The sequence below is a fragment of the Pelophylax lessonae genome, assembly GCF_965119305.1.
Source record: "Pelophylax lessonae genome assembly, chromosome: 5".
NCBI lineage: Eukaryota > Metazoa > Chordata > Amphibia > Anura > Ranidae > Pelophylax > Pelophylax lessonae.
In genome coordinates, this window is record NC_138772.1 from 656,496 (window position 1) to 727,914 (window position 71,419).

At 51.5% G+C, this 71,419-nt stretch overlaps 2 protein-coding genes across 2 annotated transcripts in view; one reads left to right on the forward strand and one right to left on the reverse strand.

Annotated features, from left to right (window-relative positions):
* The first annotated feature begins 3,811 nt into the window (after positions 1 to 3,811).
* Positions 3,812 to 39,063, forward strand: ZFTRAF1 (zinc finger TRAF-type containing 1). Its single transcript, XM_082258629.1, has 4 exons — positions 3,812 to 4,123; positions 17,263 to 17,501; positions 34,313 to 34,524; positions 37,358 to 39,063. The coding sequence occupies exons 1-4, from the start codon at positions 3,896 to 3,898 to the stop codon at positions 37,747 to 37,749; spliced, it is 1,071 nt and encodes a 356-aa protein (XP_082114755.1). The 5' UTR covers positions 3,812 to 3,895; the 3' UTR covers positions 37,750 to 39,063.
* Positions 39,064 to 67,295: 28,232 nt separating this feature from the next.
* MFSD3 (major facilitator superfamily domain containing 3) overlaps positions 67,296 to 71,419 on the reverse strand; it is a 19,407-nt gene continuing 15,283 nt past the window's right edge. The window contains exons 4-5 of the mRNA XM_082258799.1: positions 70,860 to 70,969; positions 67,296 to 67,590 (exon numbers count right to left, since the gene is read on the reverse strand). Coding sequence (XP_082114925.1) covers positions 67,417 to 67,590; positions 70,860 to 70,969 — 284 coding nt within the window. The 3' untranslated portion in view covers positions 67,296 to 67,416. The remainder of the gene's footprint in view (positions 67,591 to 70,859; positions 70,970 to 71,419) is intronic.

Below are 71,419 nucleotides of genomic sequence, written 5' to 3' on the forward strand. Positions count from 1 at the left end.
ACACCCCTAGGGGGTACATGGAACAGTCCGGGGGTTTCTATGTGTGGAATGGGGGGGGAGGTGACACCCCTAGGGGGTACATGGAACAGTCCGGGGGTTTCTATGTGTGGAATGGGGGGGGAGGTGACACCCCTAGGGGGTACATGGAACAGTCCGGGGGTTTCTATGTGTGGAATGGGGGGGGTGAGGTGACACCCCTGGGGGTTACATGGAACAGTCCTGGGGTTCCTATGTGTGGAATGGGGTGAGGTGACACCCCTAGGGGGTACATGGAACAGTCCGGGGGTTTCTATGTGTGGAATGGGGGGAGGTGACACCCCTAGGGGGTACATGGAACAGTCCGGGGGTTTCTATGTGTATAATGGGGGGGAGGTGACACCCCTAGGGGGTACATGGAACAGTCCGGGGGTTTCTATGTGTGGAATAGGGGGGAGGTGACACCCCTAGGGGGTACATGGAACAGTCCGGGGGTTTCTATGTGTGGAATGGGGGGAGGTGACACCCCTAGGGGGTACATGGAACAGTCTGGGGGTTCCTATGTGTGGAATGGGGGGGGAGGTGACACCCCTAGGGGGTACATGGAACAGTCCGGGGGTTCCTATGTGTGGAATGGGGGGGGGGGGGTGAGGTGACACCCCTAGGGGGTACATGGAACAGTCCGGGGGTTCCTATGTGTGGAATGGGGTGAGGTGACACCCCTAGGGGGTACATGGAACAGTCCGGGGGTTTCTATGTGTGGAATGGGGGGAGGTGACACCCCTAGGGGGTACATGGAACAGTCCGGGGGTTTCTATGTGTGGAATGGGGGGGGAGGTGACACCCCTAGGGGGTACATGGAACAGTCCGGGGGTTTCTATGTGTGGAATGGGGGGGGAGGTGACACCCCTAGGGGGTACATGGAACAGTCCGGGGGTTTCTATGTGTGGAATGGGGGGGAGGTGACACCCCTAGGGGGTACATGGAATAGTCCGGGGGTTTCTATGTGTGGAATGGGGGGAGGTGACACCCCTAGGGGGTACATGGAACAGTCCGGGGGTTTCTATGTGTATAATGGGGGGGAGGTGACACCCCTAGGGGGTACATGGAACAGTCCGGGGGTTTCTATGTGTGGAATAGGGGGGAGGTGACACCCCTAGGGGGTACATGGAACAGTCCGGGGGTTTCTATGTGTGGAATGGGGGGAGGTGACACCCCTAGGGGGTACATTGAACAGTCTGGGGGTTCCTATGTGTGGAATGGGGGGGGAGGTGACACCCCTAGGGGGTACATGGAACAGTCCGGGGGTTCCTATGTGTGGAATGGGGGGGGGGTGAGGTGACACCCCTAGGGGGTACATGGAACAGTCCGGGGGTTTCTATGTGTGGAATGGGGTGAGGTGACACCCCTAGGGGGTACATGGAACAGTCCGGGGGTTTCTATGTGTGGAATGGGGGGGGAGGTGACACCCCTAGGGGGTACATGGAACAGTCCGGGGGTTCCTATGTGTGGAATGGGGGGGGAGGTGACACCCCTAGGGGGTACATGGAACAGTCCGGGGGTTCCTATGTGTGGAATGGGGGGGGGGTGAGGTGACACCCCTAGGGGGTACATGGAACAGTCCGGGGGTTTCTATGTGTGGAATGGGGTGAGGTGACACCCCTAGGGGGTACATGGAACAGTCCGGGGGTTTCTATGTGTGGAATGGGGGGGGAGGTGACACCCCTAGGGGGTACATGGAACAGTCCGGGGGTTCCTATGTGTAGAATGGGGTGAGGTGACACCCCTAGGGGGTACATGGAACAGTCCGGGGGTTTCTATGTGTGGAATGGGGGGAGGTGACACCCCTAGGGGGTACATGGAACAGTCCGGGGGTTTCTATGTGTGGAATGGGGGGAGGTGACACCCCTAGGGGGTACATGGAACAGTCCGGGGGTTCCTATGTGTGGAATGGGGGGGAGGTGACACCCCTAGGGGGTACATGGAACAGTCCGGGGGTTTCTATGTGTGGAATGGGGGGAGGTGACACCCCTAGGGGGTACATGGAACAGTCCGGGGGTTTCTATGTGTGGAATGGGGGGAGGTGACACCCCTAGGGGGTACATGGAACAGTCCGGGGGTTTCTATGTGTGGAATGGGGGGAGGTGACACCCCTAGGGGGTACATGGAACAGTCCGGGGGTTTCTATGTGTGGAATGGGGGGGAGGTGACACCCCTAGGGGGTACATGGAACAGTCCGGGAGTTTCTATGTGTGGAATGGGGGGAGGTGACACCCCTAGGGGGTACATGGAACAGTCCGGGGGTTTCTATGTGTGGAATGGGGGGAGGTGACACCCCTAGGGGGTACATGGAACAGTCCGGGGGTTTCTATGTGTGGAATGGGGGGAGGTGACACCCCTAGGGGGTACATGGAACAGTCCGGGGGTTTCTATGTGTGGAATGGGGGGGAGGTGACACCCCTAGGGGGTACATGGAACAGTCCGGGAGTTTCTATGTGTGGAATGGGGGGAGGTGACACCCCTAGGGGGTACATGGAACAGTCCGGGGGTTTCTATGTGTGGAATGGGGGGAGGTGACACCCCTAGGGGGTATATGGAACAGTCCGGGGGTTTCTATGTGTGGAATGGGGGGGAGGTGACACCCCTAGGGGGTACATGGAACAGTCCGGGGGTTCCTATGTGTGGAATGGGGTGAGGTGACACCCCTAGGGGGTACATGGAACAGTCCGGGGGTTTCTATGTGTGGAATGGGGGGAGGTGACACCCCTAGGGGGTACATGGAACAGTCCGGGGGTTCCTATGTGTGGAATGGGGGGGGGGGAGGTGACACCCCTAGGGGGTACATGGAACAGTCCGGGGGTTTCTATGTGTGGAATGGGGGGGAGGTGACACCCCTAGGGGGTACATGGAACAGTCCGGGGGTTTCTATGTGTGGAATGGGGGGAGGTGACACCCCTAGGGGGTACATGGAACAGTCCGGGGGTTCCTATGTGTGGAATGGGGGGGAGGTGACACCCCTAGGGGGTACATGGAACAGTCCGGGGGTTTCTATGTGTGGAATGGGGGGAGGTGACACCCCTAGGGGGTACATGGAACAGTCCGGGGGTTCCTATGTGTGGAATGGGGGGGAGGTGACACCCCTAGGGGTTACATGGAACAGTCCGGGGGTTTCTATGTGTGGAATGGGGTGAGGTGACACCCCTAGGGGGTACATGGAACAGTCCGGGGGTTTCTATGTGTGGAATGGGGTGAGGTGACACCCCTAGGGGGTACATGGAACAGTCCGGGGGTTTCTATGTGTGGAATGGGGTGAGGTGACACCCCTAGGGGGTACATGGAACAGTCTGGGGGTTTCTATGTGTGGAATGGGGGGAGGTGACACCCCTAGGGGGTACATGGAACAGTCCGGGGGTTTCTATGTGTGGAATGGGGGGAGGTGACACCCCTAGGGGGTACATGGAACAGTCCGGGGGTTCCTATGTGTGGAATGGGGGGGAGGTGACACCCCTAGGGGGTACATGGAACAGTCTGGGGGTTTCTATGTGTGGAATGGGGGGAGGTGACACCCCTAGGGGGTACATGGAACAGTCCGGGGGTTTCTATGTGTGGAATGGGGGGAGGGGGGATATCTCCTGAGGAAGACGATGGGAAACGCGTAGAGCTCTCATTGGATCTCTCATCACTTTCCTCTGCACCTCCCCCACACACTTCATGGCCACTTACGTGAGGGGGAGGAGCACAGGACACACTGAGCGGACACAGAGACAGCTGAGGATGGAGGGGGCGGGGTTAGGAGAGTGGGCGGGCGGGATAAACAAAGATGGCGGCGGAGCGGTCAGGTGACGCTGCGTCAAGGGCGGGGCGGACTGCGGAGAGAAGCAGGAAAACAAAGATGGCGGAGCGGCGGTGGTGAGCGGAGATGTCGGAGGATCGGGAGGAGCCGGCGGCGGCCACTATGGCCTCATCATCGTCCAATCAGGAGCCGGAGGAGTCCGGGAGAGACACCGAGCATGACTGGCCGCCTAAGAAACGTCTGAGAGCCGATCCTGACCATCCCCCCGGGGGGGCGGTCCGCCTGGAGGAGAGACTCTACTCCGTCCTCTGCTGTACTGTGTGCCTCGACCTACCCAAGGCCTCCGTCTACCAGGTGACCCCGCCCACTACTCCTACCTGACAGCTGACACCTCCCCCTCGTACCTGACTCCTCCTCCCCCTTCTCATACCAGACTCCTCCCCCTCATACCTGACAGCTGACTCCTCCCCCTCATACCTGACAGCTGACTCCTCCCCCTCATACCTGACAGCTGACCCCTCCCCCCTCATACCTGACAGCTGACTCCTCCCCCTCGTACCTGACTCCTCCTCCCCCTTCTCATACCAGACTCCTCCCCCTCATACCTGACAGCTGACCCCTCCCCCCTCATACCTGACAGCTGACTCCTCCCCCTCGTACCTGACTCCTCCTCCCCCTTCTCATACCAGACTCCTCCCCCTCATACCTGACAGCTGACCCCTCCCCCCCTCATACCTGACAGCTGACCCCTCCCCCCTCATACCTGACAGCTGACCCCTCCCCCCTCATACCTGACAGCTGACCCCTCCCCCCCTCATACCTGACTCCTCCCCCTCACACCTGACATCTGACCCCTCCCCCTCCTCTTTCCTGACAGCTGACCCCTCCCCCTCATACCTGACAGCTGACCCCTCCCCCTCTTACCTGACAGCTGACCCCTCCCCCCTCCTCTTATCTGACAGCTGAGCCCTCACCTTCCTCATACCTGACTCCTCCCCCTCTTCATACCTGACCCCTCCCTCTCATACCTGACAACTGACTCCCCCCTCATACCTGAAAGCTGACCCCTCCCTTTTCATTCCGGACTCCTCCCCCTCATACCTGACAGCTGACTCCTCCCCTCATACCTGACAGCTGACTCCTCCCACTCCTCATACCTGACAGCTGACTCCTCCCACTCCTCATACCTGGCAGCTGACTCCTCCCCTCATACCTGACAGCTGACTCCTCCCACTCATACCTGACAGCTGACTCCTCCCACTCATACCTGACAGCTGACTCCTCCCACTCCTCATACCTGACAGCTGACTCCTCCCACTCCTCATACCTGACAGCTGACTCCTCCCACTTCTCATACCTGACAGCTGACTCCTCCCACTCATACCTGACAGCTGACTCCTCCCACTCATACCTGACAGCTGACTCCTCCCACTCCTCTTACCTGACAGCTGACTCCTCCCACTCCTCTTACCTGACAGCTGACTCCTCCCCCTCCTCTTACCTGACAGCTGACTCCTCCCCCTCTTCATACCTGACCCCCTCCTCCTCCACATACCTGGCAGCTGACTCCTCCCCCTCCTCATACCTTAAAGCTGATCCCTTCCCTCCTCATACCTGACCCCTCCCCCTCATACCTGACCCCTCCTCCACATCCCTGACAGCTGACCCCTCCCCCCTCATATCTGACAGCTGACCCCTCCCCCTCCTCATACCTGACAGCTTACCCCTCCCCCCTCATACCTGACCCCTCCCTCTACTCATACCTGACAGCTGTCCCCTCCCTCTCATACCTGACAGCTGACCCTTCCCCCTCATACCTGATGGCTGACCCCTCCCCCCATAATTCCTGACTCCTCCCCCTCATTCCTGACAGCTGACCCCTCCTCCTCATACCTGACTGCTGACCCCTCCTCCTTATACCTGATACCTGACCCCTAACCCTCATACCTGACAGCTGAGCCCTCCCCCTCATACCTGACAGCTGAGCCCTCCCCCTCATACCTGACAGCTGAGCCCTCCCCCCTCATACCTGACCCCTCCCCCTCATACCTGACAGCTGAGCCCTCCCCCTCATACCTGACAGCTGAGCCCTCCCCCCTCATAGCTGACCCCTCCCCCCTCATACCTGACCCCTCCCCCTCATACCTAACAGCAGACCCCTCCCCCTTATACCTAGTCCCTCCCTCTTATACCTGACAGCTGACCCCCCCCCGACAGCTGACCCCTCCTCCTCCACATACCTGACAGCTGACCCTTCCCCTTCATACCTGAAAGCTGACCCCTCCCCTCCTCATACCTGACCCCTCCCCTTCATTACCTGAAAGTTGACCCCTCCTCCTCATACCTGACCCCTCCCCCTCATACCTGACAGCTGAGCCCTCCCCCTCCTCATACCTGACCCCTCCTCCTCCACATACCTGACAGCTGACCCCTCCCCTTCATACCTGAAAGCTGACCCCTCCCCTCCTCATACCTGACCCCTCCCCTTCATTACCTGAAAGTTGACCCCTCCTCCTCATACCTGACCCCTCCCCCTCATACCTGACAGCTGAGCCCTCCCCCTCCTCATACCTGACCCCTCCCCTCCTCATACCTGACCCCTCCCCCTCATTCCTGGCAGCTGACCCCTCCTCCTCCTCATTCCTGACAGCTGAGCCCTCCTCCTCCTCATACCTGACAGCTGCCCCTCCCCCTTACACCCGATCCCTTCCCCTCATAGCTCACAGCTGCCCCTTCCCACCCCCACATACACCTGACTCCTCCCTTCCTCACCCCTATGTACAGCTGACTCCTCCCTTCCTCACCCCTACAGACACCTAACTCCTCCCCTCCTCATCCCTATGTACACCTGACTCCTCCCCTTCTCCCCCCTACAGACACCTGACTCCTCCCCTCCTCACCCCTACAGACACCTGACTCCTCCCCTCCTCACCCCTACAGACACCTGACTCCTCCCCTCCTCACCCCTACAGACACCTGACTCCTCCCCTCCTCACCCCTACAGACACCTGACTCCTCCCCTCCTCATCCCTACAGACACCTTACTCCTCCGTTCCCCACCCCTACGTACACCTGACTCCTCCCCTCCTCATCCCTATGTACACCTGACTCCTCCCCTTCTCCCCCCTACAGACACCTGACTCCTCCCCTCCTCACCCCTACGTACACCTGACTCCTCCCCTCCTCACCCCTACAGACACCTGACTCCTCCGTTCCCCACCCCTACGTACACCTGACTCCTCCCCTCCTCACCCCTACGTACACCTGACTCCTCCGTTCCCCACCCCTACGTACACCTGACTCCTCCCCTTTTCACCCCTAGGTGCTCCAGACCCCTCCTCTACCCACGCCTATGTGCACCTGGCTCCTCCCATCCAACCCCTAACATACACTTTACCCTTCCCCCCCAGATATACACCTGACTCCTCTCCTCCCCAACCCCTACATATACCTTAACCCTCCCCCCTGACCCCTATATACACCTTATCCCTCCGACATCTGACTTCTCCCCTCCATACACATGATCCATCCCCCGACATACAACTGTCACCTTCATACACCTGACACCGCTCTCCCTGATCCCTCCTCTCTGACCCCTACATACACCCCACCCCTCCCCTCTCCTCTTATCACCCCTCCTAACTACTACATACATCTGACCCCTCCCTTGCTCACTTGGTTGGGGTAAGGACCCCCCTGAGGTGTTGAGATTAGAGAGGTGTCGGGGTGTCCGAGGTCCAGGTTGGGGTAAGGACCCCCCTGAGGTGTTGAGATTAGAGAGGTGTCGGGGTGTCCGAGGTCCAGGTTGGGGTAAGGACCCCCCTGAGGTGGTGTGGTGAGAGAGGTGTCGGGGTGTGTGAGGTCCGGGTTGGGGTAATGACCCCCCTGAGGTTGTGGGATCAGAGAGGTGTCGGGGTGTGAGAGGTCCGGGTTGGGGTAATGACCCCCCTGAGGTGGTGAGATCAGAGAGGTGTCGGGGTGTGAGAGGTCCGGGTTGGGGTAATGACCCCCCTGAGGTTGTGGGATCAGAGAGGTGTCGGGGTGTGAGAGGTCCGGGTTGGGGTAATGACCCCCCTGGGGTGGTGTGATCAGAGAGGTGTCGGGGTGTGTGAGGTCCGGGTTGGGGTAATGACCCCCCTGAGGTTGTGGGATCAGAGAGGTGTCGGGGTGTGAGAGGTCCGGGTTGGGGTAATGACCCCCCTGAGGTGGTGAGATCAGAGAGGTGTCGGGGTGTGAGAGGTCCGGGTTGGGGTAATGACCCCCCTGGGGTGGTGTGATCAGAGAGGTGTTGGGGTGTGTGAGGTCCGGGTTGGGGTAATGACCCCCCTGAGGTTGTGGGATCAGAGAGGTGTCGGGGTGTGAGAGGTCCGGGTTGGGGTAATGACCCCCCTGAGGTGGTGAGATCAGAGAGGTGTCGGGGTGTGAGAGGTCCGGGTTGGGGTAATGACCCCCCTGAGGTTGTGGGATCAGAGAGGTGTCGGGGTGTGAGAGGTCCGGGTTGGGGTAATGACCCCCCTGAGGTGGTGAGATCAGAGAGGTGTCGGGGTGTGAGAGGTCCGGGTTGGGGTAATGACCCCCCTGAGGTTGTGGGATCAGAGAGGTGTCGGGGTGTGAGAGGTCCGGGTTGGGGTAATGACCCCCCTGAGGTGGTGAGATCAGAGAGGTGTCGGGGTGTGAGAGGTCCGGGTTGGGGTAATGACCCCCCTGGGGTGGTGTGATCAGAGAGGTGTCGGGGTGTGTGAGGTCCGGGTTGGGGTAATGACCCCCCTGAGGTTGTGGGATCAGAGAGGTGTCGGGGTGTGAGAGGTCCGGGTTGGGGTAATGACCCCCCTGGGGTGGTGTGATCAGAGAGGTGTCGGGGTGTGTGAGGTCCGGGTTGGGGTAATGACCCCCCTGAGGTGGTGAGATCAGAGAGGTGTCGGGGTGTGAGAGGTCCGGGTTGGGGTAATGACCCCCCTGAGGTGGTGAGATCAGAGAGGTGTCGGGGTGTGAGAGGTCCGGGTTGGGGTAATGACCCCCCTGGGGTGGTGTGATCAGAGAGATGTCGGGGTGTGTGAGGTCCGGGTTGGGGTAATGACCGTTAACTGCAGCTAACGGTAAATATAGACCCTCACCAAGCCGGGAGTCAGCTTGCTACCGTTGTGGGAATACAGACCATGATAACAAAGTCTGCCGGTTTAAGGATCAGCTCTGTCATAATTGTGGTAAGGCAGGCCATCTGAAACGAGTCTGCCGTAGTAAGAAGGTGCAAAATAAACAACCTCTGAACCCCAGGACAAAGGCATATATGGTGGGAAGATATACATCGTCATCGGAATCAGAGGATGAGGAAGTGCTCCACAGATTGGACATACATCATATGCATTCAGCACCCTCAGCAATGACTGTAGAGGTAACCGTGGAAGGAAAGAAACTCAAGATGGATGTAGACACAGGAGCAGCAGTTTCAGTTATCACCCAGAAACAATGGAGAAAACTTCTGATCCGAACAACTGTCCGTCCAACACCAATCAAACTGCAGACATACTCAAAGCAGATACTCCACCCACTGGGGTACGTGAAAGTACAGGTATCCTACAAGGGTCAGACAAAGAGAATGCCATTATATATCCTAGAACAGGGGTACTCAAATGTAAACTTGAAAGGTCCACTTACCAATTTTCCATTCAGTCCGAGGTCCGGAAAACTGACCGTCAAATTCCAAATACAGAACGCCAACAACAAAAGGCATTCCCCCAAAACTTTTGAACTATACACAAAAAAATGACCTAACAAATACACAACCAATATGTGAAATATGATGTTTGATCCATAGATAGAGAGAGACTGCAAACAAAATTTTGTGTCTTTTAGCTATTCTTCCCGTCAGCCTGATTTATAATTTCAGCCATTGTGGCGGCAATGATGGAAAACAAATATATATGTGCATGTAAAATAAATCTATAATTTTAACTATACAGAACTACAGAAATGTTTTTGAAAAGATTAATGTATTTCACCTGCATATCCACTGAAAATATACAGCAAAAAATAGTTTGTACTACTGTAAACCATAAAAATGAAGTCTCACTGCATTTTTAAAGAATTATTTTCATTATATTATATGAAAATAATTCTTTAAAAATGCAGTGAGACTTCATTTTTATGGTTTACAGTAGTACAAACTATTTTTTGCTGTATATTTTCAGTGGATATGCAGGTGAAATACATTATTCTTTTTAAAAACATTTCTGTAGTTCTGTATAGATAAAATTATAGATTTATTTTACATTCAAGCATTCCCGCACTTACTTGTCTTCCTAGTTGCTGTAGTGTAGAGAAAAGAAACCCCCTTCCTCTAAGGTGGCATGATCGGTGGTCGGTCGGGGATGCAGGGATGGTCAGGATGTGAGTTTGGAGTGACCCTCTTCGATGTGGTAGGTCCCGGTCTTTCTGCTTGGCAAGGAGATGAGCTCTCAGACGCCCATGCACCTAGCCACCGAGCAGATGTCTCTTCACCACCTGCCGCCGAAGCCCGGCTTCCCTCAGCTCAGTGTCCACAGACTACAACTCCCGGAATGCAGCGCGGCGGGGGTGCTTAGGCGCGAGGAGGAATAAGTTCCTCCTCCGCTGTGAATGCTGGGCGACGGGCAGGGCGGCGGTTGGGTGAAAAGGAATAGGCAGCAGCTTCAGCACAGACAGACCGCCGCGGTCCAGAGCTAAGCGCGCCTGGGTCCGGACGCGGCCCGGAGTCCGCCTATTGAGGACCCGGGTCCTAGAACATGGGGGACCCCCTCTCTTTGGGAGAGACTGGATTGCTCACTTTGGCATGCCAGACATCGCCATAAACCCCTGCAACACCATGACCATCCCATCAGGGGATGAAGAGGGATGGGTGAAGTCCCTGAAACAGCGATTTTCCACAAGTCTTTGATAACCATTTGGGAAAAATAAAGCATGACTGTGTGAGACTCAGGCTGAAACCCAAAGCCCAGCCTAGGTTCTTCAAAGCTCGGACGGTACCTTTCGCACTCCGAGCAGGTGTGGAAGCTGAACTAAGCCGGCTGGAGGAACAAGGTGTCATCTCAAAGGTAGAGCACAGCGAGTGGGCATCACCAGTTGTACCAGTAAAGAAAGCAAATGGGGACTTACGCATTTGTGGCGATTTCCGCAAGGCACTAAATTCTCAACTGGAGATAGACCAGTATCCCCTACCCAGAGTAGATGACATTTTTGCCTCTCTTGCAGGAGGTCAAAAGTTCACCAAGCTTGATCTCAGGCAAGCTTATTTACAGTTTGAGGTCCACCCTTCGTCCCGCAAGTTTCTAACAATCAACACTCACAAGGGACTGTATGAATACAATCGGATGGTGTTTGGGGTAGCCTCCGCGCCGCCATTTGGCAACGCAAAATGGATGAGATTTTGGTGGACATTCCTTTCACACAGTGCCTGTTAGATGACATGCTCATCACGGGCCTGACGGACCAGGAACACAAGCGTAACGTGGAGCTTGTGTTGGTGAGACTCCAAGAGCAGGGTCTAAAAGTGACCTTAGCGAAATGCCAATTCATGGTACCTAAATTGGAGTTTTGTGGCCACCTTGTGGATGCAGAGGGTATACACACCACGGAAGCCAAAGTTGATGCTTTAGTAAAAGCTCCAGCCCCAACCAACGTCCAACACCTGCGATCATACCTGGGCTTGCTGAACTATTACCACAAATTCCTGCCAGATCTAGCACACACTTTGTTTCCATTAAACAAGCATTTGGAGAAACACTCCAGATGGAACTGGTCGGCTGCATGCCAACGTGCTTTTGAAGTTTCTAAGCGAAAGCTTTTGGCGTCACGCATGCTCGTGCACTATGACCTCCAAAGGCCTCTCACCTTGGCTTGTGATGCCTCACCCTATGGTCTAGGGGCTGTACTATCTCATGTTTTACCAGATGGGTCAGAGAAACCTGTGGCATTCGCCTCCAGGTCCATGACAAAAGCAGAAAGCAATTACTCTCACATTGACAAAGAGGCTATAGCGCTCATTTGGGCAATTAAGAAGTTTCATCTTTACCTGTATGGTAGGGAATTCACCATACTGACTGATCATAAACCGCTCCTTCAGATCTTTAGCCCTGACAAAGGCATCTCCCAGACGACTGCAGCCCGTCTTCAACGCTATGCCCTATTCTTGGGAGCATATAGCTACAAAATCCAGTATCGCAGCCATGATGCCAATGCTAATGCAGACGCCATGTCCTGTCTGACAAGGACATTAACAGACTCTTCTCCACAGACAACGGTGCACAATTCACAGGCCAGGAGTTTCAGAGTTTCCTGACTGCCCACAACATCAAACACAAGTTGACCGCACCTTACCACCCGGCTACAAATGGTCAAGCAGAAAGGTTTGTACAGACCTTCAAACGCTATTTCAAAGCTACTGTGACTACAAGTAAACAACAGTCCCTGTCACCCCAGCAGCTGGACTCCTTCCTTTCTGCTTACAGAACCACACCACATGCAACTACTGGGAAAACTCCAGCTGAACTTCTTTTGGGTCGGCAGCCATGGACTGTTTTGGATATGCTCCGCCCTCAAACGGTCCAGGAACATGTACGGCAGTCCCAAGACAAGAGGGTCGAATACGACAAGATTCCCCGGTTTACAGCCCAGCAAAAGGTATGGGCTCGATCTTATGGCGCTTCCAACACTCGTTGGCTTCATGCTATAGTCGCAGAGACTTTGGGACCCAAAATGTATAGGATCTGCCTGGAAGATGGTTCCATTTGCAGACGGCATGCGGACCAATTGTATCCTCGTTCCCAGCTGCCCGAATCCCTGACATCGGCTGCACCTCCATTGTCTCAAGGATCTGCTCCTACCGGATCAGGAGGCATTGAGACTGATGCTTGGGGGGCCTCTGACCTTTTGAACTCAGCCCCAACAGAGCCCCCCAGCCCTGGTCCGGAGGTCTGTTCACCCTCTGAGCTAGGGAATCCCCTCTTGGCCCCACCGGTGTCCATTCCGGCCAGCCCTGAATCGCTGGGTGCCCGTCCTCAACGACGCTGACGCCCTCCTAACCGGTTTCAGCTGCAAGACTGGTTACGAGACTTTCGACGGGCCCACCGAAAGTGATCCGCTGCCATGTTCTCCCCGTAGCGTCCCTGGAAGTTGTTCTCTCATCCGGACGCGGAAGAAGCCATGTAAATCTCCTGAGTTGGAGGACTGCATGGGACAATTATCAGTTCCTGTTTTATGCCTGTTCTCGTTTTGTTGTGTGTTTTTTTTTGTTTTGTTTTGTTTTTTAGGGATGGATGGAAGGTGTTATACCTGAAGGGTTTCAATTGTACTGTCACTTTAAGGCTGGCTCCACCCAGGAGTGATGACAAGGGTCAAGGGGCAGAGTGGCCATCTTAGAGACATGTAAGAGATGTATTGATATGCAGAGCTGTCCTGTAATGCATGTTGGAGTGTATAGAAAGTCCTGAATAAACAACCGTTGTTCCAGATCAGAGTCCTGTGTCTCTCACAACACGGAGAATATAACAAGTGCCACATATTAGTGCTGCCTATCAGTGCCCACAAGCGCAGCTTCAGTGCCACCTATTAGTGCTGCCATTCAGTGCCCACCAGTGCTGCCATTCAGTGCCCACAAGCGCAGCTTCAGTGCCAACTATTAGTGCTGCCTATCAGTGCCCACCAGTACTGCCATTCAGTGCCCACCAGTGCTGCATTCAGTGCCCACCAGTACTGCCATTCAGTGCCCATAAGAGCAGCTTCAGTGCCAATTATTAGTGCTGCCATTCAGTGCCCACCAGTGCTGCCATTCAGTGCCCACAAGCGCAGCTTCAGTGCCACCTATTAGTGCTGCCATTCAGTGCCCACCAGTGCTGCCATTCAGTGCCCACAAGCGCAGCTTCAGTGCCACCTATTAGTGCTGCCTATCAGTGCCCACCAGTGCTGCCATTCAGTGCCCACAAGCGCAGCTTCAATGCCACCTATTAGTGCTGCCATTCAGTTCCTACCAGTGCTGCCATTCAGTGCCCACCAGTGCTGCCATTCAGTGCCCACAAGCGCAGCTTCAGTTCCACTTATTAGTGCTGCCATTCAGTGCCCACAAGCGCAGCTTCAGTTCCACTTAGTGCTGCCAGTCAGTGCCCTCCAGTGCTGCCAGTCAGTGCCCACCAGTGATGCCAGTCATTGCCATCAATGCTGCCAATCAGTGCCCACCAGTGCTGCATATCAGTGCCGCTCCATCAGTGCACATCAGTGAAGGAGAAAAATGAGCGGTTTGCAAATTATTTGAACAAACTATGAAAATTTTTTTCAACATTTTTTTGTTCTTTTCCATAAATTTAATAAAAAAATACCCCTCCCCCTCCAGTGGTGATTAAATGTCACCACAACAAAGCTTTATTTGTGGGAAAAAAATTATATAAATATGGATACAGCGTTTTGCATGACCGTGCAATTGTCAGTCAAAGTATGATGGTGCTGAAATCTGGCCTGAGTGGAGGTCACATGTTTCCTGTGGCGGGCGGAGCTCTCTCCATAATGTGATAAGCTGGAGAGGGAAATGGAATGTTTATACCAGTGACCCCGGGTACAGGCGGGCCGAATGTTGGGAGACAACGGCCGGTCCAAAGAAAGAAATAACAGACATTCGGCCGGTATGTATGACGGCCTGTCCAAGAGAAGCTGTTGGATCGAAGCTGGGCGTTTGGCCGGCATCTGTGGGGCGTGCATGCTGGAAATCCAGAGGCCCACCAGCTCCCGCTCAGCCAATGGCAGAGAGCACTGGTCAGAGTGTTCTGGTGGGGGGTGGGCACCCCCCCTATCAGAACACAAGAGCTCTGCGGGGGAGATCACTGCACTAACCTCACATGCTGGGCCTCACATTGGGCACCAACAAAAAAAAAAGGCTCAGGTGTTCAGTAGGGTTGAGGTCAGGGCTCTGTGTAGGATATTCGAGTTCCTCCACACCAAACTGGTCACACCATGTCTTTATGGAGCTGACTTTGTTCAAAGGGGACAGTCATAATGGAACAGAAAAGGGTCTTCAGCAAACTGAACTCCATTATTTGGAGGGGTATCTGCATCCTTTGGACCATATAGTGTGTCTGTTAGGAGTGAGATGATCTATTACCATATTTGGTAGGGTTTTTATATCAAGAACCTTCAGGAACAGGACCGATGGGTGTCCCAACTTATCCCAAAGGTGTTCAGTAGGGGTGAGATCAGGGCTCTGTGCAGGACACTCGAGTTCCTCCACACTAAACTGGTCACACCATGTCTTTATGGAGTTGGTTTCTTTGTGCACGGGGGAGGGGGGGGGGATCAGTCATGATGGAACAGAAAAGGGTCTTCACCAAACCGAACTTCCATCATTCGAAAAGGGTTTGTGCATTCTTTGGGCCATATAGTGTACCTGTTAGGAGTGAGATGACCCTATTACCATTATTGGTAAGGTTTTTAATCAAGAACCTCCAAGGACAGGACCCATTGGTGTTCCAACTCATTCCAAAGGTGTTCAGTAGGGTTGAGGTCAGGGCTCTGTGTAGGACATTCGAGTTCCTCCACACCAAACTGGTCACACCATGTCTATATGGAGCTGACTTTGTTCAAAGGGGACAGTCATAATGGAACAGAAAATGGTCTTCAGCAAACTGAACTCCATCATTCGGAGGGGTGTCTGCATCCTTTGGACCATATAGTGTGTCTGTTAGGAGTGAGATGACACCATTACCATTTTTGGTAGGGTTTTTAAGTCAAGAACCTTCAGGAACAGGACTGATGGGTGTTCCAACTCATCCCAAAGGTGTTCAGTAAGGATGAGGTCAGGGCTCTGTGCAGGACACTCAAGTTCCTCCACACCAAACTGGTCACACCATGTCTTTATGGAGTTGGTTTCTTTGTGCCTGGGGTTGGGGGGGCACAGCCATGCTGGAACAGAAAAGGGTCTTCACCAAACCGAACTTCCATCATTCGCAAAGGGTTTGTGCATTCTTTGGGCCATATAGTGTACCTGTTAGGAGTGAGATGACCCTATTAACCATTATTGGTAAGGTTTTTAATCAAGAACCTCCAAGGACAGGACCCATTGGTGTTCCAACTCATTCCAAAGGTGATCAGTAGGGTTGAGGTCAGGGCTCTGTGCAGGACACTCCAGTTCCTCCACACCAAACTGGTCACACCATGTCTTTATGGATCTGGCCCACACTGGACACACCATGTCTTTATGGATCTGGCCCACACTGGACACACCATGTCTTTATGGATCTGGCCCACACTGGACACACCATGTCTTTATGGATCTGGCCCACACTGGACACACCATGTCTTTATGGATCTGGCCCACACTGGACACGCCATGTCTTTATGGAGCTGGCTCTACTCTTCTGAAAATGCTCACCACAATTTATGCCCTTTAGCAAGGTCATGTATTGATGTTGGAGGAGAATACCTGGTTTGTGTGACACACGTTGGGCACCAAGAGGAAGACCTGGCTTACCATCGATGTTCCAATTTATCCCAAAGGTGCTCAGTAGGGATGAGGTCAGGAGTCTGTACAGGACACTCAAGTTCCTCCCCTCCAAACTGGTCACTCCATGTCTTTTATGGAGCTGGCTTTGTACATGGGGGGGGGGGGGGGCACAGCCATGCTGGAACAGAACCAAACTGCATCATTCAGGAGGGTGTCTGCATCCTTTGGGCTATATAGTGTATCCGTTATTGAGATGACCCTATTGCCATTATTGGTAGTGTTTTTTAATTAAGAACCTCCAAGGGCAGGACTGGTGCTGGATGAGAAGATCTGGCTCAACATTGGTGTTCCAACTCATCCCAAAGGTGTTCAGTAGGGTTGAGGTCAGGGCTCTGTGTAGGACATTCGAGTTCCTCCACACCAAACTGGTCACACCATGTCTTTATGGAGCTGGCTTTGTTCAAAGGGGACAGTCATGATGGAACAGAAAAGGGTTTTCACCAAACTGTTACCCCAAGGTTGGAAGAGCTCAATTGTCTACATTGTCTTTGAATGTTGGAGAATGATTAAGAGTAACCTTTGCCGGGAACACCCAAACTTCATCATTTGGGGGGGGGGGTCACATAGTTTTGGGCATATAGGTTATAAATAGTTATTTGTATTTATAACTGTAAAGGAGTTCGCTAATCCAGGGATTCATTCAGAAGGGAATATTTTATGCCTTTTCCTCTTTTATTCCTCTAGATCCCTCAGAACTTCCAAAGAAATAGATTTCCTTAGGCTGGCCATACACTATACAATTTTCTTGTTCAACTTTCCTTTAGATTTACCAAAACCATGTAATATAAGGTCAAGCCCTAATACTTTCAATTTGTATGCAATCAGGCAGGCCCTTGCACTACATAGTTTAAGGTAAATCTAAAGAAAATTGAATAAGAAAATTGTATAGTGTATGGCCAGCCTTAGTTTTCATCCTCATGTAGACCCCCCTCCCCCGATGTCTGTATATCTAATTCCGCTCTCCCCTCTGCAGTGCACCAATGGACACCTGATGTGTGCCGGCTGTTTCATCCACCTCCTGGCGGACGCCCGGCTGAAGGAGGAGCAGGCCACCTGCCCCAACTGCCGCTGCGAGATCAGCAAGAGCCTGTGCTGCCGGAACCTTGCGGTGGAGAAGGCAGTGAGCGAGCTGCCCTCGGAATGTGGATTCTGTATGAAGGCTTTCCCTCGTTCTCTACTGGAGCGGCACAAGAAGGAGGAGTGCCAAGACAGGTGTGACATTCCTCATGCCAGCCTTATGTGTCATGTATCTTTTCTTCTGGAAATTCCTTCTGAAAACCACTCTAGGCACAGCTGTCCATCCAGTGTTTTAGTTGTAGCCCTTTTCCCATGCCGTGCGCGGGCCTCTCCCAGCAGAATCTTTACATTCACCCTTCGGGGACCAGAGATCAATGATGCCTGGGTGCCCTTTCACTAACTTACACGCCAAACCAATTTATTATTAAAGGCTTTTATTTATCACAACACTTACCCAAACCCGGACCTCGTACACCTCGACACCTCTCTGATCCCACAACCTCAGGGGGGTCCTTACCCCAACCCAGACCTCGTACACCTCGACTCCTCTCTGATCCCACCACCTCGGGGGGTCCTTACCCCAACCCGGACCTCGTACACCTCGACTCCTCTCTGATCACACCACCTCAGGGGGGTCCTTACCCCAACCCGGACCTCGTACACCTCGACTCCTCTCTGATCCCACAACCTCAGGGGGGTCCTTATCCCAACCCGGACCTCGTACACCTCGACTCCTCTCTGATACCACAACCTCAGGGGGTCCTTACCCTAACCCGGTGTAACGTTAAAAAACCATACCCCTTGAAGAAACCATACCCTCGTCATTTCCTGTCTGAAACAGCTGAGCAGCGCAGCAGTGCGCATGCTCAGAGCCCCGGATACGTGATTGAACATGAAAGAATTTGACAAGTGCGTATGCTCGGTGGGCATGAAATTATCACGGCACTGTGTGTAATGTTATACTTGCGGCGGGTACATTAAAACACTTCGGCAGCAACATCAATCATCTCCTCTGCTATCGCTGTAACTTCCCTCATCTCCGGTAATAAATATAACAGCGGCGGCGGGTGTATGAGATGTAAATGTGACGGCGATCGCGGCTCCGTGATCCGCTTTTATATTTATTACCGGAGATGAGGGAAGTGAGAGGGGAAGGAGCGGAGATGATTTATGTTGCAGAGGAGCTGTTTTAATGTAAGCGCCGCAAGTTTAACTACCGTGAGAAATCCATACCCTCCGTAGGTGCACCGGAAGTGACGAGGGTATGGTTTTCTCACGGGTATGATTTTTTCACGGAACACCGGATCTCGTACAACTCGACCCCTCTCTGATCACACCAACGCAGGGGGTCCTTACCCCAACCCGGACCTCGTACACCCCGACTCCTCTCTGATCTCACCACCTCAGGGGGGTCCTTACCCCAACCCGGATCTCGTACAACTCGACCCCTCTCTGATCACACCAACGCAGGGGGTCCTTACCCCAACCCGGACCTCGTACACCCCGACTCCTCTCTGATCTCACCACCTCAGGGGGGTCCTTACCCCCAACCCGGATCTCGTACAACTCGACCCCTCTCTGATCACACCAACGCAGGGGGTCCTTACCCCAACCCGGACCTCGTACACCCCGACAACTCTCTGATCCCACCACATCAGGGGGGTCCTAAACCCAACCCGGATCTCTTACAACTCGACACCTCTCTGATCACACCACCTCAGTGGTGTAATTACCCCAACCCAGACCTCGTACACCCCGACACCTCTCTGATCACACCACCTCAGGGGGGTAATTACCCCAACCCAGACCTCGTACACCCCGACACCTTTCTGATCACACCACCTCAGGGGGGTCCTTACCCCAACCCGGACCTCGTACACCCTGACACCTCTCTGATCACACTACCTCAGGGGGGTCATTACCCCAACCCGGACCTCCTTCCCCCCCTGGCACATCTCTGATCACACCACCTCAGGGGGGTCATTACCCCAACCCGGATCTTGTACAACTAGACACCTCTCTACATACACCACCTCGGAGGTCCTTATCCCAACCCAGACCTCGTACACCCCGATACCTCTCTGATCACACCACCCCATGGGGGTCCTTACCCTGACACCTCTCTGATCATACCACCTCAGGGGGCCATTACCCCAACCTAGACCTGGTACACCCCGACTCCTCTCTGATCTCACCACCTCAGGGCGGTCATTACCCCAACCCGGATCTCGTACACCTCAAATCCTCTCTGATCACACCTCATATTTGGCAAACTGCACCAAAAACGCACTTCCCCATTGAAAACGCATAAAAAATGCACCCGTGTTGCATTTTTGATGCATTATTTTGAGTCATATGACCTATGAAAAACACACCATAAGCAAGGTAAAATCTCTGCAAAATCACAGGCGTTTGTGGTGAAATCTGTTTTTTTTTTTTTCTTTCGTTGCACCACTGAAATCCCTATTTTCGGCAGCCGAAATTTCGGTACATTACTAATTTCTCGTCAATTGAGGGACACAGGAGTTTAGATTTCGTCGGGTTATACTTGAAGGTTGGGACACTGGCAAACAAACAAATATCATCCAGCCCACAGTATGTGGCCACCTTTACCCAGCATGCTCCAGTTTTTTGTTAATGTCCTAGGAGGATGGACCTCTTTTCCTTGGATTTCTCTTCCATCAATTCCAGTCAGGATTCAATTCTATATTGCTGGTCTAGCTTTGGAGTGGCGTACCCAGACCCTGCTGGGGCTAGCCTGTGGTGCGGCCTTCTGGCGGGCGCTAGGCTTTGCATTGTATCACCTTCCAGACCCAAATCTACTGGTTCAAGGAAAAGTACGACCAAAGCTTTTTCTGGCTGTGCTTCTCTGGATCACAGGAGTGAAGTTCATTCTGTACTCCTGTGACCCGTTTTCAGCTGACAGTTGGCTAAAGTCCACTGGCAGTTGACGTCACTCAGCCAGTCTAGGCTCTGGAAGGATCCTGACTTTAACTGCTTTCCGCCCGTCGTATAGTAAAATGAGGGATGGAAAGAAGAACCTTGTTCTGGGAGGATGTCATGATATGGATCAGACAGATCCGTGTCATGTTAGACCAGATCAGTGTCATGTTAGGCCAGATCAGTGTCATGTTAGGCCAGATCAGTGTCATGTTAGACCAGATCAGTGTCATGTTAGGCCAGATCAGTGTCATGTTAGACCAGATCAGTGTCATGTTAGACCAGATCAGTGTCATGTTAGACCAGATCAGTGTCATGTTAGACCAGATCAGTGTCATGTTAGGCCAGATCAGTGTCATGTTAGACCAGATCAGTGTCATGTTAGACCAGATCAGTGTCATGTTAGGCCAGATCAGTGTCATGTTAGACCAGATCAGTGTCATGTTAGGCCAGGTCAGTGTCATGTTAGGCCAGGTCAGTGTCATGTTAGACCAGATCAGTGTCATGCTAGGCCAGATCAGTGTCATGTTAGGCCAGATCAGTGTCATGTCAGACCAGATCAGTGTCAGACCAGATCAGTGTCATGTTAGGCCAGGTCAGTGTCATGTTAGGCCAGATCAGTGTCATGTTAGACCAGATCAGTGTCATGCTAGGCCAGATCAGTGTCATGTTAGGCCAGATCAGTGTCATGTCAGACCAGATCAGTGTCAGACCAGATCAGTGTCATGTTAGGCCAGGTCAGTGTCATGTTAGGCCAGATCAGTGTCATGTTAGACCAGATCAGTGTCATGTTAGGCCAGATCAGTGTCATGTTAGACCAGATCAGTGTCATGCTAGGCCAGATCAGTGTCATGTTAGACCAGATCAGTGTCATGTTAGGCCGGACCCTAACAGTGTCATTATCGGTCTGACCAGATCAGTGTCATGGAAGGGCCAGAATGTGTTCTGGCCAAAATGTAGAAGACCTATAGAGAGGTTGGTTGAATATCGCTCTTCTCCTAAATCCAGTTCTGCAGTAAGTATTCCCAGGCCTCCTGAGCCAGACTGAATTTCAGCCAACAAAGGTTGAAACTCTACTAATCCTTCTCTATGAAGGTGTCCCCCCCCCCCCCCCCCCACATCTTCAAGTTCGGGGCTAATTGTGCATCCTGGGTGGCCTCCTTCTCTGGGATTCCTGGAGCTCCTGTTAGGAATCAGTGAAATTCTATGCTTCTGCTGCCCCCGTCAGTAGCTCCTTCCCCAGGCCCTTATGAAATTTCAGGCTCTGCAGGGATCCTAAATCTGGGCTTTCTCCCCCTTCCTCGGGAAGACCCCATCTGTAAGACATGAACAGCCCCCATGGTACATTGTACCTCTTACGTTCCTCCCTCTTCCAAGGGACTCCCTAGCCTGCAATTGGACCAGAGGGCAGGGTGGTCTAGCTCTAGTCATCCCTGAAAAGGCCTAAATCTGGTGAACCTTTTGCTCTCTTGTTAGACAAGGAGTCCATCCCTTCCTACTCTGCTGAGGGAGTAATGGGGTATTGGGGGAAACAACCCCCCCTTAGTATGACTCCTACCTGGCTGCTTCTCTCTTGGCTTCCTGCAGCCTCCTTCCCTGTGGTTGCAGGTTTGAGCAGGCCTGAGATCTGGTTTCTCTGAATCAGCCCCTTCCTTAATCCTTTATCCTCTTCACATGACTAGGGCGGTCTTTTTCTACCATTTCTGGGGCATTCCATGCGGGAGTTACTCCATTACAGGGACTACCATCCGATCCCTCGAAAATATTTCCCTTCACTTCAGGGGACCCCACCTGGACTTCCTACTAAGGTGCTCCAATGCTGATGGCAGAGTTTGTGCAGATGATTTTTGTGGGACTTGTTTAGGGGGAATCGGTCTTTCCTCCCTGACTGATCAGCATCCTCCAGGGGGAGGTTCACAAGAGGCCTCCCCTTAATTAGACTGATATTCTTAGCACTTCAAGATTCCAGTCCTTCACTCTGAGACTGTTGATGCTTCTTTGGACCTGAGGGATCCGGAGCTTCTGAAAATCATGCCAGTGGTCAGTTGAGTATTTTGGTTTTTTGCTGCCCTAGGCAAGAAAAAATGTGGGCGCCCCTCCTATGTAAATTTGCCCTACTCCTTTTTTAACGGATGTGACTCCCTCCAAAATTGAAGGACTACAAGTCCCAGCATGAACCTCTGAGATCTCATGAGAGGGGGGGGGGAGAGAGGGAGAGAGGGGGTGAGGGAGAGAGAGAGAGAGGGGGTGGGTGAGGGAGAGAGAGAGGGGGGTGAAAGAGAGAGGGGGGTGAGAGAGAGAGGGAGGATGATAGAGAGGATGAGTGAGAGAAAGGGGGGATGAGAGAGAAAGGGGGGTGTGAGAGAGTGAGGAGGGGATGAGAGAGAGGAGGGGTGAGAGGGAGGGAGAGAGAGGAGGGGTGAGAGGGAGGGGGGTGGGTGAGAGGTTGTGAGTGAGAGAGAGAGAGAGGGGGGGGGAGTGAGAGAGGAGGGTGAGAAAGGTGGCTCTAGCAACCAGTGGCCAAAAGAGTCTCAAGTGGAGAGGGGGGGGGGTGGCGTTTTTGCTGCCCCCCTTGCAAAGTGCCACCCTAGGCCTGGGCCTTGTTGGCCTAGGCAAAAATACAGCACTGGCAGTGGTTAAGGGGTAGGCAGGGCCAGCAGAATTTTTTCTGCAGGTTCTAGGGTTTCCTAGGATTATCAAAGGGGGTTTAGCTTTCTTTTCATCCTCTGTGTCCCTTGGCATTCCACATCTCTCCTGTCACTTGTGGTGGTGTCTCCTGGCACCCTCTTTCTTCCATTTTTTGTTGACTTTGTGGAATCAAACCCTTGAGGTTCTCTAGTGAGAAACCCTTGAGGTCCTCACAAACTCATTGGCCTTTGGTTTGTACTATACCGTGCATTCCCTGGTATATACCGTGCATTCCCTGGTATATACCGTGCATTCCCTGGTATATACCGTGCATTCCCTGGTATATACCGTGCATTCCCTGGTATACCTAGCTTAATAGGTTTGGTTACTTGGCTAGGCAACCTACTTTAGTCACTGAGTTTGGTTGCCTTGACACTAAGAGGCAGGATAACGGGCCTGTGGCCTTCCCATGTAGGCTAGCTGGTCTATTACCTAGACCTGTCTTATATTTTTCCTTGGAACCGGTTCTTCCTGGGGATTATCTCCAAAGTTTTGTTCCTTGTGACCATATCAGGTTGTTATTGGTAGGTTAATGGTCTACCTTTTTTTTATGGTGGGTTCTAATAAATCAGTTTGTTACTGGCTTGGGTTCTTCTCTGTAGAGTCATCCCCCTCTGGTAATCACCTTCTCCATTTTGGTCTTGAGCATCAGAAGAATCTTCCATGCTCCCCTCCTAAGTCATGTTGTTGGGTTCTTCTGTCTTGTGGGGGTTTTCACCTCATCCATTCAGGTTTGGGTGTTTGGTCCTGCAGAGAGCTCCTAGGCTGCAGGCAGCCCCCAGTCCTAGTGAGGCCCTGTGGGTTTTTATTTTCCTGTGTTGCTCCTCCCTCAGTTGGATTTGATTTTGGAGGTCCAGACCATCGGAATTCTCGTGTCTCTCAGTGGATGAGAAAGGAAAATTAGATTTTTCGTATTTAGGATAAAATCCTTTTCTTGATGTCGCTTGAGGGACGCAAGTTCCAACCCTTCGTGTTTTCATTCATGCCCTTCGTACTGCTTTACCACAAAATTGAGGCATGCTGGGTAGAGGAGGGGTTTGCTGGCTTACATTTCTTTTTCTGTTTGCCAGGGTGGAATCCTCCTGTAGGCAGCAGTATAACCTGACTGTATCCCTGTGTCCTTCAGCTGACTTCATCTTCCATGTGATCTCTTTATAGAATTTACATAGTGGTCACATGATCAGGAACCGCTGTAATTTGGTTCCTGGTTGTCAGTGGTGAACCATCCGGTGTTCTATCAGAAAACCATACCCCATCAGAATTCCATACCTTCGTCATTTCCGCTGTGGATCAGCTGTGTCTACATCATGCACCAGCTGTAGCCGCGTCACACATCCTAGTGCGCATGCGCGTAATAGGTAGGGAATTTAGATAACATCGTAACGGTTCATGCAAAAGTCCTACTGCGGGTCGGGCCGCAGCATCTCTTATAACAGACATCCATCCGATCTCATGCCCAACACTGCACCGACCCGACAATCCGATCTCAATGCCCCACACTGCACCAACCCGACACTGCACCGACATCAATGCCCCACACTGCACCGACCCGACAATCCGATCTCAATGCCCCACACTGCACCGACCCGACAATCCAATCTCAATGCCCCACACTGCACCGACCCGACACTGCACCGACCCGACACTGCACCGACCCGACAATCCGATCTCAATGCCCCACACTGCACCAACCCGACACTGCACCGACATCAATGCCCCACACTGCACCGACCCGACAATCCGATCTCAATGCCCCACACTGCACCGACCCGACAATCCAATCTCAATGCCCCACACTGCACCGACCCGACACTGCACCGACCCGACACTGCACCGACCCGACAATCCGATCTCAATGCCCCACACTGCGCCGACCCGACACTGCACCGACCCGACACTGCACCGACCTGACAATCCGATCTCAATGCCCCACACTGCACCGACCCGAAACTGCACCGACCCGACAATCCGATCTCAATGCCCCACACTGCACCGACCCGAAACTGCACTGACCCGACAATCTGATCTCAATGCCCCACACGGCACCGACCCGACAATCTGATCTCAATGCCCCACACTGCACCGACCCGACAATGGCACATAGCTATGAAATGGAGAGTGGGCGTGCGCGTGGGGGTAGGGAATAGGATTGTCGGGTCAGTGCAGTGCCGGGCCGGTGCAGTGTGGGGCATGGAGATCATATGCATGTTTTTTATAAGAGATGTCGCGGCCCGACCCGTTGGTGCGCATGCGCACTAGGACTTTTGCTTGACTCGTTGCGATGTTATCAAAATTCCCTACCTAGTCCGCGCATGCGCACTAGGACTTGTGACGCGGCTACAGCTGTTGCATGACGAAGCCACCGCTGATCCGCAACCGGAAATGACGGAGGTATGGTTTTCTGATAGGGTATGGTATTCTGACAGAACACCGGTCCTGGCAGTGTCTCCCCATAGAGATAAGCGATGGCAAGATAGCCACCGCTCATCTCTATACCCTTGGAGGACCAGAGCAACGTCATGACGTCAATTTCAGTTCTCGGGACAAGTAAACATTTTTTTTTCTTGAAGCAAAAAATACATTTTTTTTTTCGATCTTTTTTTGATCTTTTGCTTTTTAAGGGTGGAGGAGAGATTTGGGGTCTTTTAGACCCCAGATCTCTCCATTAAGAGGACCTGTCATGCTGTATTGTTATCGCAAGGGATGTTTACATTCCCTGTCATAGCAATAAAAGTGATCAAAAATATATTTTTTAAAGGGACAGTGTAAAAATAAAGTAATAAAAAAATAAAAATGTTAAAGTGCCCCCGTCCCCATGTGCTCGCACGCAGTATTGAACACATACGTAGGTCACGCCCACTAATGTAAATGGTGTTCGCACCACACATGAGGTATCGCCACGAACGCCTGAGTGAAAGCAATATTTCCAGCACTAGACCTCCTCTGTAACTCTGAACTGGGAACTTGTAGAAATGTTTAAAGCATCGCCTATGGAGATTTTTAAGTACTGTAGTTTGGCGCCATTCCACGAGCGAGCAAAATTTTAAAGCGTGATGTGTTGGAGATCTACTTGGTGTGACATCATCTTTCATATTCTACAAAAACATGGGGGTATATATAATGTTTTAGTTTTTTTTTTTTTTTTTCATTCATTAACCACTTCCTGACCGCCCGCCGCAGTTATACTGTGGCAGGGCGGCCCCCTTGCGCGAACCGACGTAGGTATACGTCGGTCGCGCCTGCAGCTAGGGGGCGAGCGCGCTCCCGCCCCCATTTGGCAGCGGAGATGCCGATGCACGGGGCAGGCGGCTCCGATTTCCGCCTGACACCAGCGATCGCTCCCCGCTGAGAGAGAAGGACGGTCGAATGTTGTAAACACAGCTGACCATTCTTCTCCCTGGAATGATCACAGAGCTCCTTCTATATAGAATCACATGTCTCTATGATTATTTCACAAGCCCCACCCCCATACAGTTAGAAACACGCCCCTAGGTACACATTTAACCCCTTGATCACTTACTGTGTTAACCCCTTCCCGGCCAGTGTCATTAGTACAGTGACAGTGCATATTTTTAGCACTGATTACTGTAGTAATGTCACTGGTCCCCCCAAAAGTGTCAAAAATGTCAGTCAGGGGTCCGATCTGTCCGCCGCAATGTCGCAGTCCCGCAAAAAAATCGCAGATCGCTGCCATTAGTAGTAAAATAAAAATGACAAATTTTTCCCGTAGTTTGTAGTCGCGATAACTTTTGGGCAAACCAATCAAAATACGTTTATTGCGATTTTTTTTTTTTTTTTTTTTTTTTCACCAAAAATATATAAGAGAAAACAAATTGGCCTAAAATTTTATAAAATTTAGATTTTTACATTTATTTTTTGGGAATGTTATATAGCAGAATGTGAAAAATATTGGTTTCTTTCAGAATTGTTGCACTTTTTTTTTGTTTATAGCGCAAAAAATAAAAATCGCAGAGGTGATCAAATACCACCAAAAGAAAGCTCTGTTTGTGGGAGAAAAAAGGACATCCATTTTATTTGGGTGCAGCGTCGCACGACCGCGCAATTGTCCGTTAAATTACGCAGTGCCGAATCGCAAAATATGGCCTGGTCATTAAGGGGGAAAATCTTCCGGTCCAGAAGTGGTTAAAGTGTATTTTTTTTTCAAAATTGTGTTTGAAAAAACTCTGCGCAAAAACCGCGTGACATAAAAAAAATGCAATGACCGCTATTTTATTCTCTAGGCTCTCTAAAAAATTATATAAAAAATATATACAATGTTTGGGGGTTCTAAGTCATTTTTTAGCAAAAAATAATTTTTTTTTTTATTTTTTACTTGTAAATAACAAATGTCAGAAAAAGGCTTCCTACTTAAGTGGTAAAAGACACAGAGAACGGATATTCATTGACATTTATTTATTTCATGAAGGGTAAAAATGTTTGTTTGGGACTTATTGCTGAACTCCGGGAATAAAACTTTCATTAAAATCTATTCATCCTTAGCCACTTTTATTTTTGCACACCAAACGCTTTTGAAAACCCAGATATTTCATATAAAAGTAGCAGTGACATCATCACAGGGCTGTACATAGTGTGTGCATAGAGCAGAGCTGTGGGAGGGGCCCAACAGGCTCCACCCACTACAGTAAACTACAGGAGAAGGCGGGGACGAGACCAGTCCCCCTGCACAAGGAGAGAGAGAAGGGCTGTGGGAGGGGTCCAACAGGCTCCACCCACTACAGTAAACTGCAGGAGGGGCGGAGACCAGACCAGTCCCCCTGCAGAAGGAGAGAGAGCAGGGCTGTGGGAGGGATCCAACAGGCTCCACCCACTACAGTAAACTGCAGGAGGAGGCGGAGACCAGACCAGTCCTCCTGCACAAGGAGAGAGAGCAGGGCTGTGGAAGGGGTCCAACAGGCTCCACCCACTACAGTCAACTGCAGGAGGAGATGGAGACCAGACCAGTCCCCCTGCACAAGGAGAGAGAGCAGGGCTGTGGGAGGGGTCCAACAGGCTCCACCCAATACAGTAAACTGCAGGAGGGGTGGAGACCAGACCAGTCCCCCTGCACAAGGAGAGAGAGAAGGGCTGTGGGAGGGGTCCAACAGGCTCCACCCACTACAGTAAACTGCAGGAGGGGCGGAGACCAGACCAGTCCCCCTGCAGAAGGAGAGAGAGCAGGGCTGTGGGAGGGATCCAACAGGCTCCACCCACTACAGTAAACTGCAGGAGGAGGCGGAGACGAAACCAGTCCCCCTTCACAAGGAGAGAGAGAGCAGGGCTGTGGGAGGGGTCCAACAGGCTCCACCTACTACAGTAAACTGCAGGAGGGGTGGAGACCAGACCAGTCCCCCTGTACAAGGAGAGAGAGTAGGGCTGTGGGAGGGGTCCAACAGGCTCCACCCACTACAGTAAACTGCAGGAGGGGCGGAGACCAGACCAGTCCCTCTGCACAAGGAGAGAGAGCAGGGCTGTGGGAGGGGTCCAACAGGCTCCACCCAATACAGTAAATTGCAGGAGGAGGCGGAGACCAGACCAGTCCCCCTGCACAACGAGAGAGGGCAGCAGTGAGCAGTCTTTATTACAGGAAGTCTCACACTAAATGACTGCACAGATCTGCAAGAAATACAGCCGTGGCCAAAAGTTTTGAGAATGACACAAATATGAATTGTCACAAAGTCTGCTGCCGCAGTTTTTATGCTGACATTTGCATATACTCCAGAACGTTATGAAGAGCGATCAGATTAATGAAGTCCCTCTTTGCCATGAAAATGAACTTAATCCCCAAAAAACAATTTTCACTGCATTTCCTGCCACGAAAGGAGCAGCTGACATGTCAGTGATTCTCTGGGCAACACAGGTGTCAGTGTGGACCAGGACAAGGCAGGAAATCACTCTGTAATGCTGATTGAGTTAGAACAACAGACTGAAAGCTTTAAAAGGAGGGGTGGTGCTTGAAATCATTGTTCTTCCTCTGCTAATCATGGTTACCTGCAAGGAAACACGGGCAGTCATCATATTGCTGCTACTAAGATTGCACCTATGGATGAGTTGATCCTAGCAGTAAAGAAAACACTACATTTGGAGGATGAGCCCACTCCTCCGGGCGTTGTGTCCTCTTTTGGTACACACAGGACCCACAAGACGGCGCAGGTTTTTCCTTGCCCCGCAGAGTTTCACAATAAGGTGACTGAGCTATGGCGTAATTGAAAACACACCTTCGTGGTGCCTAAGAAGTTTCAACTTCTCTACCCTTTTGTGGCTACTACGGCTGCGCGCTGGTGTGTGCCTCCTCCAGTGGATCACACTGTGGCCAGGTTGAACAAGTCTACCCTGCTCCTCACTGAGGACTCCCCAGTGTTTCGGGATCCTACTGATAGGAGACTGGAGTCTCTTGCCCGTCATGCCTACACGTTGGCGGGTTCCATGCTCAAGCCTATTTTTGCCTCTGTAATGGTGGCTCAGGCTGTGGCGGATTGGACCAAGGTGCTCAAACGCACCCTCGTGGCCGACTCTGCCCCTCCCAATACTGTGGACATGGTGGAGCAGATTCATCGTGGGGTCATGTATTTGTGCGATGCGGCTCTGAATGAGGCCCCATTGGCGATACGCCTTTCCAGTGTCGCTGTGGTTAACCGTCGCTAAATCTGGTTAAAATGCTGGTTGGCTGACCAGAAATCCAGGAAGACGGTGGCTGACATCCCCTATGCGGGGTCTCGCCTTTTTGGGGAATCCTTGGAGGAATTGGTTAAAGGTGTCACTGGGGGTAAGAGCACTCTGCTCCCCCAGTATCCCAAGGGCAAGTTTTTCCGCGGTAAGCGGGGCCCGTCCTTTAAACCTACTTAAGGGTCCTTTCGTGCCTTCAGGGCGCAGAACAAGGGAAAACCCTTCAAGGGCCAAGGTAGCCAGAAGAAGCCCTGGTTTGGCAAACAGAAATCTGGCCAGGCTGGTGCGGCGGCTCAATCCGCCTCTGCCTGAAGGGGCGCCCTCACCCGCTACAGGGGTGGGGGGACGTTTGCGCGGTTTCCTACAACCTTGGCTGCTCCGAATCAGACAGGTGGATTCAGGAAATCATTCGGTCAGGGTACAAGATCGAATTTCTTTCATGGCCGGCAAACAGATTCTTTCCCTCAAATCTTCATTTGACCCCAGGGCGGTTGCAGGACCTGCATCAGGCGGTGCAGGATCTTCTCACTCAGGGGGTGATTGTCCCGGTGCCTCATCGGGACAGGTTTCGGGGTTACTATTCTAATCTGTTCACTGTGCCCAGAAAGGAGGGCAAAGTGCGTCCGATTCTGGACTTAAAAGCACTGAACCGCTTCGTGCGTGTTCAAAAATTCCGCATGGAGTCACTCCCTTCAGTGGTAGCCTCCGTGATTCCGGGAGAGTTCCTGGCCTCCATAGACCTGAAGGATGCGTATCTGCACATCCCCATTTTCGAGGGTCATCAGAGGTACCTCCGATTTGCTGTCGCGGAGGATCATTACCAGTTTGTGGCGTTGCCTTTCGGTCTCGCTTCGGCTCCAAGGGTCTTTACCAAAGTGTTGGCGCCTGTTCTGGGCCTGTTGCGGGCACAGGGCATCGCGGTCTTGGGTTATCTGGACGATCTCCTGTTAAGATCGAGTGCCAGTCAGGACCTGCTGCGCGATCTGTCCACTACGGTCCAGATGCTGCAGGAGTTCGGTTGGACGATCAACGTTCAGAAGTCGACCTTGTCGCCTTCGGTTCGTCTCCAGTATCTGGGAATGGTTCTGGACTCTGCTCAAGCGAAGGTGTTCTTGCCGGAGGACAAGCACCGGACTCTGCAGAACAAGGTCAGGTCCCTCAGGGACAACGACTCCTCGTCTCTCAGGACCTGTATGCGGTCCCTGGGGTTGATGGTGTCAGCCTTCGAGGCGATACCATTTGCCCAGTTTCACACGAGGTCTCTCCAGGCAGAGATCCTCGCCAGGTGGGACAGACTACCTCAGTCCTTGGACCTGAGAGTGTCTCTGAGCCACCAGACCAGAATGGATCTCTTCTGGTGGCTTCAGTCCCCGGCGGTGTCGGACGGAAAATCCTTCCGTCCAATTCTGTGGACAGTGGTAACCACGGATGCCAGCCTGTCAGGCTGGGGTGGCGTCCTGGGCAAGCTGTCTGCCCAGGGCACCTGGTCGAAGGAGGAATCCTCCCTTCCGATAAATATTTTGGAATTGAGAGCGATCAGGCTGTGCCTGATCCATTGGTCGGATCGCCTTCAGGGCCGTCCTGTGGGGGTGCAGACGGACAATTCCACTGCGGTGGCCTACATCAACCACCAAGGGGGCACCAGGATTGCCCGGGCGGCCCAGGAGGTGACCGGTACTCTGTCCTGGGCCGAGACTCATGTCCCGGCGTTGTCGGCAGTTCACATTCCGGGAGTGGAGAATTGGCAGGCCGACTATCTGAGCCGCCAGACCCTGAACCAGGGGGAATGGTCCCTACACCCCGAGGTGTTTCAAATGCTGTATGTGAAGTGGGGATCCCCGGATGTGGATCTATTTGCGTCTCGGCTAAACCACAAGGTGGAAAGGTTCGTGGCAAGAACACTCGATCCTCTGGCAGACGCATCGGATGTGCTGGTGGTGCCTTGGCGTCAGTATCGTCTGATCTATGCCTTTCCTCCGATTCAGTTGTTGTCCAGCTTCCTTCGCAGGTTGGCCTCGGAACCGTCACTGGTGATTCTGGTAGCACTGGACTGGCCTCGCCAGTCCTGGTACGCGGACATCGTTCACCTGGCCGTAGAGCCTCCGTGGCGGCTGCCAATGCGAGAAGATCTGCTGTCCCAGGGACCGATCTTCCATCCTAATTTACAGTCGCTGGCTTTAACGGCCTGGCTGTTGAAAGCCAGGTCCTGAGAGACAGGGGTCTCTCCTCAGAGGTTATTCCTACTTTGATCAGGGCTAGAAAAGCCTCTTCTGGTAAGATTTATTACCGTACGTGGAAAGCTTATTTTGCCTGGTGTGAGTCCAGGGGTTTCTCTCTTCGTTCATACTCGGTGTCGAGAGTGTTAGCTTTCCTCCAGACTGGGGTGGACCAGCGCCTTGCGCTGGCCACAATAAAAGGTCAGGTCTCTGCCCTGGCTGTTCTTTTCCAACGCACTGTGGCGTCTCATTCCTTAATTCGCACCTTTGTTCAAGGTGTGCGGCACTTGGCCCCTCCTAGGAAGGAGCCCTTACCTCCATGGGACTTGAACCTGGTTCTGTCCGTGTTGCAGAGTTCCCCGTTTGAAAACATCAGGGAAATCTCGTTGCCCATGCTGTCAAAAAAGGTGGCTTTCTTGGTGGCGATCACCTCTGCTCGCAGGGTGTCGGAGTTGGCGGTGTTGTCTTGCCGCTCCCCTTACCTGGTGGTTCATAGGGATAAGGTGGTCTTGCGACCTAATCAGTCCTTCTTGCCAAAGGTGGTTTCGGAATTCCACCTCAATGAGGACATTGTTTTGCCTTCACTTTGCGTGAATCCCAAGCATCCAAAGGAGGTTGCTTTACATGCCTTGGATGTTGTCCGGGCGATCAGGGTCTACCTGTCGTCGACTGAATCTTTTCGGAAATCGTATTCTCTGTTTGTCCTTCCTGAGGGACCTCGGAAGGGTATGGCTGCGTCTGCAGCAACCATTGCCAAATGGATCAGACAGACCATTGTACAGGCCTACTTGTTGCGGGAACGGGTTCCTCCCTTCCCTGTCAAGGCGCAAACGGGTTCCTCCCTTCCCTGTCAAGGCGCACTCTACCAGGTCGATGAGTACGTCCTGGGCCTATCGGCATCAGGCCTCGGTGGCCCAGGTGTGCAAGGCTGCGACTTGGTCCTCGGCGCACACCTTCTCAAAATTCTACAAAATTGATGTTCTGGCATCAGCTGATGCATCCTTTGGCCGCAAAGTTCTCTGTGTGGCCGTTTCTTAGGACACCCTGGTTTTTATTCGTGTTCCTAGCTGTTGGGGTTTTCTTCCCCTTGCTTATTTGTTTTCCTGGGTTGTTGCTCATGTTGAGCCTTTATTTGTTGTTACCCAAAAGGTTACCTTCTTGTACGTGTAAGGTTCCTTTCTCTGATGTGGGTACTAAGTTGCTTTTCTGGCGGTTGCTTTGCCCACCCCTCATGTCTACACTGCTTTTGGACATCCCCATAAGTGAAGACTGTGTGAATGGGCGGCGACTGTCAGAGGACGTAAGAGAAAACTGAATTTTTGTAAAATCTTACCGTAAAATTCCTTTCTCTGAGTCCTCCGACAGTCGCCGCCCCGCCCCTCTTTTTGGGGTCTTTTGTTGTACACTTTCACTGCTTACAACCAAACTGAATTGGGATGGCTATTGCAGGGGGGGTATTGGACTAGTAGGACTTCCCCCATGGGTGTGACTATGTAGATTTATTGTTCTTTTACAAGTCTTTTGCCTAGAAACTCCTTTGGAGATGAAGTCAATACCCCATAAGTGAAGACTGTGTGAATGGGCGGCGACTGTCGGAGGACTCAGAGAAAGGAATTTTACGGTAAGATTTTACAAAAATTCATTTTTTTCTGATTAATTCCCTTTCCCATTGTTTGGGGCATTCAGAGAAGAAAAGATGTGCGCTACCATCAGTCCTGTGTCATACATCCTAAGACCAAGGGAGGGGCTCACTCACAATTTGCCATGAATAAAAAATGGTACAAAAACATCCTCCGAGAGCAACTTCTCCCAACCATCCAAGAACAGTTTGGTGAGGAACGATGCCTTTTCCAGCATGATGGAGCACCTTGCCATAAGTGATAACTAAGTGGCTTGGGGAACAAAACATGGAAATTTCCTCTCCATGGCCAGGAAATTCCCCAGACCTTATCCCATTGAGAATTTGTGGCCAATCCTCAAGAGGCAGGTAAACAAACCCCCCCCACAAATTCTGACAAACTCCAAGCACTTATGCAAGAATGGGTGGCCAACTGGCCATTAGTGAGGATGTGGCCCAAAAGTTGATTGACCCCATGCCAGGGTGAATTGCAGGGGTCTCGAAAAAAGAAGGGTCAACACTGAAAATATTGACCATTTGCATAAACTTCATGTCATTGTCCGTAAAAGTCTTTGACACTTATGGAATGCTTGTAATTATCCTTAAGTTTCCCATAGTAACATCTGACACAAAGATCTACAAATACTGAAGCAGCAGACTTTGTGAAAATTAATATTTGTGTAATTCCCAAAACGTTTGGCCACGGCTGTACACAACGCTCACCGAGCTAAAAGAAGACACATGACCAATGGATTTAGAGAATGTTTCCTTATCTCGAAGTTCAGCTTTAGGTCTATTTTTATTGTCCTATTGAATTGTCTGATGTTGATCAACTTCACAACTAACTAGTTTCCCGGCTGTCCGTTTTTGCTCACCTGCAGAGTAACGCAGTGTAAATACAAGAGGATTGGCTGCCCTTGGCAGGGTCCCTTCCATGAGCTGACCGTGCACGAGTCCGAGTGTTGCCACCCCACCAAAACCGGTAACGAGCTGATGGAGATCCTGGACGAGATGGACCAAAGCCACAAGAAGGAGATGCAATTGTACAACAGCATCTTTGGCCTGCTGAGCTTCGAGAAGATTGGTTACACAGGTAAGGGCTGAACTAGCCATTCCTTGGCCTTTAGGAGTCGATAGTGTCTGTTGGGGGCTGTCGGTGGAGAGATGATACACAGCTGTTCTTTGTGCATGTCACTCTTTTGCTTTGTAGGTGTCGTTAAAGGATGTAGTTGTCATTCTGCAGATGAGAACCTGAAGAGCGGGGGTTACCATGTGGGTTGTCCAACCATCCCCCCCACCAAATCATGTGTTGCTGTAGGGTAAGTGTCACCAAGGACATGAAGAGGGGCAGCTGTCACTGCGAATTAGCTGCTGATCTTTATGTACTGACCCGCCTCTGATTGGTCTCCTTGATGGCACGTAATTTCATACGCACTGCCCATTCCTCATCCCATCCTATTGGGAGGAGCTGTGTGTGTCAGTATATGTCTTTCTTTGATGTTGAGAAGCAGGTTTCAGAAGAAGATGAAGAGAACCACCCCTATGTCTAAGCTGCACTGGGCCCCACTTATGCAGGGGAAGCCCTCCCTTCCCCCCCTTCCCCTTGGATTACCGATGTGTTTCAGATTTCTGGTGGAAGGTAAGTCAGCAACAATCTTACTGTGTGGTCCGGAAGCAGTTAAAGTGCCTCGATGTATGTGAATCTAGGGTACGTACAGAGCTCCGTGTAACTTCAAAGGCAGAAAATAGCGGTCCGAGCGGGACCCCCTGCAGCCTTCGGTTCTTGCCCTTTTCTCTTCTAGATCTCCTACCCTTTTCTCTTCTAGATCTCCTGCCCTTCTCTCTTCTAGATCTCCTGCCCTTCTCTCTTCTAGATCTCCTGCCCTTCTCTCTTCTAGATCTCCTGCCCTTCTCTCTTCTAGATCTCCTGCCCTTCTCTCTTCTCCATCTCTCGCCCTTCTCCTTTCTCCATTTCCCGCCCTTCTCTCTTCACGACCTCCCACCCTTCTCTCTTCATGACCTCCCGCCCTTCTCTCTTCACGACCTCCCGCCCTTCTCTCTTCACGACCTCCCGCCCTTCTCTCTTCACGACCTCCCGCCCTTCTCTCTTCACGACCTCCCGCCCTTCTCTCTTCATGACCTCCTGCCCTTCTCTCTTCATGACCTCCTGCCCTTCTCTCTTCACGACCTCCTGCCTTCTCTCTTCTAGACCTTCTCTCTTATAGATCTCCAGCCCTACCCTCTTTATTCTTCCTCTCTAAACTATTTACAACAGTGTTTTGTCTGGGTAAAACGTTTAGTGACGGCTCTCAGGTTCTTTTTTTTTTTTTTTTTTTGACATTTCCCAGAATTCATTATGGTGAACAGGGGGGTTGAGGAAGGGTACGATGATAGGTCGTATCCCTGACCAGGTAAGTACGTAACCTTGAAAATTGATCGTGTTTTTCACCGTGTTATTTTCTCTTTGTAAATAACGATTTTTAATGTTGCCTTCTCCTCCATCAGGATGGACTTTTGTTTATTTTAATAGTCGTATAAAGGAGGTGAGAGATTTGTATATAGCGGAAGCACATTGATCTGTCCGAAATAAACATTTCTTCAACCATGTGTTGATTGGTTTTGTAACTTCATGCCCGGGTCACGGCACCAAAATGTTGTGATTTAATATAAGGAGTGAGAAAAGAATGTCGTAAAGGTTCCTCATGATGTGAGCTGTTTCTTGTATTGTGCAATGTGTTCTCCGAATCTGGGGAACATTCCGGTATTGTATCAATCATGAACCTGTTTTTTTGATTTTTGATTTTTTAGCTTTGTATGACTTTGGAATAAACTTTTATTCTCTAAAATGGATATCTCTCTGTGTGTTCTTAAAAAATGCAGCTGAAAGAATACGATGATGTTTTTTTGCTCTCGCAATGTTGGCTTTTAATACAGAGCGTGAATTTTTGTTCAATAAAAGCGAAGGAGGATTGTACAAACTAATGTAAAAGATGGTATGTGCTCTGCTGCTCCTAGCGTTAGGCTTTTAGGAGTGTCATTCAAGATCAATTCTGTGAATTCCAGCAAAGACTAAAACTCGTGGACTTGAGGAACCTCCAGCAGACGTTATTCTGAATATCAGAGAAAGTAATGATGTCGTAGAGTTGTAAAACCACATAGAAAATTTTTAGTCCTTTAAAGTCTGTCAAGTACCTGAAAAATAAAGTTTATTTAGCGGTCACATGACCACAGTTACTCCCTTCATTGAGTTTGTCTGCAGGTCAGGGGCGTGGCTCAATCCCAATTATCTGCCCAGTGCTGTGACATTCCTCTTGAGATTGACAGTAAGACTCCCGCCAGGAGCCATTGCCAGTCAGGCGGAGAGGTGGGTCAGCTTGTGACATCACAAGTCATGCGTCAGCATGGCTTCCTGTAGATCCCAAGCAAAGAAGAGAGGGCACAAGCTGACTAAGCTACCGTGGATATGTATCCGTGGTTAGAGTGGTCAGAGGATGACAGGAAGGCCTACAACATGAAGGGGATTTGCAGGATCACCAGCTATTTAGTCTACAGTAATATCTCAAACCAATAAAAGGCAGCATTATACATAGAAGGAAGGTAAGAAGAATGCAAAATGTCAATTTCATCATTTGGGTTAACAATTAACAAACAATTTAATGGTCACGTAGGCCTTGTCTGTATAGGACCAAGTACGTCTTTTGTTTGACACGCAATTTACTGCATGTGTTGAGCAACCTTTATCTCCCTTTCCCCTTTTTAAGAGATAAAAAGATATAAAAGATCCCTTTATGAGGCAAACCAGTGCAGAAGCGGCCAATGACCGGTCAACGGTAACAGGTAAAGTGGTGTCGTTGGGGGAATGTGAAACAACCTCTTCACCCAATAATTTTCTTTTTCTTTTTTTTCCTTCCTCCCCATTCTCACAGAAGTCCAGTTTCGGCCCTACAGAACAGATGACTTCATTACCCGCCTGTACTACGAGACCCCGCGCTTCACAGTTCTCAACCAGACCTGGGTTCTGAAGGCCCGTGTCAATGATTCAGAAAGGAACCCCAACTTGTCTTGCAAGCGAACCCTCTCCTTCCAACTCATCCTAAAAAGCAAGGTCAATTCTCCCATGGAATGCTCCTTTCTGCTGCTCAAAGGCCCCTACGACGATGTCAAAATTCACCCGGTTATCTACCACTTTGTCTTTACCAACGAGAATAATGAGACTGAGTACGTGCCCCTACCCATCATAGACTCCGTGGAATGTAACAAACTTCTGGCTGCGAAGAACATCAATCTGCGGCTCTTTATATTCCAGATCCAGAAGTGAAGGCTGGCCACCTGCAGAACCATACTTACCTCATCTAGCTCCCTGACTCTAGCCCAACTCTTCCTCCTCCAGTAGACATGGCTGTCATTACCTTGGAATGGTAGAGTGGAGAGCCCAACTTTTCCTCCTCCAGTAGACATGGCTGCCATTGCCTTGCCTTGCCAGGGAAGGGTGGAGAGCCCAACTCTTCCTCCTTCAGTAGACATGGCAGGGTGGAGAACTCAACTCTCCCCCATTCAGTAGATATGGCTGCCATTCCCCTTGCCAGGAGAGGGTAGATAGTTGTGCAGGATCCTTGCTGTTTGTTTTAATTAGTTTGCTTTTAATTTGTAGTTTGCATGTGTAGAATAGAGATGAGCTCCACTTTCAGCCTTGGGTATACACCATGGACACATGGACATTTACTACTAGGCCTCACTTCAGCTTGTCCACGTCCTGTTTTCTGGGTGTCCAGCCTGTTTGATATCTAGTTTTCGTTTCTCTTCTCTGTTCTCCTCCAATATTTTATCTGATTTTGTTTATTTTTAAGATTATTTTTATGTAGTTGAAGTAGCCTACTTAGGAACTTAAGATATCTTTGCAGGAGGTAGAAAACCCTTTAAGTTAGTCTCTTATCACAAAGCTGAAAAAATTCAACGTAATCTTTATGATCGCTTCCTGCCCATTTTCTGTTAAGGTTTCCTTTCACGTTTGATAATCTAGTGGAATTTGAGATTTGATAGTTATCAGAGACTGTTCCACTGCTGGCAGGGTCTCCTCTGTGCAGAATGCTCCTATGGAAAGTTGAAGGATCCTCTCGAGCTTTAATCCCTTTTCATTAACATGCGGCTCCGAGTATCGATGTCACCAGCGTGAGGGTCTGACCCCCCCCATGTAGCACACCCCAGTTCCACCACATTGTTCATCAAAGCAGCAAAGCCACCGAGCTGGAAAGTAAGCAGATCACTGGCCACTTCTTATAACCAGTTGGGTTGAGGCAATAAGGGGATGTACTGAAGTCCATCACAAAGCTTTGTAGATGACTGATGAGTAGCATTGTGTGAGTGAAGGTTCCCGAACGTTGGTAAATACTGCACTAGCATTACCCTTTACCATTCTTAACCTACCTCTTGGCTTTATTCACTGGTAAACCATTCTGAGTGACAATAAATCACATTCCTTTGTTGGCTTTACTGTCTAGATCAGCCTTTCCCAACCAGAGCTCTGTGGAACCCCAGGGTTCCTCCAGAGGTTGCTATGAGTTCCTTTCAGATAAGTAGCCACTAACACCAATGATCTTTTTGTTTTGACCACAGATGTAATAAGCAATCTTCCCCCTAACCAACACACCACTCTACCGTGAGATGTAGATATAATACTTTTTAGGAGGGTGTTCCATGACACCAGAAAGTTCTTTCAAGTGCCCTTTGTGTTTAAAAGGGTTGGGAAAGGCTGGTCTAGATTTTTTTAATAGTCCTTCACATAACACACTTCCTCTGCTGCCTCTCACCCTGTGACCAGCCTGTGTAACAATCCCTCAGATTTTCAAAGCACACTTCCTCTGCTGCCTCTCGCCCTGTGACCAGTCTGCGTAACAATCCTTCACATAGGACACTTCCTCTGCTGCCTCCCACCCTCTGACCAACCTGTGTAACAATCCCTCACATAGCACACTTCCTCTGCTGCCTCTTGCCCTGTGAACAACCTGTGTAACAATCCCTCAGATTTTCAAAGCACACTTCCTCTGCTGCATCCCACCCTGTGACCAGCCTGTGTAACAATCCCTCACATAGCACACTTCCTCTGCTGCCTTCCACCCTGTGACCAGCCTGTGTAACAATTCCTCACATAGCACACTTCCTCTGCTGCCTTCCACACTGTGACCAGCCTGTGTAACAATCCCTCACTTAGAACACTTCCTCTGCTGCATCCCACCCTGTGACCAGCCTGTGTAACAATTCCTCACATAGCACACTTCCTCTGCTGCCTCCCAGCCTGTGTAACAATTCCTCACATAGCACACTTCCTCTGCTGCCTCTCGCCATGTGACCAGCCTGTGTAACAATTCCTCACATAGCACACTTCCTCTGCTGCCTCTCACTCTGTGACCAGCCTGTGTAACAATCCCTCACATAGCACACTTCCTCTGCTGCCTTCCACCCTGTGTAACAATCCCTCACATAGCACACTTCCTCTGCTGCCTTCCACCCTGTGATCAGCCTGTGTAACAATCCCTCACATAGCACACTTCCTCTGCTGCCTCCCACCCTGTGACCAGCCTGTGTAAAAATCAATCAGAGCTGTCCATCGATTAGCCCCCTAGATCAATGATCTAAGTTGAAGGCATGGCTTCTCTGCCCACTGGCCGGACGGTGACTTTGCTGCTTTGAAGTCTTGGGTTGGGGGTAGAATATTTGGCTCCCATGGTGTGGATGAGAGGGGACATTGTTCTATGGAGGTCAGGGCTCTGCTATTTGTGGACATCAGAAGAATGCTCTCCTATCAAATGACGCCTCGCTGTGGCCAATGGAAACTCAGAGCCAATCATACGCCGTACAGCTCCGAAGGCAGAACCTGACCCTTGCTTTGACATCCGTCTGTGTATGTTTTATTTCTCGCTAATAAATTAATGAATTGGTTCCTGCAGCCCAGGACTGGTGTGATTTGTGTGTGGAGTCCATTAATATCTCGGCAGTGGTTCCTGTCTCCGGTAGCACCGGAGTTCCACCGTTGTCACCACCTCCAGCTGCTGGTGCTCACTTCTCCGCCCCACTGAACATAATAGGAAGCCACACACCACTCTCTTCTATTAGGCAGAGAAACACTTTGCTGTTCCAGCACTGGTGGGGACACTCCACCCATCTCCTCCTCTGATGCATTTTGCCCCGTACTAGAGCTGAATCATAGAGGCATTTATACCTCCCAACCAAAGGCTAAGACAGGTGACCCAAAGCTGCTACCTCCTTGACCCACTAGCGCAGCCGCATGCAAATATGTGGCCCCCTCGGTGGGTGGGCCTTTGCGCCGATCAGCCGCATATTTGCATGAATTGGTGGAATAAAGCCTGACCTAAATCCAAAAGAACACCTCTGGGACATTGTTTCAGTCCTTCAAACACTGTCAGGTTGCACCTCAGTCTGTTCAGGAGCTCAGTGATGCCCTGGTCCAGATCTGAGAGGAAATACCCCAGGACACCATCCGTCATCTCATTAGGAGCATGCCCCGACATTGCCAGGCATTCATACAAGCACGTGGGGGGTCATACAAACTACTGAGGACCATTCTGAGGTCCTGCAATGACATTTCAGCAAAATGGACTCGCCTGCGGCATAATTTTTCACTTTGATTTTCGGGGTGTCTTTGAATTCAGCCCTCTGTAGGGTGATAATTTTCTTTTTCAGCAAACGATGCGGCATCCTTTCCTTCCTAACACATTACCCAGTCCACACCAGTATAGATCCTACCACATTACCCAGTCCATGCCAGTATAGATCCTAACACATCACCCAGTCCATACCAGTATAGATCCTATCACATTACCCAGTTCATACCAGTATAGATATCCAGCATCATATTTTCTCTTACGTCCTCCGACAGTCGCCGCCCACTTCATATTCATCACCAATGGGGTTATGTCCTTTATTCCGTAGGAGTAGCTAGGCAATAGAATATGTTAGTACAAAGACTTTTAACATATCCCACCCCCAGGGGGTGGTCCCCTCAGTACATAACCCTCCACTTCCTGTATCCAACTCAGTTTCATTTGTCTAGCTGTCAGGAGTAGCTGGAAGTTTCTGTGCTGGGGCACCTTGTCTCAGCTCTCTTTCCTTTCTTTGGATTTTATTTGAGTTTTTTTCTCTCTTTCTTGTTAGCTGTTATTTTACCAGCGTTAGTTAGTTCTTCTGATGAAGAGGATCATGCGGGCTGCGTCTCGGGCTGACCCCCCTGGTAGCAGGCTGTGGGTCAGTGGCTTCTCAGCCCGCCATCGAGCGTTCAGTCAGGTATCGCTCCTGAGTTATCTGAACGACCCATCCCTGTTCCGTGCAGGGATGCTAGGTGAGGTGGCTACCTCACTGGACGCTGTGCGGTTTCTCAACCCACCTTCTGATGCGTCCTGGATGCGACTCTCCCTGCCTCATGTGCAGCGGTTTGTTCGCCTGTGCGGGTCCCCCACGCCATGTGAGAGGTAAGTGTATCTATGTGGGGACCTGTCTGTCTGGGGGGGTGTCAGTCTGGGACTGTGTACCTTGCCCTGTGTTCACACTATTACGTTTTCCCTATCTCTCACATTGCAAGCTGTGGGCTGCAGGAGGGGGGGCTGGCTGCACTCTGTGTCAGTTTTCTGTTTGTGTGAACGGCTGTGTGCTGTGGGGCTTGAGTTTCTCATGCTTGGGGCACATTACAGCGCCGCTGCGGCGGTTTACCATGTTCCTTTTTTGGGCAGATGGTGTGTTTTACTTCTCCCTCATGGGGTGTGGGAGCGGCAGTTTCGGCGCCAAACGGCGCCATTTTGACTGCGATCGCTCCGGCCGCATGTTTTACATGCATGGCGGCCATTTTCTTGTAGCCTCCATAGGCTTTCATAGAGCGCCCTGTATGCCAGCATTTCCTTTCCTTCAGGAGCACCGCAGGCAGCAGCAGCAGCACCGATCTCTCCAGGTTCATTTCTTTTTATTCCCTGTATCCTGCCTTGGTATACTTGTCCCTGTGGGGGTCCCTTGTGTGGGATGCTTAGTGTGAGTGGGCTACGATCGCAGCGCTCTCTTAAAGGGGCGGTCACCCATTTATTTTTGCAAGGGCATGGATTTTCAGGAATACTAGTTTCCTGCCAATTTAGGGGGAAGCCAGGGGACTGCGGTTTCCCCCCCCCCCCGGGGGGGGGGATTTGGCTGCGATTGTGGCTAGCCTTGCGACTCAGGTGCAAATGCTGGTGGTTGCTCAATCCTCTAAAAGGCCCAGAGTTTTCAATTTCCTCTGTTTCAAGAGGGTGATGGTACTGGGGCTGCTGGGGCAGAGATCTCCTTATCGGGGTCTCGTTCCTCCCGGGACCTTATAGGGTCAGTAATGGAGGCTGAGGTAGAGGGGGTTGATAATTCTCCCCCTGGCTCGTCTGAAGAGCTTGCGCTCATGGATGAATTGGTTGCTTCTATCAAGCAAACTCTGCGTTTGGAGGAGGAAACATGTCCTCCTGCTGCCTTGGCGGCTTATGGGACGCAGAAAAGGCGCATATCATCGCAGATGTTTCCATGCACTGATGATTTTCAGCGCGCTGTGAAAGAACGATGGCGTAATATACGCAAACCTTTTGCTGTGCCAAGTAGGTTTAAGCTGCGCTATCCTTTTACGCCCGCTACTGATGGGCGTTGGTGTGTCCCACCTCCGGTGGACCAGGCGTTAGCAGTTTTGTACAAGTCCACTGCGATTCCTGCTGCAGACACCCCGGTGTTCCGGGATGCCGCGGACAAGAGGATGGAGTCCTTTGCCCGTCGTACCTATTCTATTATGGGTTCTATGTTGAAAGCTTTATTGCTTCACTTATGGCGGCCCAGGCGGTCGCGAACTGGACGCAGGTGCTTAGGCGTGTCCTGGGGGCTGATTCTGCCCCCCAGGCGACTTTGGATATGGTGGATCAAATCCACCAGGGTGTCATGTATTTGTGTGATGCGGACCTGGATATGGTTCCGTTGGCTGCACGTGTACACAGTGTGGCGGTGTTATCTCGCCGCCTGGTTTGGTTGGAGTGTTGGTCTGTGGATCAATCTTCACGTAGGACCTTGGCCAATCTGCCGTTTGATGGTTCTCGCCTTTTTGGCGAATCCCTGGATGCCCTAATTAAAGGGGTCATGGGGGGTAAGAGCACGCTCTTACCTCAATCCCACTAGACTAAGACGGCTCCTGGAAAACAGAATGATTTCTTTCGGCCCCCTCAGGGGTCCTTTCGTGCCTTTCGGTCACATTTTTGGGACAAGCTGTCCAAGGGTCAAGGCTCCCGCAAGAAGCCGTGGGCAGGTAAGCAAAGGTCCGGCCAATCCGGTTCTGCGGCCCACTACAGTGCGGCCTGAAGGGGCGCCCTCACCCACTTCACAGGAAATCGTTCGATCTGGCCACTAGATCGAGTTTCTCTCTCGGCCGGAGAGCAGATTTTTTCCCTCAAGTCTTCTGTTATCCCCGGAGCGTTTGCGGGACCTGCATCTAGCGGTGCAGGACCTAAGGGGTCAGGGAGTGGTGGTCCCGGTGTCTCTTTGGGACAGATTTCGGGGGTTCTATTCCAATCTGCTCACCGTGCCCAGGAAGGAGGGCAAGGTGCGTCCGATTCTGGACTTGAAGGCGCTGTACCGCCTTGTGCGGGTGCGCAAGTTCCGCATGGAATCCCTGCGGTCGGTGGTGGCTGCCCTGGTTTCGGGGGAGTTCATGGCTTCCATCGACTTGCAAGATGCGTATCTTCACATCCCGATTTTCGAGGGTCGCCAGAGGTACCTTCGATTCGCCATAGCGGAAGATCATTACCGATTTGGGGCGTTGCCTTTTGGTCTCGCCTCTGCTCCAAGGGTGTTCACCAGAGTGCTGGCACCGGTTCTGGCTTTGTTGAGGGCCCAGGGCATTTCGGTTCTGGGGTATCTGGACGATATTCTGGTTCGGTCTGCGACCAGCCAGAGTCTGGAGAAGGATCTGTCCGTCACGTTGCAGACTCTGCAGGAGTTTGGTTGGACGATCAATTTTTCCAAAGTCGACATTGTGCCCATCGGTTCGGATTTCTTACCTGGGTATGATTCTGGACTCTGTCCAGGCGTAGGTCTTCCTGCCGGAAGAAAAACTCGCAGCTCTTCAGGAGGCAGTCAGGTCCCTCAGGGACGTTCCATCTTCGTCCATTCGGACGTGCATGCGATGTCTGGGATTGATGGTCTCGGCTTTCGAGGCGATTTCCCTTCGCCCAGTTTCACACGCGGGTTCTCCAAGCGGAGATATTGTCCAGGTGGGACGGGCGTCCGCAGTCTCTGGATCTCCAGATGTCATTGAGTTCTCAGACCAGAAGGGATCTTCTGTGGTGGCTTCTATCCCCCTCAGTATCGGGGGGCAAGTCTTTTCGTCCCCTTTCGTGGACGGTGATCACCACGGACGCCAGCCTGTCGGGCTGGGGTGGTGTTCTGGGCGTTCTGTCCACCCAGGGTGTTTGGTCGACGGAGGAATCCTCCCTTCCGATCAACGTTCTGGAACTGCGAGCGATACTCCTCTGTCTTCGTCGTTGGACGGACAATCTTCACGGCTACCCGGTTCGGGTGCAGACGGACAATGCCACGGCGGTGACTTACATCAATCACCAAGGGGGCACCAGGAGTGCCCGGGCGGCTCGAGAAGTGGCCGCGATTCTGTCTTGGGCCGAGACGCATGTCCCGGCAATATCGGCAGGTCACATTCCGGGGGTGAAAATTTGGCAGGCGGATTATCTGAGCCGTCGAACCCTGGACCAGGGAGAATGGTCCCTTCACCCGGCTGTCTTCCAGATGTTGTGCGCGAGGTGGGGTCTTCCGGAGGTAGACCTGTTCGCGTCTCGTCTGAACTACAAAGTACCACGGTTCGTGGCAAGGAGTGCGATCCTCGGGCAGACGCGTCGGACGCGTTGGTTGCCCCGTGGCATCAGTACCTGCTGATGTATGCGTTCCCGCCGATTCAATTGCTGTCCAGGTTCCTTCGCGGAACCGACCACGGTGATTCTTGTGGCACCGGACTGGCCTCGCCGGTCCTGGGACGCAGACCTCGTAAATCTGGCAATCGACGCTCCGTGGCGTCTGCCTCTTCGAGAAGATCTTCTGTCACAAGGACCGATCTTCCATCCTGCTTTACAGTCGCTGGCCTTGACGGCCTGGCTGTTAAAACCGAGGTCCTGAAGAACAGGGGTCTTTCCCCTGAGTTCATTCACACCTTAATAAATGCGAGGAAGTCTTCCTCGGGGAAGGTTTATTACCGTACTTGGAAGGCGTATTTTGCCTGGTGCGTATCCAGGGGTTTCTCTCCTGACACTTATTCGGTGTCTAGGGTGTTGCCCTTCCTTCAGACGGGTGTTGACCAGCGTCTGGCGCTGGCCACGATCAAGGGTCAGGTGTCTGCTTTGGCCGTTCTTTTTCGACGGCCTGTGGCATCTGATTCTTTGGTTAGCACTTTTGTGCGGGGGGTACGTCATCTGATCCCTCCTAGGAGGGAACCTCTTACCCCTTGGGACTTGAATCTAGTTCTATCAGTGTTGCAGCGTGCTCCTTTTGAAAGGTTCAGGGAGATCTCGCTGTCTTTGTTATCCAAGAAGGTCGCCTTTTTGGTGGCTATCACCTCGACTCGACGAGTGTCGGGGCTGGCAGCCTTGTCCTACAAGTCTCCGTGGCTGGTTGTGCATTTGGACAAGGTGGTCTTGCGACCTAACCCTTCTTTTCTTCCAAAAAGGGTTTCGGACTTTCATCTCAATGTGGACATTGTCAAACCTTCGCTTTGCGCGAAGCCGAAGCATCCGACGGAGGTGTTGCTTCACTCCTTGGATGTTGTCCGGGCGATTAGAGTCTATTTCACATCGACTGAGTCTTCTCGCAAGTCGGATGCCTTGTTTGTCCTTCCAGGAGGTCCTCGGAAGGGCATGGCGGCGTCGGCTTCTACAATCGCCAAATGGATCAGACGGACCATTGATCAGGCCTATGCTTTGAGGGGGAAAGTTCCCCCTGTACCTGTGAAGGCGCACTCTACCAGATCTCTGAGTATGTCTTGGGCCTGTCGTCATGGGGCCTCTGTGGCTCAGGTGTGTGAGGCGGCGACTTGGTCGACCGTACACACTTTCACGATATTCTACAGAGTAGATGTTCAGGCATCGGCTGATGCTTCCTTTGGCCGCAAGGTTCTTAGTGCGGCAGTTCCCTAGAGCCCTTGTTACGGGTTCTTTGGCTTTTTGGGATTTTTGTTTTTTCCCTGGGTTTTCTTGCTCCTGTTGAGCGAGTGTTTTGTTCTTATGCCCAACTGGTTTCCTTCCTTTGGTAAGGTTCCTTTCTCTGATGGGGAGACGGCGTTGCCTTGGGCGCGGCTGTGTTCTTCCCACCCCTCATGTTTACACTGCTTTGGGACATCCCCATTGGTGATGAATATGAAGTGGGCGGCGACTGTCGGAGGACGTAAGAGAAAACTGAATTTTTGTAAAATCTTACCTGTAAAATTCCTTTCTCTGAGTCCTCCGACAGTCGCCGCCCCCGCCCCTCTTTTGGGGTTTTGATGTACTCTCTACTGCTATTCCACTGAAACTGAGTTGGATACAGGAAGTGGAGGGTTATGTACTGAGGGGACCACCCCCTGGGGGTGGGATATGTTAAAAGTCTTTGTACTAACATATTCTATTGCCTAGCTACTCCTACGGAATAAAGGACATAACCCCATTGGTGATGAATATGAAGTGGGCGGCGACTGTCGGAGGACTCAGAGAAAGGAATTTTACAGGTAAGATTTTACAAAAATTCCGTTTTTCCCCATTCAGATCTGATGTGTTTTCAAAGGGTTCTATACCAGTATAGATCCTAACACATCACCCAGTCCATACCAGTATAGATCCTACCACATGACCCAGTCCATACCAGTATAGATCCTACCACATTACCCAGTCCATACCAGTATAGATCCTACCACATTACCCAGTCCACACCAGTATAGATCCTAACACATTACCCAGTCCATACCAGTATAGATCCTACCACATTACCCAGTCCATACCAGTATAGATCTTAACATATTATCCAGTTCATACCAGTAAAGATCCTAACACATTACCCAGTCCATACAAGTATAGATCCTTACACATTACCCAGTCCATACCAGTATAGATCCTAACACATTATCCTGTCCATACCAGTATAGATCCTTACACATTACGCAGTCCATACCAGTATAGATCCTTACACATTACCCAGTCCATACCAGTATAGATCCTTACACATTACCCAGTCCATACTGGTATAGATCCTACCAAATTACCCAGTCCATACCAGTATAGATCCTACCACATCACCCAGTCCATACCAGTATAGATCCTACCACATTACCCAGTCCATACCAGTATAGATCCTACCACATTACCCAGTCCATATCAGTATAGATCCTACCACATTATTCAGTTCCATTTTTCGGGTAGTGGGCGTGCTGCAGCTGTGCTGTGATTAGGCTCACAGCAGCTGGTGAATGGGTGAGCCGGGTTCCGTTCAAGGCATGTGGGTGGATCCTGACCATATGGTCGCCATCTTTCCCCAGCCTGGACTAGATCTATGACGATTAAGTTTACAGGAGTGCAGAATGAACCACAGGAGAAGTACAGCCAAACAAGCTTTCCCAGTACTTCTCCTTTAAGTACTTAGAGATGGGGGATGGAAATATGCTTTTAGAACCACTTTGTCCTTATTCAGTGTACACAAAATCATATGTAATGGAAGAGTTTCATGATTGTACTGAAGTTTATGTGTCTGTGAGACAGCAATCAAAGCATATTTTATAGGTATAAAGAGGCTCAGGGGGAGCAGGCCAGTTTGTACAGGGGGTCAGTGTGTGCAGTAGGTGAATTTAATTTGTAATTTAATTTTTCTCTTTCGTTCATTGAAGGACACAGCTGCTGATCTTTATAGCCATTGGGTTATACTGCCCCCTACAGGAGTAGGAAACTAGGCTGATAAAGAATCTGGCTAAGCCTATGGGCAGTCTCAGGGGGTATACTCCCTCTCTCTGCTATAGGTACTCAGTTTTTTTCTGCCTAGTCAAGAGTAAGGACCTCTCCCCACCTGATCCCCTCTCTGAGGCTGCGGGGCCCTCCGAGTCCCAACCATCCATCGATGTGCGGACGGTGGTCATGGAGTCCTTTGTGTCCTGGGTTGAGGTGGTTTTTGGACGCTGGGCTAGCAGAAAGCACCCCCCCCCCCCCACCTTCCCCTGCCTCATCTGATTCGAACGCCCCAGACTTGGGTCTCTCTGCTGGGTCTGCGACCACGCGCCCAGAATGCTCTGATAGTGAGGATGATTCCTCCACATCTGCAACCGTGCACAAAAAGGCACTGGTGGAAGCACTGATTGTATCTGTGTGTGAGACCTTGAAGATGGAGGACGTAGCTGCAGCTGCGACAGAGGCACAGGTTCCCTTTGGCACTCACAAGCCATCCAGGCAACCATGATTCCAGCTGAAGAGTCCCCAGCCTTTAAGGATCTGGCTGACAGGAAGGCGTACACTCTGGCTGGTTCGGCACTGAGGCCGGTATTCACCATTGCCCTGGTGTCGCAAACTCTGACCAAGTGGGCTAAGCTTTTACGCCGTGACCTGTAGGGAAAACCGCTCCCCCCTGCATTTGCTGAGCTGGTGGACCAGCTGGTCCAGGGGCTGCAGTTTATTTGTGATGCCTCTTTGGATGCGGCTCCCCTAGTGGCTCGGCTCTCTGTTTCAGCAGTGGTGCTTCGGCGTGTCTTTTGGGTTAAATGCTGGTCTGCAGATAAGACTTCTAAAAAGGCCTTGACTGATCATCTGTTTGGGGCTACCCTGTATGACATCATTAAAGGTCTCACAGGGGGAAAGAGTAATTTTCTTCCGCAGGCTACTAAAGGCAACGAACCTCGTCGTAGACGTGGGCCCTCCTCGGCTTATTAGAAATTTTTTTTGTCCCTCAGGGACGACTGACAAGAGCTCAAAGCCTTTCAGGGCCGCTTCTGGAGGTTCTAAACGAACCTGGTCTGGCAAGGATAGAGCGGGCTTCTCCAGACCCGTGGACAATGCTCCTTCAGCATGCAGATGCGCCCTCATCCGTATTGGGGGTGGGGGGATGTCTTTGTTGGTTTCCGAACCCATGGACTTCCCTGGTACAAGACAAGTGGATCCAGGAAGTCATTCGGTCCGGCTACAAGATCGAGTTTCACTCTTGTCCCCCGGGAAGGTTCTTTCCTTCCGACTTGCGCCTGTCCCCAGACCATTTACAGGGTCTGTTTAGGGCTGTACTCTTGTAGCTTTTGCTTCAAGGGGTGATTTTCCGACTTCAGAAAGTTTTCAGGGTTTTCACTCACACCTGTTTACAGTTCCCAGGAAGGAAGGCAAGGTGTGTCTAATCCTGGACATCAAGGCACTGAACTGCTCTGTGCAGGTGCAGAAGTTCAGGATAGACTCCCATTCGCACGGTGGTGGCATCCCTGCATCAGGGGGATTTTCTTGCCTCTATCGACATCAAGGATGCTTACCTTCACATTCCAATATGTGCCGGTCACCAGCGCTTCCTCCGCATTGCTTCTGCTCCTCAGGTCTTCACAAAAGTGTTAGCCCCGGTGCTAGCGTTGTTACGCCAACGGGGAATCTCGGTACTGGGCTACTTGGAAGACCTCCTTCTGCGAGCTGAGTCCCCTACTGCTCTGTTGGAAAACATGGAAATCACCATACGAACTCTGAGGGAGTCCGGCTGGATTCTGGATTTTTAGAAATCTGCTCTGGTTCCGTCCACAAAGCTGGATAATCTGGGTCTGACTCTGGCCTCGGCCTTAGCCAGAGTGCTCTTTCCTCTGGACAAGCTCCAGAGATTGCAGGCTGCAATTCGTCTCCTGCTGTCCAGCAGATGGTAATCCCTCGGGACTTGCATGCGGGTGCTGGGCCTGATGGTGTCTATCTTCGAGGTGGTTCAGTTTGCACAGTTCCATACGAGGTCCCTGCAAAGGGAGATTCTGGCCAAATGGGCCAAGACTCCACAGTCGCTGGACAATAGATCCGGCTGAGCCAGGCAACGGAGGGGTCCCTGATATGGTGGCTTTGTTCTCTGGCGCTTTGGCTGGGCAAATCTTTCTTCCCCTTGTATTGGACAGTGGTCTCCACAGATGACAGCCTGTCTGGCTGGGGAGACCTCCTTGGCAAAAATTCTGCTCAGGTGATCTGGACACTGGAAGGGCCCAGACTACCGATCAATGTCTTGGAACTCCGACCGATCAGACTGTGCCTGGAATATTGGACGGATTGTCTTCAGGGATGTCCAGTGCGCATTCAATTGGACAATGCCACGGCTGTGGCTTATGGCAATCACCAAGGGGACACAAAAAGTGTCCTGGTGGCTCGGAAGGTAGCCGGCATTCTAAGGTGGGCAGATCGATTTGTTCCAGCCCTCTGCTGTACTCATTCCTGGGGTGAAAAACTGCCAGGCGGATTACCTCAGTCGGCAGGCATTGGACCGAGGGTAGTGGTCTGTGACGAGACCAATCTCGCAGTAGCTGTGCCTGTCTCTCAGAAAGGGGCATATCGCCTAAACAGATTTTAACCCCTTGTCTGCTGAAACGGTCCGTTACAATTGGTGGCTAGCGGCAGGATCGTTCCTACAGCCAGAAGGACAGCTACAGGAGACACCATTGCTCTTGATTTTACAATTGAGGGCAACGCATGTCCCAGTACAGCGACCCTGACAGCAACAGCATGGAACCAGCAGTGGAGTACAGATATTCTCTGAAAGAATATGACCGTATGGTGTGGTTACGGATGAGCTTCTTTGGACCCAATCCACTGGAGAGATCCAAGCGGTTCGCAAAGAACTTAGTGTTCGGGACTCTGCTAGACAGGGCAGAGAGAGAGGGCCAGCTGGCACGTTGGGAGGAACTCCAGCGGCAGGTACAGTTAAGGGAAGAGAAGAACCCAGTCTCCATTCCCCAGCGGCAGCCTGATTTATTGGGAATTGGGAGCCCAGTCTCCATTCTCCAGAGGCAGGCTGAGTTACAGGGGGCAGAGGTAGTTGTTCCTGCCCCCCAGCAGCAAAGTGATATGCCAGGAAGGCAGTGAGAAGTACAGGGAGAGGAGAGCAGCGTCCTCCCTCCCCAGCGGCTGGCTGAGTTACAGGGGGCAGAGGTAGTTGTGCCTGCCCCCCAGAAGCAGAGTGATATGCCAGGAAGGCAGTGGGAAGTCCAGGGAGAGGAGAGCAGTGTCCTCCCTCCCCAGCGGCAGTGTGATGTGCCGGGAATTGGGAGCCCAGTCTCCATTCCCCAGCGGCAGAGTATCCAGCAGGGAATAGAGAGCCCAGTCTCCTTTCCCCAGCAACAGAACTCTGTATTGGGAGGAGAGACAGTCGGTCTCCCTCCGCAGAGACTGGAAGTATGTATGGAAGAGGAGATTGTTACCACCTCTCCCCAGCAGCGGATCATTAATGGGCAGAGTGTTCTATCGGGAGAGGAGCTTGTTACCCCCTCTCCCCAGCGGCAGCTTAATGTACCAGGGGGAGACTGTAAGCCCCCCACTGGTGCAGATGGGACCGTGGTCTCTGCACTTACCACACAGGGGGTAGGGATGGGCGGTCCTACCCCCCCACGACAGAGCTGTGTATCCAAGGGGGAGACAACCGGTCTCCCCATTCCGCAGCAGAGCTATGCACCTAAGGGGGAGACAGTCCGTCTCCAGCAACCAGGCCCCAACCAGACTACTCCGGTGGTAGTGCTGGCACCAGGACAGAGTACTGCTGGTCTCTGCCCACTCAGCAACCCACCAAGGCAGCCTACCAGTCCCCTACACAGCCGTGGTGAGGCACCTGGACATGGACAAGTTTCTCCTCTACCCAGGTGTAGTGACCATTTATTGTGGGTGGGCTGTACTGTTTTTTCTGCTTTGTGGGTGGGCTGCTGGACTAACGAGGGCACTGACCGGCAGGAGGTCAGGTACCCTGTTAGTCTTTTTGGAAAGGGGGAGAGATGTGACGAGACCAACCTCGCCACATTGCATTGGAGGAGCCTGGTTGCCCGCCTGCTGCCTTTGGATTATGGACCGGCAGCTAAAGGGTTAATTTTACGGTGCAGAAGGTTTTATTTCTCCCTTTCTGCACAGCCGTTCGGTAGATTCTATCTACCGAACAAACAGCCCCTGGTTCTAATTTGTATGGATTTGGTGAATGCAGGGTGACCAGGAGGGTGTTGAACACTGAAAATATGGTTTGGACTACTACAAATGGGACAGTCATATTCAAGAATAATGTCTGCCTTGTAATATGAAGATTTTTGTTCCCATTTGCCATGAGCCCTCTGAACAGGAAGTCAACTCCTAATATGGTCATTACAGGAAGTTCTGAGGAGACAGACTGTCTAGGGTGGCTCCCCATTCACCTTTTGTCAGGTGTGCTAATGACCTGACCTGTTGTCTGCTAAGGGAGGTATTGACACTTTACATTGATTGCCCCCTGGGGTTTCTGTCTCCTTGCATTGGTCAAAGCTATCTGACCAATCACTATTGACTCATTTTCAAGCCCTCATTTGCATGGGCTGGAGAGGACCTTATTGGGAACTGCAAGTACTTTACAATTGACCAATGGGAAAGTGGTTGTTGGGGGAAGGATGTTCCAATTTCTGTATAAAAGTGTGCTGTGTTCTTCCAATAAAAGTTGATGTTGTTCCTGCTTTAACCTCAACACGGAGCTTTGTCACGTTCTTGGGGGGATTCACTGTATGCTGTTGGAGACTGATTGCTAGGAGTGTAAGCTGATGTATGCTTTTCCTGTTCGTCTGCTAGCAGCTATTCGTGAGGTTCCAGGTTGGAGTGCTATTTTGTATCCAGTTCGGGAGTTTGGTGTCCTGCAAGTAGCTGTGCCTGTCTCTCAGAAAGGGGCATATCGCCTAAACGGATTTTAACCCCTTGTCTGCTAAAACGTTCCGTTACATGGTCCTGTTATCCGAAGGTGTTTCATTCGTTGTGGGACATCCCAGAGGTTGATCTGTTGGCATCTTGGCTCAACATGAAGGTGTAGAGGTTTGTGGATTGGTCAAGGGATACTCTGGCAGATGCCACAGACGCGATGGTGGCCCAGTATCGTCTGATTCATGCCTTCCCTCCCCTCAAGCTTCTGCCAAGACTTCTACGCAGGATCGAGGAGAAGAGATTCCGGTCATCTTAGTGGCTCCGGACTGGCCTCGCCAGGCTTGGTACCCTGATCTGGTGGTGCTGGTTGCCGATGTTCCTTGGAAGCTTCCTCTCAGGGAGGATCTGCTGTCCCAAGGACCAATCTTCAATCCTGCTTTACAGTCGCTGGCTTTGACGGCTTGGCTGTTGAACGCTAGGATCTGATGGATAGAGATTTCTTTTAATTGGTGATTCCAACGCTGTTGAAAGCTAGGAAATCTACTTCTAGGAAAATCTACCATCATACTTGGAAGACGTACATTGGATGGTGAGTCTCTTGGGGTTCATCCTCGCTCCTTCTCAGTGGTTTGGATCTTGAACTTCCTTCAATGGGGGGCGGTTGAACAGAATTTGGCCTTGAGTACCATCAAAGGCCAGTTATCGTCTTTGGTGATCTTCTTCCAACAACCCTTGGCCACACACTTCCTGGTGCGTAAATTTATTCAGGGTGTCAGACATTTGGTTCCTTCAGTGCGGTCCCCGTTGCCGCCTTGGGACCTTAATTTGTTGCTTTCAGTCCTCCAGAAGCCTCCTTTTGAGAATCTTCAGGAGATTCCCTTGCTCTCGCTGAAGGTGGCATTTTTGGTGGCTATCACCTCTGCACGCAGGGTGTCTGAATTGGCAACGTTATCCTGTCGTTCACCTTATTGGTGATTCACAGAGATAAGGTGGTTCTTTGTCCCTGTCCGTCATTCCTCCCAAGGGTTGTCTCTGATTTTCATTTGAATGAAGACATTGTGTTTCCTTCCCTTTGTCCCAGGCCGAAACATCCGAAGGAACTTGCCTTGCATACCTTGGATGTGGTCCGGGCAATTAGAGTGTACCTGGCAGCTACAGAGTCTTTTAGGAAGTCAGACTCACTATTTGTGCTCACGGATGGTCCTCGGAAAGTGTTGTCCACTTCCTCTGCGACCATTTCCAGATGGATCAGACAAACTGTGATTCAGACCTATTCCATCAGGGGTCAGGTTCCTCCTTTCCCTGTCAAGGCGCACGCTGCTCTGGCGCTCCGTGCCTCCTGGGCCTTCCGTCATCAGGCGTCAGTGACGCAGGTTTGCAAGGCGGCCACCTGGTCGTCGGTGCACACTTTAACAAAGTTCTATAAAGTGGATGTGTTGGCATCTGCGGATGCTTCATTTAGCTGCCAGGTTTTGCAGGCTGCTGTTTGGAGGACCTGATCCTCTTTGAGGGTGTATTGTTTTTTCAGGTGAGCTCCAGTTGTTTTGGTTGAGCTCCTGTTCATGGGCGTAGGAAACGGGGGTGACGGGGGGGACACACCCCCCCCAGGAAATAATGCGGGGGGGACAGGTATGGTGAAATCCCCCCCAGTTTAGCAGGGCCGTCTTTTCCACTGGGCATGCCCGGCGGTTGCCAAGGGGCCCTACATGGATGGTGGCATGTCCCTGGTGGTCTAGGGCCCCCCCCCCGTTATGTTGTCCGCCGGCCCGGGCCCCCCCTTATTGCTTTCGCCCGCCGGCGGCGGCCGTGGCTTCAGTCTGACTGCAGTGTACACTGGTTGCTAAGGCCAGCCCGATTGGCATCTAGCAACCAGTGACGTTAGCAGAGCAGACCCAGGATGCACGACGCCGCAGCGGAGGACTCGGAGGAGGATCCTCCTCCTCGTCGGCTCGTCCTCCTCGTCCTCCTCTCCTCCCACCGGCTCCGTCTCGACCTGACTGGCTCCGCCTCCACCCACCTCCTCCCATGTGCAGCTGAGCCGTTGTAAAGGTAAGGCTGCCACGGCCCACAGCCTGCCAGGCTGAATGCAATGAATCTGATGATATATATTATTTTTTTAACTCTCTCATCCCCATTTTTATTTATGGATTGTCTCCATATTTGATAGTCATTTCTTTTGCATGTGTGCGCTATTCTTTTTTAATATACATGTTGCTTGGTCCATAGCTGCACTGGCTTTAGATATACATGTTCAGGGTTTGCTCCCCCAATTTTTTGCTTGTTTATAATGATAATGATGGAATCGATGACACAAGAGACAGACAACTCTGTCCTGGAGGATATACCTTTCTATATATATTGGTCCCTGTAATATGTATATAGTAAGGTATATACTCCAGGTAGTTGTCTCTTGTAGTATATATTGGTCCCTGTAATATGTATATAGTAAGGTATATATCCTCCAGGTAGTAGTTGTACTCTCTTGTAGTATATAGTGTTCCCTGTAATGTGTCTATATTTTTTTCATGCACACGCACACACACACACACACACACACACACACACACACACTCTCTCTCTCGCAGTTTACTGAAAAAGCATATACCTGGCGAGTAAAAATGCTGTCCCCCCCAGATTTGTGTGGGTTCCTACACCCTTGCTCCTGTTACCTGGTTGGCTACTGTTTAGCCTTGGGAATTTTTGTTTCTGCTTTTTTCCCACCCTTCATGTTTAACACTGCTTTGGGACGTCCCAATGGTTATGAAGATCAGGAGCTGTGTCCATCAATGAACGAAGGAGAAAATGGCATTTTTGACTTACGGTAAAATCCATTTCTCTGATGTTCATTGATGGACACAGCACTCACCCCTCTGTGGAGTTGTAATTCTTCTGACACTGCTTGTAATAAAACTGAGTGCCTATATCAGGGAGTGGGAGTATACCTCCTGGGACTGCCCATAGGCGTAGCCAGACTTTTTGTTCTGCCTAGTGTCCTACTCCAGAAGGGGGCAGTATAACCCAATGGTTATGAAGATCAGGAGCTGCGTCCTTCAATGAACATCAGAGAAATGGATTTTACGATAAGTCAAAAATCCAATTTCTCTTACGTCCTCCGACAGTCGCCGCCCCCTCCAATTCCTCACCAATGGGTATTGACCTTTGCTCCGTAGGAGTAGCTAGGCAACAAGAATTGTTAATACAAAAGCTTTTAGCATAGACACACCCCTAGGGGCTGTCCCCTCAGTCAATACCTCCCTGCACCAGCATTCCCAACTCAGTTTCTTCTTGCCTAGCTTAGGAGTAGCTGGCTTTCCTGTGCTGGGGCTCAGTCTCAGCCTTCTACCCTTTTTTTGATTTTATTTCAAGTATTTTTTCTTTTCTTTACTAGCTGTTATTTTGTCAGCTTTAGTTTTAGGGATCTTCGGATGAAGATGATCATGCGGAGCTGGGTCTCGGACTGGCCGCCCTGGATCCCAGGGCTGAGAGCCAGATGGATCCCCAGCCTGCCATCGAGCGTTCAGCTTAGGTTTGCCCTGGCACATTGAACGACCCATCCCTGTTCGCTGCAGGGATGCTGCCTGTGAGGTGGCTACCTCACTGGACGCTATACTGCGGTCTATGGCTGCAGTTCACCAGCGTCCTGGCTGCGGCACTCCCTGTCTACCTTGATAGCGGTTTGTCGCTGGAGACGGCTCCCCACGCCATCTGGTACGGTAAGCACCTTCTGTGTGGGGACCTTCTGTGTGGGTGTCAGTCTGTGGCTGTGTAGTACCCCCCATGTCTGTGTAACTGCGGGCTCCCTGTCAGATCCCTGTGTGGCTGCACTGCCTGTGGGCTGCGAGGGGGGGCCATCCTGCTCTGCTGTGACTTATGCTCGGGGTGCAGTTTTGTGTGCAGACATGTGTGTGTGCGGCGGTCGCTGCGGCGATCCGCCATTTTTTTCTTTGCCTGCATGCTGTGACCGGCCCTGTCCCTGTGCAGCGCCGTGTTTTGGCGCCATTCTCCCCCAGCCGAGCGGCCATTTTGCCGGAGCCTTCATAGGCTATATCAGTCAGCCAGCATTGCATCACTTCCTCTTTCTCTGAGAACAGCGATCGGTGGCAGCAGTCTGTTGTGCTCTTTCCAGGTTTTTGCCTTCTTGTCCTGTCATTCCTTGCTCAGTGTTATCTATCCCTGCGGGGTCGGTGCATACAGTAGTGTGCGGTGGGCTGCGCTCGCCGTGGTATTAAAGGGCCAGTACCTTTATTACTTTGTCTGTGCTGGGTCATGGATTCTCAGGATAGCAAGTTTCCCCCCGCCCTGGTGGGGGACCAGGGGGCTGCTGCACCCCCCGAGGGGGCCGATCTGACCGCTGTAGTGGCTTCTTTAGTGTCTCAGGTGCAGATGCTGATGGCTGAACGATCCGCAAAAAGGGCCAGGGTGTCCATTTCCTCTGATTGAGGGCCATGTGGCTGCTGTGGCTGGCGTACCCTTCTCGGGGTCCCGCTCATCTTTGGACCTTCTGGGGTCCGAGGGGGAGGCAGAGGTGGAGGGGGTTGATGTTTCTCCCCCTGGCTCGCCTGAAGAGCTTGCACTCATGAATGAGCTGATTGCTTCCATAAAAGACACCTTGCACCTGGAGGATGAGCCTACTCTTCCTGCTAGGGTGTCCTCTTTTGGAACGCAGAGGACTCGCAAATCAGCGCAGGTGTTCCCCTGTCCTGCTGAATTTCACTGTTTGGTTAATGACCAGTGGCGCAATTTAAAGAAGCCCTTTACTGTGCCAAATAAGTTTAAACTGCTTTATCCGTTTGCGCCCTCCACCGACGAGCGTTGGTGTGTGGCGCCTCAGGTGGATCACGTGGTGGCCATTTTGAACAAGGCTACTGCGGTGCCTTCTGAGGATTCCCCGGTTTTCCGGGACCCTACGGACAGGAGAATAAAGTCTCTTGCCCGTCATGCCTATATGGTTGCTGGTTCTATGCTGAAGCCTATTTTTGCTTCCATTATGGCGGCGCATGCTGTTGCGGATTGGACTAAGATGCTCAGGCGCACCCTGGTGGCTGATTCAGCTTCGCCTGCCACGTTGGCTATGGTGGACCAGATCCATCAGGGTGTCATGTACCTGTGCGATGCGGACTTGAATTTAGCTCCCTTGGCTGCGCGCCTGTCCAGCGTGGCGGTCCTGAACCGTCGTCTGATTTGGCTGAAGAATTGGTCGGTCGACCAATCTTCTCGCAAGACGCTGGCGGATTTTCCCTACGCGGGATCTCGCCTTTTTGGCGAGGCTTTGGATACTCTGATAAAAGGGGTTACGGGGGGCAAGAGTACTCTCCCGCCCCAGTCCCACAAGCCTAAGTCTTTCCGTGGTAAACGGAATTCCTCGTCTAGGCCCTCTCAGGGGTCCTTTCGTGCCTTTCGGTCACTATCTAAGGGCAAGCCCTTCAAAGGCCAAGGCTCCCAGAAGAAGCCGTGGGCAGGGAAGCAGAAGTCCGGCCAGTCTGGGTCAACTTCCCACACCACTTCCGCCTGAAGGGGCGCCCTCACCCGTTTCTGGGGTGGGGGGACGTCTGCGCGGTTTCCTACAACCTTGGCTGACTCGCATTCGGGACAGTTGGGTTCAGGAAATCGTTCGATCTGGTTACAAGATCGAATTTCTCTCTCGGCCGGGGAGCAGATTTTTTCCCTCGAATCTTCAGCTGTCTCCGGAGCACTTGCAGGATCTGCACCTGGCGGTGCGGGACCTGCGGGCCCAGGGGGTGGTGGTTCCGGTGCCTCATCGGGACAGATTTCGGGGGTTTTACTCCAATCTGTTCACTGTGCCCAGAAAGGAGGGCAAGGTGCGTCCGATTCTGGACTTGAAAGCTCTGAACCGCTTTGTGCGGGTTCGCAAGTTCCGCATGGAATCCCTGCGCTCAGTGGTGGCTGCCCTGGTTCCGGGGGAATTCATGGCCTCCTTCGATCTGAAGGATGCGTACCTGCACATCCCCATTTTCGAGGGTCACCAGAGGTACCTTCGATTCGCCATTGCGGAGGATCATTACCAATTTGTGGCGTTGCCTTTCGGTCTCGCTTCGGCTCCGTGGGTTTTTACCAAGGTGCTGGCGCCGGTTCTGGCCCTGTTGCGAGCACAGGGCATTGCTGTCTTGGGGTATCTGGACGATATCCTGATACAATCCAACGCCAGTCAGAGCCTGGTGACCGACCTGTCCACCACGATGCAGACTCTGCAGGAGTTCGGTTGGACTGTAAACATTCCGAAGTCGACTCTGCGCCCTTCGGTTCGTCTTCCCTACTTGGGAATGATTCTGGACTCTGTCCAAGCGAAGGTTTTCCTGCCGGAAGACAAGCTTCGGACTCTTCAGGACGAGGTCGGGTCCCTCAGGGACAACCGGCACTCGTCTCTCCGGACGTGCATGAGATGTCTAGGGTTGATGGTCTCGGCCTTCGAGGCGATCCCCTTTGTCCAGTTTCACACGCGAGGTCTCCAAGCGGAGATTCTTGCCGAGTGGGACGGGCGGCCGCAATCCCTGGATCTGCGGATCTCGTTGAGCCACTGCACCAGAAGGGATCTTCTGTGGTGGCTCCAGTCCGCGGCGGTGTCGGGGGGCAAGTCTTTTCGTCGGTTATTGTGGACGGTGATCACCACGGATGCCAGCCTGTCGGGCTGGGGTGGTGTTCTGGGCGTTCTGTCCGCTCAGGGAACTTGGTCGGAGGAGGAGTCCTCCCTTCCGATCAACATTCTGGAATTGAGGGCGATAAAGCTTTGCCTTCTACGATGGACGGACCGGCTTTGGGGCCGTCCAGCTCGGGTTCAGACGGACAATGCCACCGCGGTGGCCTACGTCAACCATCAAGGGGGCACCAGGAGTGCCCGAGCGGCTCGGGAAGTAGCCGACATCCTGTCTTGGGCCGAGACGCACGTCCCGGCGATAACGGCAGTTCACATTCCGGGGGTGGTGAACTGGCAGGCGGACTATCTGAGTCGCCAGACCCTGGACCAGGGGGAATGGTCCCTTCACCCGGATGTCTTCCAGATGTTGTGCGAGAAGTGGGGTTCCCCAGATGTGGACCTGTTCGCGTCTCGTCTGAACAACAAGGTGGAAAGGTTCGTGGCAAGGACGCGCGACCCTCGGGCAGACGCCTCAGACGCGTTGGTGGCGCCCTGGCATCAGTATCGTCTGATGTATGCGTTTCCACCGATTCAACTGCTGTCCAGGCTCCTTCGCAGGTTGGTCTCGGAACCGTACACGGTGATACTGGTGGCACCGGACTGGCCTCGCCGGTCTTGGTACGCAGACCTCGTAAATCTGGCAGTCGACGCTCCGTGGCGTCTGCCGCTTCGAGAAGACCTTCTGTCTCAAGGACCGATATTCCATCCTGCTTTACAGTCGCTGGGTTTAACGGCCTGGCTGTTGAAAGCCAGGTCCTGAAGGACAGGGGTCTCTCCCCTGAGGTCATTCCCACTTTGATCAAGGCTAGGAAAGCCTCTTCGGGTAAAATTTACTACCGTACTTGGACAGCGTATTTTTGCCTGGTGTGAGTCCAGGGGGTATTCCCCTTGCTCATACTCGGTGTCGAGAGTGTTGGCTTTCCTCCAAACTGGAGTGGACCAGCGTTTGGCGTTGGCCACGATTAAGGGTCAGATTTCTGCGCTGGCCGTTCTCTTTCAACGCCCTGTGGCGTCTAATTCATTGGTCAGCACTTTTGTTCAGGGGGTGCGACATTTGGCCCCTCCTAGGAGGGAACCTTTGCCCCCGTGGGACTTGAACTTGGTCCTGTCCGTGTTACAACAGGCTCCTTTTGAAAAGATCAGGGAGATCTCGTTGTCTCTGTTGTCCAAGAAGGTTGCCTTTTTGGTGGCAATCACTTTGGCTCGCAGGGTGTGGGAGCTGGCGGCTTTGTCCTGCAGCTCTCCCTACCTGGTGATTCACAAGGATAAGGTGGTCCTGCGACCTAACCCATCCTTTCTTCCGAAAAGGATCTCGGATTTTCACCTTAATGAAGACATTGTCTTGCTTTCGCTCTGCGCGAAGCCTAAGCTTCCGAAGGAGGTTGCCTTACATTCCTTGGATGTTGTCCGGGCGATCAGGGTTTACCTGTCGTCCACTAAATCCTATCGCAAGTCGGATTCCCTCTTTGTTCTACCTGAGGGACCTCGGAAGGGCATGGCGGCGTCGGCTGCGACCATCGCCAAATGGATCAGACAGATCATTGAGCAAGCCTATGCCTTGAAGGGGAAGGTTCCTCCTTTCCCTGTGAAGGCGCACTCTACCAGATCTTTGAGTACGTCTTCGGCTTACCGTCATCAGGCTTCTGTGGCCCAGGTGTGTAAGGCGGCGACTTGGTCGTCCGTTCACACCTTCTCAAAATTCTATAAGGTGGATGTTCAGGCATCGGCAGATGCCTCCTTTGGCCGTAAAGTTCTCAGTGCGGCAGTTTCTTAGGGACCCTTGTTTTTTGTGGGCCCTTGGTTATTGGGGTGTTTTACCCCTGGGTTACTTGTTTTCCTGGGTTGTTGCTCCTGTTGAGCACGTTTTTTCCTGTTGCCCAGTTGGTTCTCTTACTGTGGTAAGGTTCCTTTCTCTGATGTGGGTACTGCGTTGCCTTTTTCTACGGTTGTGTCTCCCACCCCTCATGTCTACACTGCTTTGGGACGTCCCATTGGTGAAGACTTGGGAAGGGGCGGCGACTGTCGGAGGACGTAAGAGAAAACGTAATTTTTGTAAAATCTTACCGTAAAATTCCTTTCTCTGAGTCCTCCGACAGTCGCCGCCCCCGCCCCTCTTTTGGGGGTTTTTCTGTACTCTTACTGCTATGCTACCAAAACTGAGTTGGGAATGCTGGTGCAGGGAGGTATTGACTGAGGGGACAGCCCCTAGGGGTGTGTCTATGCTAAAAGCTTTTGTATTAACAATTCTTGTTGCCTAGCTACTCCTACGGAGCAAAGGTCAATACCCAGTGGTGAGGAATTGGAGGGGGCGGCGACTGTCGGAGGACTCAGAGAAAGGAATTTTACGGTAAGATTTTACAAAAATTAAGTTTTTTCCTAGGTTGTATTTGTTGTTAATAAGCCACACCCACCAATACTTAGCAATATTTACCCACGCCCAATTTTTGTCGTAGCACGCTATGCACTCTGCAGGTCAAAATCTCCCTAAAGTGCTCCTCATTCTCCAGTTCTATAGGTGGGAGGAATGGAGGCGCTGGGTGGGACTTCCTGAATTGTGCCGGGACAGCAAAGTGTTTTATTCCTAACAGAACAGTGTGGGACCCCCCACCCCCGCAGCAGTAATCTTCTGGGATTGATAGAGCTGGAAGACCTGTACAGGTGTCAACTATGGCTGCCCATCCTACCCCCACTAACCTCTCCTCCATTCACAGAAGCTGTACATGAATAACAACAGATCTATGAATGGAAGAGGTGGACCTTTCATCTTCCCCCTCCTCCATTCATAGATTGCTTTTCATTGATGGAAGCCACAGTAAAGCGTCTGTGATTGGAGAAGGGGAGTACAGTAGGTTGGTAAAGTCGGCACTCTTGATGGATACATTTGAGACCTCCTTTGGCTCTATTAATCCCTATGGCACCAAATAATTATGGTGGGTGGGGGGGACGGAAAAATTTACCTAAATCTCAAGCCGTTAGCACAAGGGACGCCTCGCATCCATTAGAAGTTACCTCCCTTGTGCTGATTTAAAAAAATATGTTTTGAATATATTTATAGGTTTTAAAGGGCAATGACACCAGATTACCCTATCTACCCCTCACCTAATGGTGTACTTACCTCACCCTGATCTCTGGACCCGCCTTCACCGATCGACTGTACACGGGGGGTAATCCGAACACAGATTCCCCATACACATACGGGTGGGTGTGTACAGTATAAAGGGGGAGGCAACAGTGGAGACCTACCTGGACAACAACGAAGAGAGCAGCATGCTTGCTGGAAGACATGAAGAGTGCAGAGGCCAATAGTATGTAATGCAGATTGCAGAGGTCAGTAGTATGTAATGCAGGGGTTAGCAGCATGTAACACAGGGGTCTGTAGTATGTAATGCAGATTGCAGGGGGGGGGGGGGTTTGGATTCATGTGGGGATTAATAGTATGTAATGGAGGGGGTCAGTATTATGTAATGTAGAGTTTGGGGGTCAGTAGTATGCAAGGCAGGGTGTGGGGATTATTAGTATATAATGGAGGGGTCAGTAGTATGTAATGCAGGGTGTGGGGGGTCAGTAGTATGCAACACAGAGTTTGGGGGGGGGGTCAGTAGTATGTAATGCAGAGTTTGGGGGTCAGGAGCATGTAACGCAGAGTTTGGGGGTCAGTAGTATGTAATGCAGATTTTTGGGGGTCAGTAGTATGTAATGAAGAGTTGGGGGGTGAGAAGAATGTATGCAGAGTTTGGCGGTCAGTAGTATGTAATGCAGAGTTTGGGGGTCAGTAGTATGTAATGCAGAGTTTGGGGATCAGTAGTATGTAATGCAGAGTTTGGGGGTCAGTAGTATGTGATGCAGAGTTTGGGGATCAGTAGTATGTGATGCACAGTTTGGGGATCAGTAGTATGTAATGCAGGGTGTGGGAGGTTAGTAGTATGTAATGCGGGGGTCAGTAGTATGTAACACAGATTGAAAGGGTCAGTAGTACGTACCATAGAGGTTACTAGTATGTAACGTGGGGGTCAGTAGTGTGTATTGCGGAGGTCATTAGTATGTAATGCAGAATGCAGGGGTCAGTAGTATGTAACACAGAGGTTACTAGTATGTAATGTGGGGGGTCAGTAGAATGTAACGTGGGATGCAGGGGTCAGCAGTATACAATACAGAGGTCAGTAGTATGTAATGCAGGATTCAGAAGTATGTAATGCAGAGGTTAGTAGTATGTAACGCAGTATGCGAGGGTCAGTAGTATGTAATGCAGAATGCAGGGGTCAGTAGCATGCAATGCAGGGGTCAATAGTATGTAACACAGGGGTTAGTAGTATGTAATGCGGTGGTCAGTAAGATGTATTGCAGAATGCAGGGGTCAGTAGTATGTAACACAGAGGTCAGTAGTATTTAATGCTGGCGTCAGTTGTATGCAACGCAGAATGCAGGGGTCAGTAGTATGTAACACAGGTTACTAGTATGTAATGTGGGTAGGTTTAGGATCAATAGTATGTAATGCAGAGTTTGGGGGTCGGTACTATGCAATGCAGGGTGTGGGGGTCAGTAGTATGTAATGCAGAGTTTGGGGGTCAGTAGTATGTAATGCAGAGTTTGGGGGGTCAGTAGTATGTAATGCAGGGTGTGGGGATCAATAGTATGTAACGGAGGGGTCAGTAGTATGTAGTGCAGAGTTTGGGGGTCAGTAGTATGTAATGCAGGGTGTGGGGGTCAGTAGTAAGAGTTTGAGGGTCAGAAGTATGTAATGTAGGGTGTGGGGGTCAGTAGTATGTAACGTAGGGTGTGGGGGTCAGTAGTATGTAATTCAGGGTGTGGAGGGGTCAGTAGAATGTAATGCAGGGTGTGGGGGTCAGTAGTAAGAGTTTGAGGGTCAGTAGTATGTAATGTAGAGTTTGGGGGTCAGTAGTATGTAATGCAGGGTGTGTGTGGGGGGGGGGTCAGTAGTATGTAATGCAGGGCGTAGGGGGGGTCAGTAGTATGTAATGCAGAGTTTGGGGGTCAGTAGTATGTAACGCAGAATGCAGGGGTCAGTAGTATGTAACACAGGTTACTAGTATGTAATGTGGGTAGGTTTGGGATCAATAGTATGTAATGTAGAGTTTGGGGGTCAGTAGTATGTAACGCAGGGTGTGGGGGGGTCAGTAGTATGTAATGCAGAGTTTGGGGGGTCAGTAGTATGTAATGCAGAGTTTGGTCAGTAGTATGTAATGTAGAGTTTGAGGGTCAGTAGTATGTAATGTAGAGTTTGGGGGTCAGTAGTATGTAACACAGTGTGTGGGGGTCAGTAGTATGTAATGTAGAGTTTGGGGGTCAGTAGTATGTAACACAGGGTGTGGGGGTCAGTAGTATGTAGTGCAGAGTTTGGGGTCAGTAGTATGTAATGTAGAGTTTGTATGTGGGGGGTATGTAGTATGTAATGCAGAGTTTGAGGGTCAGTAGTATGTAACGCAGGGTGTGGGGGGTCAGTAGTATGTAATGCAGGGTGTGTGGGGGGGGGTGTCAGTAGTATGTAATGTAGAGTTTGGGGGTCAGTAGTATGTAACGCAGCCTCTTACCTTGTGACTGGGTACAAAGTTACAATGTACAGTCTGATTACTGGGGGAGGGGAGACAGAGGAAATGCTTCCACCTGCCTGCAGCGGACTGATGACATCATCTCAGCCTGGGTAAAGTCACTGGAGCTCAAGGACGGCTTTGTAACAATGAGTATTAGTAATGATGGCATGAGCTTGTGTTGGATATTTAGTAATGACTTTACTGCGACAGGAGCTGACTAAGCTGTCCAGCAAAAGTGACAGTAGAGGGCTGCCAGGGGGAGGGGCTTCCAGGGGGAGGGGCTTACAGTCTTTACCTTTTTTTATTTAAAAAAATTATGCTGAAACTGCTGTGACTCCACCTTGGGGTCAGGGGTCACTTGATGTGTTGTTTTAGGAGCCGGAGGACACTGAGTCACCAGGTAGGAAATGTCAGGGGCCCCTCTCACCTCTGACTCCCGGCTCCAGAGTCATCCTGACACCACGCAAATCTAAATTGGAGGATTCATAATGGGTGGAGACACGCAAGAATAGTCAATGTCTTGCATGAGCCTGCTGTCACCCCTCCCCCCCTCTGGCCAAGCAGCTGCATCTCACGTCCACAGGACTCTTGTGCGGTCCCCACATCGTCATCACTGAGAGCACAGTCTGCCATGCTGTCAAAGCCTGGCCCCAACTTCCTCGCCACCACCTTGGAGCCCATCTTACTAAGGCCGCAACACAATTTGCCACCAGAGACATTCTGCTGAGAAAAATGCCAAACCCCATAGCCTAGTCCATATCCCACAATCAATAGTCCCAAATTCCCCAATCCATAGTCCATCTCAGGAGTGAGCAAGAGAAGAGGACCACGTTCCTACATACGATGGGATCATAGGGAACGAACATAGCTATAGTCCCTAGTCCCATTGTCTGTAGCCTACACTCCATAGTCCATCTTGGGAGGAAAAGATGTCTACATACAGTGGGATCAAGGGGAACGAACATAGCTATAGTCCCATAGTTCCTAGTTCCATTGTCTGTAGCCCACACTCCATAGTTCATCTTGGAAGGAGGTGGTGTCTACATACGATGGGATCGTGGGGAACAAACGTAGCTATAGTCCCATAGTCTGTAGCCTACACTCCATTGTCCATCTTGGGAGGAGAAGGTGTCTACATACAGTGGGATCGTGGAAAATGAACATAGCTATAGTCCCTAGTCCCATTGTCTGTAGCCCACACTCCATAGTTCATCTTGGGAGGAAAAGATGTCTACATACAGTGGGATCAAGGGGAACGAACATAGCTATAGTTCCTAGTCCCATTGTCTGTAGCCCACACTCCATTGTCCATCTTGGGAGGAGAAGGTGTCTACATACGATGGGATCGTGGGGAACAAACGTAGCTATAGACCCATTGTCTGTAGCCCACACTCCATTGTCCATCTTGCGAGGAGAAGGTGTCTACATACAGTGGGATCGTGGGGAAAGAACATAGCTATAGTTCCTTGTCCCATTGTCTGTAGCCCACACTCCATAGTTCATCTTGGGAGGAAAAGATGTCTACATACAGTGGGATCGTGGGGAACGAACGTAGCTATAGTCCCATAGTTCCTTGTCCCATTGTCTGTAGCCCACACTCCATAGTCCATCTTGGGAGGAGAAGGTGTCTACATACAGTGGGATCATAGAGAATGAAGGTAGTCATAGTCCCACAGTCCATAGTCCCATAATCCCATGACTGAAGAATGAATCTAGAGGAAGTGAACACACAGATAACACATTATCACAAATCAGGAGTTTATTGCACTGCGGGGAATCCCCCTCCCTGGAGAGAGACAATCGTTGCATTGTTTTCATGTCCTGAACCGGATCATTATGAAGGATCTGCGGGATCCACATCAGCAGAGGATCTGCCAAGTCACAGTTAATGGTGTAGAGTGACAGCTCTGCAGTCATCAGGGTAAAGACGGTGGAAGGTTCAGGAGGTGCAGGAGAGGCAGGCAGGAAAGAGCGATGAATACTGAGAAGGACACAGAAACTCCGAGAGAGTCAACCAGGAGCCCCGACACCGCGCTGAAGGAGACCTTCCCTAGGACCTCCAGGGAGGACAGGAGGCTGTAGTGACTGGCCTGCAGAGAGAGGAGAGCCAGAAATATGTCACTATCAATCGCTAGGTAAATACTAATCCCCTCCCCTACTCTGATCTAAATGCTCCGGTCCTGAGTCTTCTGTTCTTTGGGTGTCCATGTCACTGCCTGTGTGACGCAGACATTTCCTTTTGGCTGTCCAGCAGGGAGGTCCTCCCAGGATTCAGAAGAAGAGTGACATCACAGTGGGGGGACTGATGGGAACCAGCTAGCTGGACCAGGTGTATTCATGGTGCCGGAGGAGCGCTCCCCACACCTTGAAATGGTGCCAAGGGACCCGGATGGTGGAATTAGGTGAATAGAACTTTCTACACAAGGTGAAAAGAAAAGAACCACGCAGGATGGGTTGGTTTAGGGGAATCATGTTCTGTCCAGTGATTGGCTTTCAGATGAGACCATCATGATGAGTATACAGAAACCTCCTCATAGAGCTCTGGAGAATCCTGTCCTGTACAGAACCATTCACACATCCAGATGTCCTACATACAATCCCTCTGGAATCAGTCCACCCCCCAGGGACTGGCTGTGGTCAGCATGAAATAACAGGGCCCCCTCCCCCTGTCCATACCCTCACTTCACGTCCCTCTCCTCCTTCTGTTCATCCCCTTTCCAACTCCTCTCATTTCCTCCTGTCCCACTCTTCTCCTCCATCTTCCATCCTTCCCTCCATCTCCTCTCGTTCCTTTCTACCCATCCCTCCTCTGCCGTCCCTCTCCTCCATCCATCTCCTCCCATTCATTTCCTCTCGTCGGTCCCCTTTCTCCCTCTCCTTCTGCCTATCTTCTCTTATCAATCTCCTCCCCTCTATCTCCTCCTGTCCTGCTTTTCTCCTCCCATCCCTCTCCTCCCCTCCATTCCCTCTCATCCCACTCCTCCCATCCCTCTCCTCCCCTCCATTCCCTCTCATCCCACTCCTCCCCTCCATCTCCTCCCATCCCTCTCCTCCCCTCCATTCCCTCTCATCCCACTCCTCCCATCCCTCTCCTCCCCTCCATTCCCTCTCATCCCACTCCTCCCATCCCTCTCCTCCCCTCCATTCCCTCTCATCCCACTCCTCCCCTCCATCTCCTCCCATCCCTCTCCTCCCCTCCATTCCCTTTCATCCCACTCCTTCCCTCCAGTCCATCTAATGCCACCCATCTCCCACCTTCCCTCTCCTCCTCTTCATCTCTCCATCTCCTCCCGTCTATCTCCTCCCATCCCTCTCCATCCCCCATCTCCTCCAGTCACTCACCTTCCATCCTTCTACTCCTCTCCAGTCCATATCCTGCCACCCACCCCCTACTGTCCTTCTCTCTATCTCCTCCTGTCCCTTTCCTCCCATTCCTCTCCACCTTCCATCTTCTCCCGTTCATCTCCTGCCACCCATCTCCTCCCTTCATTTTCCTCATGTCTATCCCCTCCAATCTCACTGCTTCCATCCTTCTTCTCTCCTCTGGTCCATCTCCTGCCACTCATCTCCTCCTCCCATCCCTCTTCTTCCCGCCTTCTCCTCCAGTCCTTCTCCCACCCTCCATCTCCTCCTATTCCTTTCCACCCCCCATCTCCTCCAGTCCCTCTCCTTTCATCCTTCTCCCCTCCAGTCCATTTCCTGCCACTCATCTCCTACCGTCCTTCTCCCCTCCATCCTCTCCCATCCCTCAAATCTGTCTCTCTCCTCCCCTCCATTCCCTTGCATCCCACTCCTCTCCTCCATCTCCTCCTATCCCTCTCCACCCTTCCATCTCCTCCCATCCCACTCCTCTCCTCCTATCCCTCTCCACCTCTCCATCTCCTCCCTTACCTCCAATCCATCTCCTGCCACCCATTTTTTACCCTCCTTCTGTCCATCTCCGCCCCTCAATCTCCTCCCATCCCCCATCTCCTCCAGTCCATCTCCTTCAGTCCCTCTCGTCTCATCCTTCTTCCCTCCAGTCCATCTCCCCCAGTTCTTCTTCCCTTCTTTTCCATCTCTATCTCCTCCTGACCACTTTCACCCCTCTATCTCCTCCCATCCCTCTCTTCCCATACCTCTCCACCCCCTGTCCATCTCCTCCAGTCCCTTTCCTTCCGTCTTTCTTCTCTCCTTCAGTCCATCCCCTGCCACCCATCTCCTACCGTCCTTCTCCCCTCCATCTTCTTCTCTCCATCTCCTCCCATCCCTAAAATCTGTCCCTTTCCTCCCCTCCATTCCCTCTCATCCCACTCCTCTCCTCCAATCCCTCTCCACCCCTCCATCTCCTCCCATACCTCTCCTTCCCTCTAGTCCATCTCCAGCCACTCATTTCTTTCTGTCCATCTCCACTTCTCCCATCCCTCTCCTCCCCCCATTTCCTCTCATCCATCTCCTCCAGTCCCTCTTCTTCCATCCTACTTCTCCTCTCCAGTCCATCTCCTGACACCCTTCTCCTAACCTCCATCTCATCCCCTCAATCTTCTCCCTTCCCTCTTCTTCCCTCCATCTCCTCTCCTCTCATCCATCTCTCTCTTCCCTCTCCTGCCGTCCCTCTTCTCCTGTCCAATTTTTTCTCCTCCATCTCCTTCCCTCCATCTTTCTCTTGTCTGTCTTCCTCCTACCATCTTCTCCAGGTCCCTTTCCTCTGATACATTTCACCCCCTGGAGGGACTTAAAGCGTTTGTTACCCCAACTTTTCATATTCCTGATATGTGCCTGCTGTTCCATGTACTGGTATGAGAAAGTATCCAGTTCTCTTTATATTGCTTCCTTTGTGTGAAATCCCTGGTGTTCCTGTCAGTCCCTCTGGTTTCCTATTAAAAACTGACCACACTAAGCAGAAGAGCACAGGGTAGATAGTTCCCTAGCTGTGCTGGGAACTCAGCCTGCTCTCCTCCAATAATCAGACTTGTCCTGGCACGCACCTCCCCTGCACAGCCATTCTTTGGGAAGCTCAGTGTGCTGATGCTTCTCCTCCCCCAGCTCTTATGCAGCTTATCAATACATACATTTTTTGCCTTTTATTTCTATATCAAACTGAATGGGTTGTTTTACAAGGTGATCATTTGTAATCAATGTAATCGTAGAGTTAGAGACATCCAGGGGTTACACACATCAGGGGAGATGGATATTTGCAAAGAAAACTAGAAGTGGCGTGCCGCTCTGGATTTTTACACTTTTAATTGTGGAGAGGTGATGAGGCCCAAAGGTTTGGTTGTCACCACAGCTGAAGTGATGAGTGGATGGAATAGATACAGGGCAGTGATTCAGGATGGTGGGAGGGTAGACTCTCCACATATATATACTGCATCCTTACCTGAATGCTGGTCCGGGCCTGGCGGGTGCAGTGCATCATTAGAGTGAAGGTCACAGTGGTGACAACTCCGGCCAGAAAATGCTGCACCACCACACTGAGCAGAAGACACACTGAGGAGAAAACAGAGAAAAATATTACTGAGGAGGTGACTAGGGAGATGGACAGCGATCATCAGAGAGTGTGAGCATCACAGAAGAGGACGGTGATCACAGAAGAGGACGGTGATCACAGAAGAAGACGGTGATCACAGAAGAAGACGGTGATCACAGAAGAAGACGGTGATCACAGAAGAGGACGGTGATCACAGAAGAGGACGGTGATCACAGAAGAGGACGGTGATCACAGAAGAGGACGGTGATCACAGAAGAGGACGGTGATCACAGAAGAGGACGGTGATCACAGAAGAAGACGGTGATCACAGAAGAAGACGGTGATCACAGAAGAAGACGGTGATCACAGAAGAGGACGGTGATCACAGAAGAGGAAGGTGATCACAGGAGAGGACGGTGATCACAGAAGAAGACGGTGATCACAGAAGAAGACGGTGATCACAGAAGAAG

Coding starts and splice junctions, on each gene's coding strand:
- ZFTRAF1 (XM_082258629.1), top strand. CDS start 3,896: ATGTCGGAGGATCGGGAGGAGCCGGCGGCGGCCACTATGGCCTCATCA. Junction 17,502..34,312: donor AAGGAGGAGTGCCAAGACAG/GTGTGACATTCC, acceptor GCTCACCTGCAG/AGTAACGCAGTGTAAATACA. Junction 34,525..37,357: donor CGAGAAGATTGGTTACACAG/GTAAGGGCTGAA, acceptor CCATTCTCACAG/AAGTCCAGTTTCGGCCCTAC.